General features: G+C 39.9%; 5 protein-coding genes across 5 annotated transcripts; 3 read left to right on the top strand and 2 right to left on the bottom strand.

Moving 5' to 3' along the window:
* The first annotated feature begins 24868 nt into the window (after positions 1-24868).
* LOC141619340 (uncharacterized) lies at positions 24869-28948 on the top strand. The gene is made up of 3 exons (XM_074436364.1): positions 24869-25489; positions 25596-25677; positions 28188-28948. The coding sequence occupies exons 1-3, from the start codon at positions 24927-24929 to the stop codon at positions 28737-28739; spliced, it is 1197 nt and encodes a 398-aa protein (XP_074292465.1). The 5' UTR covers positions 24869-24926; the 3' UTR covers positions 28740-28948.
* A 4023-nt stretch (positions 28949-32971) lies between these two features.
* Positions 32972-34747, top strand: LOC141619342 (uncharacterized). The gene is made up of 3 exons (XM_074436366.1): positions 32972-33577; positions 33725-33806; positions 34029-34747. The coding sequence occupies exons 1-3, from the start codon at positions 33009-33011 to the stop codon at positions 34410-34412; spliced, it is 1035 nt and encodes a 344-aa protein (XP_074292467.1). The 5' UTR covers positions 32972-33008; the 3' UTR covers positions 34413-34747.
* Positions 34748-34898: 151 nt separating this feature from the next.
* LOC141621025 (23 kDa jasmonate-induced protein-like) lies at positions 34899-35278 on the bottom strand. Its single transcript, XM_074437748.1, has 2 exons — positions 35039-35278; positions 34899-34994 (listed from the first exon to the last, which is right to left on the bottom strand). The coding sequence occupies exons 1-2, from the start codon at positions 35276-35278 to the stop codon at positions 34899-34901; spliced, it is 336 nt and encodes a 111-aa protein (XP_074293849.1).
* A 16217-nt stretch (positions 35279-51495) lies between these two features.
* On the top strand, positions 51496-54837 carry LOC141621023 (uncharacterized). The gene has a single exon (XM_074437747.1). It carries the CDS (start codon positions 51496-51498, stop codon positions 54835-54837), a length of 3342 nt encoding a protein of 1113 aa, XP_074293848.1.
* An 8042-nt stretch (positions 54838-62879) lies between these two features.
* Positions 62880-64421, bottom strand: LOC141622633 (23 kDa jasmonate-induced protein-like). Its single transcript, XM_074438647.1, has 3 exons — positions 64257-64421; positions 63428-63853; positions 62880-63343 (listed from the first exon to the last, which is right to left on the bottom strand). The coding sequence occupies exons 2-3, from the start codon at positions 63842-63844 to the stop codon at positions 63143-63145; spliced, it is 618 nt and encodes a 205-aa protein (XP_074294748.1). The 5' UTR covers positions 63845-63853; positions 64257-64421; the 3' UTR covers positions 62880-63142.
* Positions 64422-72089: the final 7668 nt, after the last annotated feature.

Genomic DNA, 72089 nt, shown 5'->3' with positions numbered 1-72089 from the left:
TCTCTTCCTTTCGCTCTCTCCTGTAAAATGAACAAACTGAGGGCTCGGCTTGGTACCGAGCGTACTCACTCCGACGCTCAAGTCAATGAACTTAAAGAGATAAGTTGTATGTTACTTGGCGAAGTATATTGTAGAGAGATAAGGGAGTTTTATACCAGATTTTAGGTGATGTTTGGGATGGTTTTCGGATCCTCTTCTCAATGAGAGAAGTGGAGTATTTATAGACTTTCATCTTTTGTCACGTAGTGGCCAAGTGGTCAAGTGGCTAGCAGGTGGAAAGACTGTTCTACCCTCGGCCGAGGGACCCATGGCAGGCCGGCATGTCTGGTTGACTCCATGCCGAGGGGACTGGATGTGAGTACGCGGATATGTCTCTCGGCCGGCTAGTTGCCGAGACCGAGACCCAAGTGACAGGCCGACATGCTGCGTCGGTTAGGCTGTCTTATCCGTTGACTTGCTGTCTTCTAGCTTTGACCTCAGTCAATGTGTTGACTCGGTCAGCGGGTGCAGAATATGCCCCATCAATTTGGTTGACTCCATGCCGAGGGGACTGGATGTGAGTACGCGGATATGTCTCTCGGCCGGCTAGTTGCCGAGACCGAGACCCAAGTGACAGGCCGACAGGCTGCGTCGGTTAGGCTGTCTAAACAGTTGACTTGCTGTCTTCTAGCTTTGACCTCAGTCAATGTGTTGACTCGGTCAGCGGGTGCAGAATATGCCCCATCGATTTGCTCATGGGCACAAACGGCACTTAAATGAGCTTTACCAAGCCATCAACTTTGTGCCCACCACAGCGATCCCCGCTTCCACCGTCCCCGATATAACCATCGGAAAGAAGGACTACGAAGGATTCGTTGCCCCGCACAGCGACCCGCTTGTAGTCCACTTGGACATAGCCAACCACCTGGTCAATAGGTGCCTGATTGACACAGGCGCCTACACGAACATCATGTTCAGGGAGTGCTTTCTCAATCTCGGCCTGAAGATTGGAGACCTGAGCCCCTGCACCAACCCATTGTACAACTTCTCTGGGGCCGGCCTGGTACCCCTGCGGTCAACCAGACTGCCGGTGATGTTCGGCGAGGGGAGTGCGGCTAAGAATGTTTTATCCGAGTTCGTGGTTACTGACGGCTCGTCTGCTTATAATGTTCTCATAGGCCGAGTCACTTTGAGCGAGGCTAATGCTATGATGTCCATCCGGGCCCTGACATTGATGTACGTCTCGGACCGGGGGGAAGCACAAAAGCTCGTCTCGAAGGACGAGAATGACGAAATAGTCAATGTCCAAGTATCTGCCAGAGGGTGCAACATGCAATCCCTCAAAGTGGCGAAGAAGTCAGAGAAAGGGAAGAGCCCATCCTTACAGCAGGAGGGCGACCCGATGAATACCAATGTCGGCATGGTCGAAGAAGCCCAGACCGAGGAAGTGGAAATTGACCCAGAGCGCACCGTAACTATCGGTGCCGACCTGGAGCCAAAATTCAGAGCCGATCTCCTAGACCTGCTGCGGAAGAATAAGGATGTCTTCGCCTACTCAGCAGCCGAGATGCCAGGCGTGAGCCGGGAGGTGATCGTTCACAAGCTGAACGTACTTTCCACCGCTCACCCTGTCAAGCAGAAGATGAGGAACTCCTCGGCCGAGAAGGATGAGGCCATCCAAGCTGAAGTAGACAAATTATTAGCGGCAGGCTTTATCATGCCTTGTACTTACCCTGAGTGGCTAGCTAATGTTGTAATGGTGAGGAAATCATCTGGGGCGTGGAGAATGTGCGTTGATTTCACCAATCTTAATAAAGCGTGCCCTAAAGATTGTTATCCCTTGCCTCGAATAGATTGTTTAATTGATGCTACGGCAGGCTACACTATGCTGAGCCTGCTAGACGCCTTCTCAGGGTACCATCAAGTATTTATGGCCGAAGAAGACATGCCTAAGTGCACATTCATCACCAGACACGGCACATACATGTATAAAATGATGCCGTTCGGTTTGAAGAACGCTGGCGCAACTTACACTAGGCTGGTGGACAAAGTGTTCCAAAATAAAAAAGGGCGAAACATTGAGGCTTACATCGACGATGCTATTGTAAAAAGCAAGTCTGACAGCGAGCACTTAGCCGATTTAAACGAGACATTTTGTTCACTAAGGAAATATAAGATGAAACTGAACCCAAAGAAATGCAACTTCGGTGTCCGGGCCAGCAAGTTCCTCGGCGTACTTGTCAGCGCCAGGGGAATTGATGCCAATCCGGAGAAAGTAAAAGCAATACTAGACTTACCGGAGCCGAGGAACCGAAAAGAGGTTATGACGTTGACCGGGAGAATGGCGGCTCTTGCCCGCTTTATCTCTCGGTCGGCTGACAAGAGCACTCCATTCTTTACAGTGCTGAAAGGGAATAAAGACTTTAGCTAGGGGGAGCAACATAGCACAGCTTTCAGGCAACTGAAAGCTCACCTTCTGACACTGCCGACCCCGTCCGGCCGATCTTTGGGAGACGCTATATCTATACTTAGCAGTCACCTCGGCCACGGTCAGCGCCGTAATCGTCAGGGAAGAAAACAAGCAGCAACACCCAATTTACTTTATCAGCCATACACTGCTGGCCGCCGAAAGAAACTACCCGCTGATTGAAAAAGCAGCCCTTGCTGTTGTCGTTGCCACAAGGAAACTGAAACCCTACTTCGATGCACATCCCGTGACGGTCTTAACCGACCAGCCATTGGAGAAAGCATTAGAAAAATTCGAACACTTCGGCAGACTTATCAAATGGGCAGTGGAGCTCTCCGGCTTCGGCATTCAGTACAAACCGAGGCCTTCGATAAAGGGGCAAGCGCTTGCAGACTTCCTGGCCGAGTGCACATATCAAGAAGAACCACGTCCCGGCATGTGGGAAGTATATACCGACGGGTCCTCCACGGCGAACAGCTCAGGAGCCGGCATCCTTATCATCAGCCCAAACGGGGACGAGTTTGAGTATGCCTTGAAGTTTACCTTCTCGGCCTCAAATAACGAATCCGAATACGAGGCGGTGATAACCGGAGTCGAGATAGCTAGAGCTGCCGGGGCGGAGCACATTGTGTTGAAGACAGATTCACTCTTAGTGGCTAATCAAATCAGAGGAAAGTATGAAACTCGAGACGATGGGATGGTAAGATATCTGGAGAGGGTAAAAGCTGACACCTCAAAATTGAAATCTTTCCAAATACAGTGCATCCCCAGGTCTGAGAACAACCGAGCCGACGCTCTCTCAAAACTTGCCTATTCAACCATCAAGAATGTCAGTCGAACCGTGCTGGTGGATATCAGAAATGCTAAAAGCATCACTGAGACTGTCGGCATGGTGGGCGACATCGAGGCCGAGACGACGTGGATGACTCCGATAATGAAATACAAACTGACAAATGAGTTACCGGAGGACCGCAGTCTCTCGCAGAAGATAAGCAGGATCGCCGCAAGGTACTTGGTGTTTGAAGGAGAATTGTACAGAAGGTCTGTAATAAGACCACTCTTGAAATGTGTCGGCCCAGCCGACGCGGAGCTCATACTGACAGAGATTCACGAAGGCATCTGTGGACATCACATGGGGGCAAGAACGCTAGCCCACAAAGCTCTCCGAGCCGGCTACTTCTGGCCTACCATGCTTGAAGATTCCAGAGCAAAAACAAAGAAGTGCAAAAACTGTCAGATACACGTTCCGGTGATACATGCACCCTCCTGAGACCTGCAGCCGGTGCTTAGTCCCCTACCATTTGCACAGTGGGGGATGGATTTATTAGGGCCATTTCCGACGGCCCCCGGAGGAAGGAAATACCTGATTGTCGCCGTTGACTACTTCACCAAATGGGTCGAGGCTGTCGCGATACCTACCAAGACCACAGCGACATGATAATGAATTGGTTGGAAGAGCTCGGTGTCAAGTTCGCATACTCCTCTATCTGCCACCCTCAGAGCAACGGTCAGGCGGAGGCAGCCAATAAGACGATACTGAACGGTTTGAAGAAGAAGGTTGAGGATCTAAAGGAAAGATGGGCTGAGGAACTACCCGGCGTCCTGTGGTCCCTTCGAACCACAGAGAAAGAAGCAACAGGGTACAATCCCTTCCACCATGTCTATGGATCTGAGGCCGTCCTGCCCATTGAAGCAGCGGTGCCGACATTCCGAACGCAAACCTTTGACCCAGTCGAAAATGAGGAAGGCCTGAGAGACTCCCTAGACCTGGTCGAAGAAAGCCTTGACACGGCACGGCTCAACTTGGCAGTATATCAAAACCGAATGAGAAGAGCTTACAACCGTAGGGTCCACAAAAGGGACTTAAGAGTGGGAGACCTAGTCCTAAGGAAGTTGGCCGCCACCAACAAAGGAAATATTCATGGTAAAATGACGGCCAACTGGGAAGGACCCTACAAAGTGGTTGAAGAAATGAGGCCGGGTACATACCGGCTGACAGACATGGAGAGTGTTCCTCTAATGAGCCATTGGAACACGGACAACCTAAGGAAATATTTTGTATAGTGGCGGAGGTGTCCGAGACTGTTGTGGGCACCCCAACGCGTGATTATATATTATGAAGAATCATCCAAGTTTTCCACCAAAGTGCTTGTCCCCTCCGTAGTCGTACCGAGGTAGACGCCACGGCCAAAGCCTGGCAGTCACCCCAAGAAGTAGACGCCACGGCAGTCACTACAAATGCAGTTGATACTCGCGAAAGCGACCAACGTGCTTAAAAATGTTTAAGTACAATTGAGATGAGCCTTCTAACTGCCTCGGCCAAGCCGGAAGTAAAAACGAAAAGGCACTCAATATGTTGAAACGTAATAAGACAACTTAATGGAGGATCAAAGCCTCGGCCAAGCCGAAGACAAATTAAACAAACTTCATTAAAGTGTTTACAATGTTTACAGGTGAGGCGAAACAAAGTCGACGGCCGTCCCCATAGGGATAGTCTAAACACAACCTACCAAAGTTTAACAAAAACAAAAGGTACAACAAAAGGTTACAGACATAAAGACTTGAAGCGCCAAAAGGATGGCAGGGAGGAAAGGCTTAATAGTTAGCCCCCGAACAGCTGAAGCTATCTGAGGGGCCGGGTGAAGCTGGTGACGACCGCCCGTCTCCTTATGCTTGTTTCTGCTCGCCACCGGCAGCAGTAGCATCATCACCATCAGTGGGCGGCCCAGAAGCCGACTTGGAAGCTTCACCTGCCTTTGCCCTCTCAGCTTCCTCCCTGGCCTCCTTCACCTTAGCATCCCGGGCCGCCTGGGCCTCAGCTTCCTGAGCAGCCTTCGCCGCCTTCGCCTCATCCGCAGCCTTGGCCTCCGCAGCAACGACCTTCTCATCAAGAAGCCGGTCAAAATCTTGCCACGGAAAGTCGCCTTTAGGAAAGAGCTCCTTGATCACATCCCTTGTGGCCTCTTCAGCCTGGTCCCGGTACTGGGCACACATGTTGGGGATGATGACGGTTTTTAGCGTCAAAATATCCTACTCCTTCTGAAGGAGGATAGCCTTTGTGCTCTTGTGCTCCTTTGCCTCAGTCGAATGCAGGGACTTCCAGTTTTCCCTCTGATCGACCATGGTCTTAGAACCGCCCTCAAAGTGATTCTTCTCCTTCCGCAGCTTAGCGGCATCAGCCAATGCAGCCTCAACCTTGGCCCTCTCGGCCAGGACCAGCTTCTCAGCTTCCTCCTTAAGCTTTCGCTCAGCGAGGAGGTCATTCATAGCGGCCTGGAAGTCCTTTTTCGTCTTCTCGGCCTCCTTCTTAGCAGCGGCAAGCTCGAGCCTACGACGTTCAAGCGCAGGAGCTGCTTCAGCCATGAGCTTTTCCTGCTCAATCATATGAGCGCCGGCTATTTCAGCCCACTTCCCCACCTTCTTGGACAACCTTATGCCTTCCGCCCTAATCTGAGCGGGGGAAACCTTCTGGGATGAGGAGTCGACGGTGACCTCTTGACCGCCCGTCTGCGCAGGCCGCTTCTTCAATTGCCGCTCAGTAAGAACGACAGCCGGCGACGGTTGATCTACAAAACATCCACACAAAGCATCCATGTCAACATTCATTGACATGTCAGACAGCCTGTCATCAGGAACGCCTAAAGAACCTGCTAAATCCGAGCCATGGGTTAGATCCGTACCATTCCTGGCCTTCTTAAAAAGAGGGCCGACTGGTCCCTTTTCTTTCCCAGCCTCGGTAACAACAGCAGCGGCAGGCGTTGCCTCTTTTCTCTTATTTGAAGGAGGAGTCTCCACAACGGTGACCTTCTCTTCAACATCTACGACCACTGTCTCCTTTTGGATTATGGGGATTGAAGCAGCTGGAGTTGACGTCGTAGCCGCCGAAGGCTTTGATTTTAGTTTTCGGCGCGACACAAAACCGCCAATCTCCGCTTGAGTCGCCGCCACATCCATTTTCTTCATCGCCTGCTCCATAAGCTCGTGCGGGGCCGGTCTGCGATCACGTGGCTCGGCCTTAGGATGCAGCTCAACAACTCTGCCGTCCTGATCAAGTCCCAACCTGTTTAAAACGGAGACGGAGAGTTCCCGGCCAAATCGATCTGCAAGAAACAAAGTCAACAGTTAAGCAAAAGAAGCAAAGCAAGGCTCAAATACAGAAACATAGAAGCAAAGGTGGGCCTCACACCGACCCCACTCATCCTGGCTGAGGGCCGGTATGAGGCCGACGTGGCAAAGAGGCTCGTCTTGGAGGATGATCTGCGTCGGGGGCATCCATCCCTTCGGCGTGCCATCCTTCTCAGCCTCGAACAAGCAAGCAGCCCGCCGTTCATCAGCGTTAAGATAGACTTTCTTGACGTCCATCTTAAGTTTACTACGGGAGACATATCTATCGTGCTCCCCCTGACTCTCACACCGCAAATTGACGCGGCTCTGGAAGGACCGGGGCAGTGGATAATCCTCCGGAACCTCGACGTATACCCACCGCCCCTTCCAGTCCTTGCAAGAGGTCAGCTTGGAAGCGGTAACATAACCCGCCTCGGTCTGAATGTTGTACCACCCCGAGCCGCCTAGGGTAGTCTGCCGAAGATGATGAAGCCGGCGGAACAGGTTAACCGTTGGGACTTCCCCCTTGAAGAGACAGAGCCACACAAAGCCCACGATCGTCCTAATGGCCAACGGATGCAGTTGTGCCACGGCGACATTCATAGCTTTGATGATGGCAGCATCGTGTGCATTAAGAGGAAACCGGAGCCCATACTCCAGGTGTCTGATGTACACGCCGATACACCCTTCGGGAGGGCAACAGACTGCCTGATCACCCTCAGGGACAACGATTCTATACCCCCTGCCGAAGGAGTAATGGTCTTCAAACAGATCAGGCCCGGAGACGGAAGCAAACTTGCTCGTCCAGACGCGGTCAGGGTTTATCGAGCAGGCTTCCCCGTGCCACGAGACATGCGACCTCTCCGAATCAGATTCGGTCTCTTCCCCCTCTTCATCATCAAAACCCTCCAAAAATTCCGGGTCAATTTCAGGAGAAGGCGACTTAGGACCCCCAAACCCCAGCGGGGTGACAACCAGTGGCTCCTCTTCAACAGGATGCGACGGTTCGCCCCCCGGAGCAGAGGTACTGGGTTGAGCATCAGCATAAGACATGGTGACAACAATTAATTAACAAGTAAAAAGTTGGGGAAATTTGTTTGTTTACCTTGAAAGAAAGACGCCGAGTAATGATACGGAAAACTAGAGAGAAGTTTCTTCTACAAAACTAGAGAGAGGAAATTTTTTGAGAAAATGAAGTTTGATGGTCAAAATGAGGGGCACACTGCTCTATTTATAGAGCAAAGCCCATTCAGTGGACCAATCAGAGCGAAGCCCATGAAGTGTCCACCAATCAGAGCCAGGACACGTGTCAAGCATGCAGCGACGGAATGTCAATCGACATACATTGATACATCTTCTTCAACACGCTCCTTGATATCTCTTTGCCTGTCCATCTTCTTCAATACACTCCTTAGTATCTACTTTCCGCCGGCCAGCTGATCAACCAAGCTTAGCAGCACCGGCCGGGGGCAATCAAAAACAAGCGGCACTCTCAACCTTGGTCTCGGCCAGCGCCATTTTTCTTTTCCATATCGGATGTGCATTACACAACCATGTGGAGGGGGGATATGGTACGGCCTGAACAGAACCAAGCCGAGGAAGAAGCTCAACATGCGCAGAATACGCTCAACACTCATCGAAGGTCCATACCACGGCATAGACTACGCTGAGGGCAAATTGATGGGGCATATTCTGCACCCGCTGACCGAGTCAACACATTGACTGAGGTCAAAGCTAGAAGACAGCAAGTCAACGGTTTAGACAGCCTAACCGACGCAGCCAGTCGGCCTGTCACTTGGGTCTCGGTCTCGGCAACTAGCCGGCCGAGAGACATATCCGCGTACTCACATACAGTCCCCTCGGCATGAAGTCAACCAGGCCTGCCAGCCTGCCATGGGTCCCTCGGCCGAGGGTAGAACAGTCTTTCCACCTGCTAGCCACTTGGCCACTACGTGACAAAAGGTGAAAGTCTATAAATACTCCACTTCTCTCATTGAGAAGAGGATCCGAAAACCATCCCAAACATCACCTAAAATATGGTATAAAACTCCCTTATCTCTCTACAATATACTTCGCCAAGTAACATACAACTTATCTCTTTAAGTTCACTGACTTGAGTGTCGGAGTGAGTACGCTCGATACCAAGCCGAGCCCTCAGTTTTTTCATTTTACAGGAGAGGGCGAAAGGAAGAGACAAATCAAAGACATCATTCTACAAGCTTACGTGGTCACAAATACTGCTTCGGAATTACACCCGGAACACGGTTAACTCCTGAAATGACCTAAGATGAGTGATTGAAAAACCGGGAGAAAAAGAAAGAGGGCCCGGTACGACCTCCTGAACGGCTCAAATTGAAGTGTATAATACACGGTTTTTCGGGATTCCAGGGTCCCGGAAAAAAATTCTCCGCAAATGACATAGAAAGTTCCTTGGAGCAGATAAAGCGGCCACGCAAAATTTGAGTAGCAACGGAAGAAATTTGGGGATGCCGGTATGCCATAAACCAGCATTCGTCGAATCTCGGATAATCGTGAAAAATAGATTAATGCTCGTTATTTGAGGCTGAATCGAATAGGTTAACTCCTGAAATGACCTTAGACGCGTGATTGAAAAAACAGGAGAAAAAGAAAGAGGGTCCGGTACGACCACCTGAACGGCTCAAATTGAAGTGTATAATACACGGTTTTTCGGGATTCCAGGGAACCGGAACAAAATTCTCTTGAAATCACATAGAAAATTCCTCGGGTCAGATAAAGTGGCCACACAAATTTTGAGTAGCAACGGAAGACATTTGGGGGTGCCGGTATGCCATAAACTTGCATTCGTCGAATCTCGGATAATTGTGAAAAATGGATTAATGCTCGTTTAGTGCTCGTTATTTGAGACTGAATCAAATAGGTTAACTCCTGAAATGACCTCGGACGCGTGATTGAAAAACCGGGAGAAAACGAAACAGGGTCTGGTACGACCTCCCGAACGGCTCAAATTGAAGTGTATAATACATGGTTTTTCGGGATTCCAGGGTCCAGGAAAAAAATTCTCCGGAAATCACATAGAAAGTTCCTCAGGTCACATGAAGCAGCCACGCCTAATTTGAGTAGCAATGGAAGACATTTGGGGGTGCTGGTATGCCATAAACCAGTATTCGTCGAACCTCGGATAATCGTGAAAAATAGATTAATGCTCGTTATTTGAGGCTGAATCGAAAAGGTTAACTTCTGTAATGACCTCGGATGCGTGATTAAAAACCGGGGGAAAAAAAACTGGGTCCGGTAAAACCTCCCGAACGGCTCAATTTGAATTGTATAATACACGGTTTTTCGGGATTCCTGGGTCTCGGGACAAAATTCTCCGGAAATAACATAGAAAGTTCCTCAGGTCACATGAAGCAGCCACGCAAAATTTAAGTAGCAACGCAAGACATTTGGGGGTGCCGGTATGCCATAAACTAGCATTCGCCGAACCTCGGATAATCGTGAAAAGATGATTAATGCTCGTTATTTGAGGCTGAATCGAATAAGTTAACTCCTGAAATGACCTCGGACGCGTGATTGAAAAACCGGGAGAAAAAGAAACGGGATCCGGTACAACCTCCGAACGGCTCAAATTGAAGTGTATAATACCCAGTTTTTCGGGATTCCAAAGTTACGGAACAAAATTTTTCGGAAATCATATAGAAAGTTCCTCGGGTTAGATATAGAGGCCACGCAAAATATAAGTAGCAACGGAAGACATTTGGGAGTGCCGGTATGCCATAAACCAGCATTCGTCGAACCTCGGATACTCGTGAAAAATGGATTAATGCTCGTTATTTGAGGCTCAATCGAATAGGTTAACTCGTGAAATTATCTCGCACGCGTGATTGAAAACCAGGGAGAAAAAGAAACAGGGTCCGGTACGACCTCCCGAACGGCTCAAATTGAAGTGTATAATACACGGTTTTTCGGGAATCCAGGGTCCCGGACCAAATTCTCCGGAAATCACATAGAAAGTTCCTCAGGTCACATGAAGCAGCCACGCAAAATTTGAGTAGCAACGGAAGACATTTGGGGGTGCTGGTATGCCATAAACCAGCATTCGTCGAACCTTGAATAATCGTGAAAATGGATTAATGCTCGTTATTTGAGGCTGAATCGAAAAGGTTAACTCTTGTGATGACCTCGGACGCGTGATTGAAAAACCGGGAGAAAAAGAAACTAGGTCCGCTACGACCTCCCGAACGGCTCAATTTGAAGTGTAATAATACACGTTTTTCGGGATTACAGGTCCCGGTACAAAATTCTCCGGAAATCACATAGAAAGTTCCTCAGATCACATGAAGCAGCCACGCAAAATTTGAGTAGCAACGGAAGACATTTGGGGGTGCCGGTATGCCATAAACCAGCATTCGTCGAAACTCGGATAATCGTGAAAAATGGATTATGCTCGTTATTTGAGGCTGAATCGAATAGGTTAACTCGTGAAATTATCTCGCACGCGTGATTTTAAAACCGGGAGAAAAAGAAACAGGGTCCGGTACGACCTCCCGAACAGCTCAAATTGAAGTGTATAATACACGGTTTTTCGGGATTCCAGAGTTCTGGAACAAAATTTTTCGGAAATCACATAGAAAGATCCTCGGGTCAGATAAAGCGGCCACGCAAAATTTGAGTAGCAACGGAAGACATTTGGGGTGCCGGTATGCCGTAAACCAGCATTCGTCGAACCTCGGATAATCGTGGAAAATTGATTAATGATCGTTTAATGCTCGTTATTAGAGGTTGAATCGAATAGATTAACTTGTGAAATTATCTCGCACGCGTGATTGAAAAACAGGGTCCGGTACGACCTCCCGAACGGCTCAAATTGAAGTGTATAATACACGGTTTTTCGGGATTCCAGGGTCCCGGAACCAAATTTTCCGGAAATCACATAGAAATTTCTTGGGGTCAGATAAAGCGATAACGCAAAATTTGAGTAGCAACGGAAGATATTTGGGGGTGCCGGTATGCCATAAACCAGTATTCGTCGAACCTCGGATAATCGTGAAAAATGGATTAATGCTCGTTATCCCAATCTGAAGTTGCGCCCATATCTCCTACATTCCCCGCCAACAGTTTGTAAGCCGTCTTCACCGTGTATGCACCATCCCGCTCCATCCCTCAATAATACCACCTATCCCTAGGTCGATTAGGACTTAGCCGAATATTGCTCACTCTTTCTTTCTCAAAACCCAGAAACACCTCATTTAATTTCTCCTTGTTCCACCATACCACATTCAGTTCCATAAGATCAACAACCAACAAATTCTCGCTCCCCGTCAAACATGGTGAAATAACCCTTCCCGTTTGTGTCCCCGGTATCCAAGCATGTCCCCAGTATCCAAGCATATCCCCACACCTTCGTATCCCTTCCGTCACCTATGCGCACCTATGCGCCTTCGCAATCCCCGCTCCAACACTAGCCTTGCCTCCACAAAACCCCACCAAGTATGGCCGGGTTATTACCCATCGTGGCTATCATAAACTCGTCACTAGGATAGTATTTCGCCTTTATAATTCTCGCCCACAAGCTATCGGGTTTAGTTAGCAAGCGCCACACTTGTTTCCCAAGCAACTCAAGGTTGAACAAGCTAAAATCATGGAACCCCAACCCCCCTTCACACTTCGGACGTTATAACTTAGACCAAGCCACACACGAAATCCCCCTACGCCCTCTCCATGCCCCCACCAAAACCGAGAAACCATCTATCAAAGCTCATCTAAAAAATGCGTCGGAATTTTACACATTCTGATCACATAGGTTGAGAGTGAATTGACAATTGCCTTTCTGAGAACCTCCCTCTACCCGCCTTAGATAAAATTTTCCAGCATCAACCATGTAATATTTTGCCAAGCTTGTCACATAGAATATCAGTAATCACCTTATTTGACCTTCCAATAGTCGTAGGTAGTCCTAAATATCTGTCCTACTCCTTCACTTCAGTTACCCCAAGACAACTAGCCACTCGGTTCCTATTTTGTCTCATAATTTACTATTTTTTAATTAACTATTTATGTAGTTAATTTTTTTTTCCTCAAATTAAAATATAAGAATGAAACGTGAAAGATTAGTAAACTATTAGTTCAAAATCTATAAATTATACACTAAAAACTCCCTCTTATTTTTAACCTTTTTTTTTCAATTTGACTTTTTGGTCAAGATTTTAATATTTTGACCTTAGATAATATGGATAATGAATTTTCATTATTAGAATTCGAGAGGGGGGAAAGCATTAAGGTAATCATAGTATTATTGATAATAATCGTTCGTCGCAATTATAATAAGAGATCAACGATTTATATAGCATTCGACATAACCTAAATCTCTTTTATAAAATGATATGAAATATATACCCTGATGAAAGCATTTTTGACCACGAATCTAATTATATTATCTTCATAATTTTTATAACGAGATTTTTTTGCCCAATTAGGTCTTGCTCGAAAAAGCCTAATTTCACGAGAAAAAAAGTCATTACAATTGTTCCGGGTGTAATTCCAGAGCAAGTATTGTTACCACCCGTGGCTTGTAGAATGACGTCTTTGCTTGAATCCTCCTTGCGGTCTCCTGAAACGATGAACAAACTGAGGGCTCGGCTTTGGCCGAGCGTACTCACTCCGACGCTCAAGTCAGTGAACTTAGAGAGGTAAGTTGTTGTTACTTGGCTAAGGATGTATTGTAGAGAGATAAGGAAGATATTACCAGATGAATAGTGATTCTTAGGTTAAATTGTGGATCCTTTCCTCAATGAAGGTTGAGGAGTATTTATAGACTTTCACCTTTTGTCACGTAGTGGCCAAGTGGCTAGCAGGTGGAAAGACCGTTCTACCCTCGGCCGATGGACCCATGGCAGGCCGGCCGAGGGGTCTTGGATATGAGTACGCGGATATGTGTCCCGGCTGGCTGGTTGCCAGGCCGGGACCCAAGTGACTGTCTAAGTCGTTGACTTTGCTGTGGATATCTTTGACCTTGCTCAAACTGTTGACTTGGTCAGCGGTGCAGAATATGCCCCATCAATTTGCCCCCAGCGTAGTCTATGCCGTGGTATGGGCTCCGATGTGTGTCGAGCGTATATTCTGCGCAAGTAGTTTGTAAATTTTTTTCTGTATCGGCTTCTTCTACCTCGGCCTGGTTCTGCTTAGGCCGTACCATATCCCCCCTCCACATGGATGTGTTAAAGGGCATCCGATGTGGAAAAGAAAGTGACGCTGGCCGAGACCAGGGTTGAGAGTACCAGTTGTTTTTGATTGCCCCTTGGCCGGTGCTTTCAAACTTGGTTGATCATGTGGCCGGCTGAGAGCAGATACTTAGGAATTTGTTGAGGAAGATGAATAGGCAGAGATATGAAGGGGCGGTTTGAAGACGCTTGATCACTGTTGCATTGATTGACGTTTGACTGTTGCAACGATTGACATTCCGTGGGGTAAATTTGACGAGCTGTTTGACGATAAGCTCGAAGCTAAGGAGAAAGCCGTGGTGGAGAAGGCCAAGGAGGCGGTGAGGGTGAAGATAGAGAAAGAGGCGGCCGCGGAGAAGGCGGCCCTTGCTGAGAAGGCTAAGGCGGCCAAGGAGGAAGCCGAGAGAATGAGGGCAGCTGAGGCTGCTGAGGCTAAGGCGGAGGCTGCTGAAGCTGAGGCTGCTAAGAACGCCGCTGGGTTGCCCATCGAAGAAGATGCTGCTACCGCTGCTGACGGCAAGCAGCGCCAGGCATAGGGAGACGGGCGGTCGTCACCAGGCTCACCCGGTATCTCGGATGGCCTCAGCTGTTCGGGAGCCAATTATTAAGCCCTTCCTCCCTGCCATCTTTTGGTGCTTCAAATGACATGTTTGTAACTTTTTGCTTTTCTTTCCCTGTATTTTGTACAACTTTGGTAGGTTGTGTTTTGGCTTATCCCTATGGGGACGGCCGTCGTCTGTATTCTCCTTACTTGTAATTTGTTATCATTTTTAATAAGAGTTCGTTTCTTTTGCCTTCGGCTTGGCCGAGGTCTTTACCTCACTTTGAGTTTCCTTGCACTAATAGTTGAGCGTATCAACTGTACTTAGCGTCTTCACTTTGCCTCTGGCTTGGCCGAGGTCTTTACCTCACTTTGAGTTTCCTTGCGCTAATAGTTGAGCGTATCAACTGTACTTAGCGTCTTCACTTTGCCTCTGGCTTGGCCGAGGTCTTTACCTCACTTTGAGTTTCCTTGCGCTAATAGTTGAGCGTATCAACCGTATTTAGCGTCTTCACTTTGCCCCTGGCTTGGCCGAGGTCTTTTTTCGTCTTCGTCTGAGTTGTCTTTTTGCCTCCGCCTCGGCCCGGCCGAGGCAGTCTAGAGTGCGCATCCCAACTGTGTTTAAACGCTTTTAAGGCGTTTTGATCGCTTTTGCGAGCATCAACTGCGCTGGCCGTAACTGTCGCAGCGTCTGCTTCCTGAGGGTAATTGCCGCTCTTGTCGGTGTGACAGTGTGAGCCGGCGTCTGCTTCTTGGTTACGACGGCCGTGGCGTCTACCACTTGGAGTGACTGCGACGGCGTCTACCTCTTGGGGTGACTGCCGTGGCGTCTACTACTTGGGGTGACTGCGACGGTAGTCTGCTTCTTGTTGATGACCGCCGCTCTTGTCGATGTGACAGTGTGAGCTGGCGTCTATTTCTTGATGATGACGGCCGTGGCGTCTACCACTTGGAGTGACTGCGACGACGCCTACCTCTTGGGGTGACTGCCGTGGCGTCTACTACTTGGGGTGACTGCGACGGTAGTCTGCTTCTTGTTGATGACCGCCGCTCTTGTCGATGCGACAGTGTGAGCTGGCGTCTATTTCTTGATGATGACGGCCGTGGCGTCTACCACTTGGAGTGACTGCGACGACGTCTACCTCTTGGGGTGACTGCCGTGGCGTCTACTACTTGGGGTGACTGCGACGGTAGTCTGCTTCTTGTTGATGACTGCCGCTCTTGTCGATGTGACAGTGTGAGCTGGCGTCTATTTCTTGATGATGATGGCCGTGGCGTCTACCACTTGGAGTGACTGCGACGGCGCCTACCTCTTGGGGTGACTGCCGTGGCGTCTACTACTTGGGGTGACTGCGACGGTAGTCTGCTTCTTGTTGATGACCGCCGCTCTTGTCGATGTGACAGTGTGAGCTGGCGTCTATCTCTTGAGGATGACGGCCGTGGCGTCTACCACTTGGAGTGACTGCGACGGCGCCTACCTCTTGGGGTGACTGCCGTGGCGTCTACTACTTGGGGTGACTGCGACGGTAGTCTGCTTCTTGTTGATGACCGCCGCTCTTGTCGATGTGACAGTGTGAGCTGGCGTCTATCTCTTGAGGGTGGCTATGGAAAAATGAACACTTTGGCGAAAAACTTGGATTATTCTACACTAGATTTAAACATGCGTCGGGGTGTCTACAGCTGTCTTGGACACCTCCGCCGCTATACAGAGTTTTTCCCGAGGTTGTCAGTGTCCTCATGGCTCGCCAAAGACACACCCTCCTTAGTCAGCCGTCGGTCGCCTCCATGAAGTTGCCCTCTTGTTGTAAGGACGGGCTTTTTCCCTTATCTGATTTCTTCGCCGCTTTGAAGGATTGCATGTTGCACCCTCTGGCGGATATCTGGACATTGACCACTTCGTCCTTCTCGTCCTTGGAGACGAGTTTATGCGCTTCCCCCCGGTCCGAGACATACATCAGTGTCAGGGCCCGGATGGACATCACCGCGTCAGCCTCGCTTAGCGTGACTCGGCCTACGACAACGTTGTAGGCGGACGAGCCGTCAATGACCACGAACTCAGCTAGGACATTCTTGGCCGCATACCCCTTGCCGAACATCACCGGCAGTCTGATTAACCCCAGGGGTACCAGGCCGACCCCAGAAAAGTTGTACAGTGGGCTGGTGCAGGGGCTTAAGTTTTCAACCTTCAGACCGAGGTTGAGAAAGCATTCCCTGAACATGATGTTCGTGTAGGCGCCTGTGTCAATCAGGCACCTCTTGACCAGGTGGTTGGATATGTCCAAGTGGACTACAAGTGGGTCGCTGTGAGGGGCAATGACTCCCGCATAGTCCTTCTTCCCAATAGTCATGTCGGGGATGTTGGAAGCGGGGACCGCTGTGTTGGGCACAAAGTTGATGGTCTGATACAGGTCGTTCAGGTGCCGTTTGTACCCATGAGCGGACCCACCGTTCTCGTTGCCCCCGATGACAACATGGATCACTCCTATCCGTTCAAAGACGGATTTCTTATCTGAACCGCTGGCATCAGTCTTTTGGCCTTTGGCCACATACTTGCCGAGGCTCCCCTTCCGGATCAGCTCTTCAATGGCATTCTTCGATGCTGCGGTTGTCGATAAGGTGACCGGTGTGGCCGTGGTACTCACAGTACTGGCTCGTGTCACCGTCCCCCTTTGGCTTGGGGGGCCTTTCCCATTTCTGGCCCTCGTTCTTGCTCAGGGCGAAGACCTCCGCGGCCGATACGACCAGGGGGGTACGATCTTTGTACCGCTGCTGGTAGTACGTTCCCGAACTCCCCCCGGCGCCTGCCGAGCTCTGTTTCCTGGCGGACTTGTCAGACCGTGACCTATTATTGTCGCGGCGTCTCTCACCAGGCCGTGACCGATTATTGTCACGGCGTCCTTCATCCAGGTTGTCCTCCCGCCGGCTCTTCTTTTCTGAGGGTTTGGCCTCGCTAGGGCCTACCCAGGTTTTGTGATAGTCCTCTACTTTAATGGCTTGATCAGCCAATTTTCTGGCGGCGTCCAAGGTCAGGCCGCCGCATTTGATGAGCTCGTTTTTTAGGTCTCCCCTTGGGAGGCCTTTCATCAGCCGCGAAGGTGCCAGTTCATTGCTTCGACTCACGAATTTGCTTGAACCTTGGCGTCGAACCTCTTCACATAACCGGAGAGACTCGCCTCCCTCCCGTCGATAGTCGGGAGGTCCGATGTCTCCACGGCCCTCCTCTTGTTGCGGAATACTTTGGGCTAGGAACGTGTCCTTTAGGTCGGCGTAACAGTATACCGACCCGTCGGGTAGCCCCTTGTACCAACTCTGTGCCATCCCATGCAGTGTCGTTGGGAAGATTTGACACCAAACCTCATCGGGTTGCTCCCATACTGACATGTGAGACTCGTAAGCCTCGACGTGGTCGGTTGGGTCGCCTTCTCCTTTGTATGCTATAGGTGGTAACTTCGACTTAGTCGACACGGGGTATCTAGGACGTGGCGCCGAGGGGTGTCGACCACGTGTCGAACGACACGCGGCGATTGGCTCCTCACGTCCCTAGTCCGGCTCCTCTCCTTGTACTGGGTGGGGCTTCTCCTCCGACTATGGTAAGTCGGGCTTCTTCTCCGACTCCGACGAGTCGGACTTCTTTCACTCCTCTGGGGGGTGCCTCGTCGGTGCTGCGACGACGCCATCCTCCCGCGAGTGCGGGAAGGACTAAGGTCTACCACTAGCGCTCTGGGCTCCCCCGGCGTCTTGACAGGGCCAGCTTCTTCCAGTGCTCCATTCAAGTCTCTTGGAGTCACATTCTGGGCCCTGGTCTCCTGGACGGTTTCCGCCGCTCTTGTCGGCGTGACAGTGTGAGCCGGCGTACTCCCAATTAGGTCCAGGAGCATCTTCAGTTTTGTTGCATCAACCACATGTCCCATGATGGTGACCTGGTCGGCAGGCAGCGGAGTGTCTGGTATTATTGGCATCCCGTACTCCGGTTGAATCACTTGACCGGCGGTGGGTTGCGCAACTCCAGATTTGTGGACGGTATCATCTTGGTAGAGTTCGGTTTCGTCAGTCACGAATACCTCTTGTTGTTTCGACATCTTCTTAGCTTTTGGGGGTGGGTTTTTTTTTGTGTTTATATTTTTTGTTTGGGAATGAATGTGACTAGCTTCTAGTGTCGTTCCCCACAGACGGCGCCAATTGTTCCGGGTGTAATTCCAGAGCAAGTATTGTTACCACCCGTGGCTTGTAGAATGACGTCTTTGCTTGAATCCTCCTTGCGGTCTCCTGAAACGATGAACAAACTGAGGGCTCGGCTTTGGCCGTGCGTACTCACTCCGACGCTCAAGTCAGTGAACTTAGAGAGGTAAGTTGTTGTTACTTGGCTAAGGATGTATTGTAGAGAGATAAGGAAGATATTACCAGATGAATAGTGATTCTTAGGTTAAATTGTGGATCCTTTCCTCAATGAAGGTTGAGGAGTATTTATAGACTTTCACCTTTTGTCACGTAGTGGCCAAGTGGCTAGCAGGTGGAAAGACCGTTCTACCCTCGGCCGATGGACCCATGGCAGGCCGGCCGAGGGGTCTTGGATATGAGTACGCGGATATGTGTCCCGGCTGGCTGGTTGCCAGGCCGGGACCCAAGTGACTGTCTAAGTCGTTGACTTTGCTGTGGATATCTTTGACCTTGCTCAAACTGTTGACTTGGTCAGCGGTGAAGAATATGCCCCATCAACAATAATGTGTGAATATTTATAAAATGAAATTATTAGCTTTAGGTATAAAATTTTTTATTTTCATTAAAATACATATTTCATGACATTTTCACTTTAGTTTGAGATCAATTTTTTTCTAAAATTGAAATATAATGAGATGAATTATGAAAATTTTTAAGGTGTTAATTTAAAATTTATAAATAATCCTTCAAAATGTTAAAACTTTTATATACCGCACATGTATTGAACGAGATTTAAACTAGTGCCCTATTAAAAAAAAAATAGGTGGTTTATATGTTAAAGATTAATCTTGAAAAATCAAGATATAATCAAGTCTAGAAGTATCCATAGGAATATCTAATCTATGTGCTATAGAAAATCCTAAAAATGTGTAGAGGTTGTATAAGATCCAACTTAGCCGACATAGTTGGACAAATAGACATGCTAGGATCATTTGAGGTGTGTAGCCCTGGCTCCAAACATGCAGCTAATAGGTCTCACTAATACCGTCTTCCCAAATATCATGTAATATAAACACATTCAACATATAAATAAAATCATCCATGTGGAGAATATCGGGCTTACAATACTTCCTCTACCAAAATTCCAACATTATATAAAGAAAAACGAAAAAGTTCATTTTTGAAACACAAGGTCCAACAAAAAAACATAATAATGCAGGAGAGTGGTCGAGTGGGTATTAGGGATGGCAGTCTCACCCTTACCCTGTGGATATCCATCCACCCGAAATTAAATGGGTGGGATATGGATGACGAATTTTTTTCGAATTTAGGGTAGGATATGGATATAGGTGAATTTAGGGTGGGATATGGATTATCGTCTCTCACCCACTTAATCACCCTGTGGATATCCGAAATTAATATTTATAATTAATTTTTTATTAAGTTAATAATTATTTAGGTCATTAATGATTTCCCTTCAAAAGTATATTTTTTTTATCAGAAATTTTACTTAATTTTAATATCATACTGTTATTTAGGAAAAGTAAAACTTGTGTTTGTGTGGATATTGTTATTTTCACTAATTAAAGTAACTTACTTTTGTTAGTTTAATCAATAATATAATGCATTGGTGGTTTCTTTGTAGTTAGCGTGGCGTATTTGTATGGTCACTTGCTTTGCAAAGACACTTTGTTGTTGGATATATACTGGGTTGCTATTTGCTAAGACATATTGTTACTTGATTTATGTATGCTTTTTAATTTTATCGCCACAATTTTTTTACGATATATTATCTTTAAATTTTATAAGCTGTGAAAATATTCAATGGGTACCCGCTCCACCCGCTTCACCCGGTGGATATGGATATGGATGGATGAAAAAATATTAAATGGATGAGGGTGGGATATGGATGATCATAAATTAAATGGATATGGATATGGATATGTCTCCACCCCATCCATATCCCACCCATTGCCATCCCTAGTGGGTATGAGTGGATGACACTTTTCCCTAAGATCTTATCTTTTTGCATTTGGGTTACTTAAAGTGCGATTTGTATCCTCTTCATTACTTTCTCTCTATTACCTCTCTAATACACTCTTATTTTAATATATTTTCTCTCTCCATTCATTTAAACATTACTTTTATGAAATAATTACAACCACTAGATCGTCCCAAGATTTAATCTGTACCGTTTAAAAGTAATGGATATCCATTTCTTTTCAAGTAATAGAGCGAATCCGACCGTTTAAAATGGTACTGTCATACTTATTATTTTCCGTCTGACTGATATCACACGAGTATTCCCGAGTATTCGAAGTTAATTAGCTTGGAATCTTACAAAACGACCTCTGGGACCGACGACCAAAACGTCACATCTTCCATACACCTCTAGAACCATATTATCACATAAGTATTTCACAATAATTCGTAACCATCAACTTTGCTTACACTGTGGGGGCGTCTAATAGATAATCACAAAATTTCACCAGTTTAGCTCCCGTGTAATATATATTCACGGTATATATAGAGTTTTACTTTTTTTTTAGTGTATTATACTTATGAAATATAAATTAACTAATTTTTTTTTTAACGTTTCTCATCGTTATATTTTGATTTAAAAAATCAAAGTCTAAATCGTATTAATCATGAAATGGGTATTTCAATGAAAGTTTTTTCCTATTTCCGAGAGATTAAAGGTGTTATTTTATAAAATTTTAGTGATAATATATTTTTAGCCGCAACTTTTTATCATAGAAAATCAATGAATTTTTTCGTATGATACTTTAAACTAAAAAAAAAAATTCATTTTTATTTCATAAAAAGATTGGAGATAATTTTGTGTAGCATGTAAAATACTAAATGAGATAAATATATAAATCTGAAAAATCATGTGTATTGTAATATACCATACTTATAGAATATGCTAAAAATAACTAAACTTTATTTAGGCGGGAAAATTTGGAGTTTCGCTTATTCATTTAGTAAATAGGGGATTGGAACGAATCTTGAAGGCGTCTAATAAAGTTGATGGGATCAAACTCTAGTGAAACATGTGGTATTGAAGACGACGATATCCGTCACAACTCACAAGCTTGTGACGGATACCATTTTCTCTCACAAAATAATCATGAGAGGTGAGTGGAAAAGCACATGGGGATGCCCCCACCTTGTCTCATCTTACTTTTTGTGAGAGATCTTTAGCTTGTGACAGGATTAGCTCATATCAAGCAAGACGCTTTGTTATCACTATCATTATTATCATATTAATTATTTATTATTGTTATTATTATTATTATTATTATTATTATTATTATATTTATTATATTACTATTATATTTATTAATAATTAATTTGAAATGTTTATAACAATTTAAACAAACCAAAAAAAAAACTTAATAATTTCACCGTGAGTTCACTCTTCATTAATAACACAAATTATTCACTCCCCTCACAAACTCAATACATTTACCACACTCCCCTCCCTCACCTAATTATCACCTCTCCCATTAATCACCTCCATCGGCATTGTTCGTTTCACCAAGGTACGTTTTGATCTTATTTAATGTCTAATTTCTGATTTTCGTGCTTCTTTTTACAGTAAGCGAAATTCTTTATTTCTTAATTATGTATACTTGAAATGTCTTTTGGTCAATTGAAGAAAATGTGGAAGGTGTTAAAAAAATATGCCCCAAATATTATCTATGTATCAAATGTCGATCATTATTTCTACATTCACACTCCATAATATTATAAGGATGCAAACTCTTGGAATACCTATTATACAACATGACGTGAACATTCAAGGAACAGTAGATTCGGGCACGCATGTGACACTCCCACATACCAATAAGGTGTCTTACCAGGATCACTCTAGCATGAGAGACCGTCACCATCTCGGTTTCCCGAGGCTATTATATCAAAGTTACCATTCAAAAACAACATTTACTAAAGTATGAAGAGTTAACGGCTACATGTTCCAAAACCAAATCCAAAACAAATGTTCACTAGTACTCAAACGACTGAAACTAAAACAGTAAATCTCATGACAACGGAAGCTAGACTCGAAGTGATGACTCCCATCTCGTCCCCAAAGCTAAAGATCATCATCACCTGTCACAATCTGCTCACCATCCCCGAATGGATTATCACAGATTTTACAAAATAACAACAGGGTCAGTTCATTGCATAATCAAGATAAGTCAAATTACGATAAGATAAACAGCTGATCACAATCCACCTCCAACTCCCAATCATATCTCGTAACTGACTACACACTAAAGTGTATAGCCCTGCCAGTGGGAGACCGCAGCCTTGCCCACCTAAGCCTCCGCTCAAAAATGAGCGATAACCCTGTTCATTAATATGCACATCCCCTCTTGTGACGGGTTCCAAAGAGGGCGAAACTAGGGCGTGAAGCCACTCCCGTAAGTGACTCCACTCGGCCGAGGACGCACCTCATGAACATCATCAACACCACCATACTCCAATCCACCAACAACAATCAATTATAATATCAATCGTACAAACAATTACAACACGTATCTTAAATCAATTAAACAGTAAACCAAGTAGGGAAACCCTACCTTAGCACAAACTGAAATGAGATAATCAAGCAGGCTAAAACGGCTCTTCTACGAAATCTCGACCTAACAATAATCACATAATTCCAATTACATGCCAAAATCCCCTTTCGCCCAAATCATAAATTAAGGCAAACCCTAAGAGACAAATTATCGAAGCTCATAAAACTAGAGGCTTACCGACACAATCGACGCGAAAGAAGAATGAACAAGACTCACGAACGATCCACGAACTTGAGAGAGATTTGGAGATGATAAAGTTATGTTGTAAGTTTAGGTTTTGGTAAAAATGATTAAGAAACTGTAAATCCCATTTTATATAACTCTAATCCTCTCACAATCAAACGGCGGAAATAAACACCGTCAGACCGGATACTCGGTCGAGTATTCCTGGACAGTAGTCTGTCCAGAAACACACGACACACTTACTCGGCCGAGTAAGCCATATTCGGCCGAGTAACAGACTTAGAAAACCGTAGTATTACAGTCTTCCTTCCTTAAAAAGAACTTCGTCCCCGAAGTTCCAATCCAACCTATAAAACATGGACACCTAACACTAACTCCACCAACCATGCTTACTTCTCAACTACAGCATAGCCTCTCGATACTAACTCCATAATACTATCGAATACCCACAACATAAGTGTTGCCAACTCTGTCTTTCTTCCATAACGCTCACTAACAAACTCAATACCAAGACAATCCACCAAACAAGATCAACACCAAAACGGAATGTTACAACGCATGTTTGATAAAAAGCGGAAGAAGGCCATTATAAAGTGCGAAACAACATAGCCAAAAACATTTGGCGAGGTCATGGATTCGTTGTTGAGAGTGAGAGTGATAATGATAGTGAAGATGAAAATGATGAGGATTATGATAATATGGAAATTAATGGTTAGAAAAAAGGATGTAATTTGTGATTTATTTTTTATCGTAATGTAATCGTAGTATAATGTATGAACAAACCAATGTATATAAAGCGGACAAATGTTTTATCTTACCTTTTTTTTTTTTTTTTTTTAATGTACTCTCCTAACAAGTAGTAGTAGTAGTACTACGACTACTATTACTACTAGTAATAATAATAATAATAACAATAATAACAATAATAATAATAATTTGTGCCTTTTTATTAAAAAAATATATTAATAATAATAATAATAATATAATAATAATAATAATAATTAAGTTAAATTAAATTAAATTAAGTTAATTTAAGTTCGGATCTTATAAGTTCAGTTCAGATCAAGTTCAGTTCATATCCTATAAGTTCAGTTCAGATCCTATAAGTTCAGTTCAGATCAGATTTGTTTCGGTCCAAAAGAACATGACCTAAATTGCATAATAATTCTAGAAATCGGTTTCTGATAAGGAGCTCCTTATTATGTAGCTTAATGGGCTCCTTTACCTCCATATACGTATGAGATTTTTTTTTTTTTTTTTCACCATTGCTATTTAAACCTGACAAAAATTAACCCGGCCCGAATGACCGAAACCGAATAACCCGACCCAAATCTGAACTCAAGACCCGAACTTGACCTGAACCCAAATTGAACAGACCTAATATAACCCGACCTGAATATTTAACAAATAACTTAATAATAGTTAACCCTAAAATGACCTGGCCCGACCTGATTGACTCGTTTGTCAAGTCCATAATATCATAAAAATATTACTTTTACTATTTTTCGTTATAGCTATGTTACTTTCAGGACTCCCGTTGTTATTAGTGTTATACTTTCGCTATTATTATTATTATTATTATTATTATTTATTGAATACACTAGACTAATAGTTAAACACCTTTATGGCTTTATGAAAAAAAATTCCTGAAGAGCATAAATACTGAAGGAAAAAGGAGAAAAGAGTGAGTGAGTTAGGAGAGAAAAATAATGGAAAGCCAAAAGAGTGAAGAAGTAGCAGTTCTGTCAAAGGAGAAGTTGCGGACACTGGCGAAACTGATTCAATGGCAGGAGCAAGAGCGCATTAAGAGCATTCGGTTCAGGTCGGAAAGGGACCGGAGCGACTATCTTCGATGCAGCAGGGAAACTCAGGATCAGGTAGTGGCACTCCTTGATGACGACTACAAAGGCGTGGCCAAGGCAGCTAATACGGATGATTCCCCAGTCAAGGATGTAGTCCAGAAGTACCTGGAATACCTCGAAATGGCTTCAGGTTTCGGGATGCAGATAGTGGCAAACGTGCACCTGAGGCATGATTTCCTAAGCAAAGTCAGGGGACATGCTGACACCCTTATTCCACGGATCAATGAGCTCACCGAAGGCTCACTTGAGCCGTGGGAGATTGAGTCCAAAGCAAAAGATCTTATTGAGGAGCTATCTGTTTTTAAGGAAGCCATGTACAAGTCTATCATTAAGAAAGCCGATCCGTCTTCCCTGAATTTCTCCAAAGCCATTAAGTTGTCTGGCAACTCCTTCGAAGACCTCGTTACTAAGTCTCTTTATTTTACTCCCTTCATAATTAGGCTAGATAATATTTTAATTCCTTAATATTTTAATCAAACGTGAACAAATGATTATAGCAGTCGTTTTCATTTGCAGGTATCAGAAGAAACTTGTGAGGGAGAAAGGACCTGAATTTGACAAGCCATTCGAGCAGTTGGAAGATGAACAAAAGATAGAGGTATCCAGACTCCTATTTAACTAGTATTGGTGGCCCGGCTTTGCCCGGGCTACCTCTACTTATCATTATTTTTTTTCATTAAATAAAATTAATTAAAGTTATATAACCCATAAGTTTATCAATAATATATTTATCTATGACATATCTTAAAATTACGATGAAATAAATTTTGAGATAAATTTCATACTCCCGCTATTAATATTTTACTCTTATTAATGAAACAATAGTAATAACATTTCACTACTTTCTGTAATCATGGTTACTTTCCCTACTCCCGCCGTAATTATTGTTACTGTCACTATTGCCGCATTAATATTGATATTTCACTACTTCCGCCGTAATTATTGTTACTTTTACTATTGCCGTATTAATAATGATTATTTCACTACTCTCGTTATGGTTTCTATCACTTTCACTAATCTCGCTCATAATAATGTTACTTTTACTATTCAAATGAGTGATTACTATCATATAAATATATCCAATGTTATTACAATTCTTTTCTTTACTGACAAAATTATTTTTACTACGTAGCATGCAATTTTAAGAAGATTATATATTTATATAAATATATTACATATATGCGTTAAATCAACGAAAAAATTATCCAATATTATATATTATGGAATCTAACTTGAATTATTTATAACCTACTTATATTATATTTTTGTATGTTAAATAATTAACATCTTTATACATCTAATAAATTATAATGAAGTTTAATAAAATTGCATAAATTTTAAATTTAATACGGAGTATATAATTTTATGTAATACCATAAGTGTGCATGTTTATACTAATTAATTATTTTATTTTAAGGAAATTGACCATCTTCTAGTTTTCTATAAATATTTAGGAAAATTATCAAGCTATCTTCTTTCTCTTAATCTCTTTGAAATTGACCATATTAATTAATTATTTTATTTTAAGGAAATTGACCATCTTAATTAATTATTTTATTTTAAGGAAATTTACCATGTTTTCGTCTCTTACAAATGTTTAGGAAAATAATCAAGCTTCTATCTAATTTAACTTTAACCTAAATTATATAATATTTGCATTGAGATCCCTTAATCGGGTCCATCACACGGTGCTAGTGATTTAAACTATATAGTATAATTAATTTGTATAACTTTCTTTAATTACATTGAAATCCTTTGGTTTCTGGATTTAATATATAGTACTAGGTTTGGTGCCCGGCTACGCTCGGGCTACCTTTATTTAACATTTAAATTTAATTTTCTATGAAATATGATTTCTCTAAATTTGGTTAACACATACATCTACAATTTATATATTGAAATTATGATGAGAGGTAAAATTAATCAACAAATTATGAGACACGTTCAGCTCTCCCGTTGTTAGTATTATCACTTTCACTACATCTCAAGTTAAAACTATTACGTTCACTACTTCTTCGGTTACTGTTGTTTGTTTTATTATTCCTGCTATTTTTACGGTTAACTGTTAGTTTTGTCAAGCTCGTATATTTAAATAAATTAATATTTTCTTAAAATTGAATTGTTAGTTAATTTTTCATACTCTTTCCGTTGTTCCTACTGTTACTTTCATTACATGTGTTGTGATTACTATTACTTTCACTTCTCCCGCCGTCATTATTTTTTCTTTCACTACTCCCGCATTTATATGGAAGGTTACTATCATAATAGTTGATTATATAGTTGTATTAGAGTTATATATTTAAATAAATCTGAAATATTAGATTAGAATATTATTTAAGAGCAATCTTTATTATTTACTAATTAAATTACAAATTTAATGACTTATGGAATATTATATTTTTTGAAAATCTGAATTGATTTACTTACCTTTTAATAGTTTCCAAAATATAACATATACTTATATTATATTTATGTATGTTAAATAATTAACTTATTTATACTAATTAATATCATAAGTGGGACCCGTTTATTTTAAGGAAACTCGCCATATTCTAGTATTCTCTAAATTTATACTTTTAACCAAAACTATATAATATTTACATTGAAATCCCTTCTTCATGTCCATCACACGGCGCTGGCAATTTAAAACTAGCTGGCAATTTAAAACTATATATTATAATTAATGTGTATAGATTTATTTAATTACAAGGAAGTCCCTTGGTTTCTGAAATTAATATATAATATTGATTGATTGATTATGCTAGCTGATTATGACTATGTTTATATTGCGCAAATTTAATTAGTTCTCCCTCTGTCCCGGTTATTTGTTGTACTTTTCCATTTTTGGGTGTCTCAGTCATTTGTTGTTCTTTCTATTTTAAGAATGAACTTGATGAGTAATTTGATCCTTCTTTTCAATTTGTTCCACCTGCCATTTTTCTTTAGTTATTGGTCCTCTCCTCTTTCAGCATCAAAAAACGAAGTCTTTTTTTTTTTTGATGTATTCTCACAGTCGGGTATAGGATTTTCTGGTGAATTCATATCACCAATAACTCAAAAATCATTTTACTTATAGACTTGACTAACCATGGGGTACACAATGTGAAGGTGTACGACGAAATCATCAAATCATCAGGAAGAGGAACATTCTTGGAAAACACGGCGTACAAGGTGGCTGATAAAATAGGGAAAGGGCTACTAATATTCACACTAGCCATGTCAGCGTGGGACATCTACTCGTCGGATCACAAGCTGCAAACAACTGTCAAGGAGGCCGCAGAATTTGGGGCAGGTTGGGCAGGCGGGTACATAGGAGAAATTTCAGGGGCAGCAGTGGCAACCTATCTGGTAACTGCAATTGGGGTGGCAGAGACAGCAGCCACCGCAGCATTCGTGGGCCTGGCAGCGTTTGTTACTGGGTTTGGAATCGGTATGGCGCTTGGGATTTTAGCTGGATATGTTGTCGATAAGATCTTCGGGTCAGGGGGGAAGCACACTGGTGGTGCTATTACTGTGAAAGGCGATGAACCTAAGAAGCCTTTCATTCCAAATCATCCTCGTTATCAAGCGGTTTATGCTGCTCCCATGCCTGACGGAGCTCTTTTGGCTCGTCAACTCGCTTACAAGGGTGCTCCAACTACTCTGGTGGCTGCTGCTTAGTCTGATTCCTTGCCGTTATCCACTCTTTACTTTCGCTTTTAATTCTTGTGTAAGACCGTTGTATACTTGTGTGGTGTATAACGGTCAGTAATATGTTGACTTCGTTTGTAATTTTCATATGCTTTAATTAAAGCCGTTGTACACTATATAACGGTCTTATTGTATAATTTGATTGTCTAATAAATTGCGGAACAATAGGGCAACGTTAATGTAGTTACCCCTGCCAATTACATAGAGTACAAGGAAACGGTCGTATCGAAGACCGGGACAACGTTAATGTAGTTACCCCTGCCAATTGAACGTTCTTTAATACTCCGTATTAAACTACCGGATTGTTAGACCCATTCTCGACGACATAATCAAACTACCGGATTTTCCAAAGAAGTAGAAAAATACTCTCACAAAATATTATCGACACATCACCTGAACACACGAACTCAAATATTAAGAACCCAATTTTCAAACGGTATATTACAAACGCCATACCGGTAATATATATTACAGTATACTCCGTATAACATTTACACGAGTCAAATACAAACCACATATCGCCACCGGTAAGGTCACACTCTTACAAACCACACATCGACACGAAGTATATTATAGAAAGTGTAACTATATAGTCACACTTCCTATAATATACTTCGTGTCAAATACAAACCACACATCGATGCTGTTATGGTTCATTTATAGCACCTTCCAGTGTCAAGATAGCTTCATATATGGGAAGACCTGTATTTCCCATGGAAGAAAAGATTACGCCTCCTTCGCCTTGGGCTGTATGAGCAATGTCTGAACCCTCAATGAGAGATTTGAGGGAGTCGCGTACATTATTGGGCGATCTCATGGAGTAATGTCCTTTGGGACGAATCTCACCGTAGCACTGCAAAAAATCAGATATAGACGTGAAACCGATTGCACCATTAATCCAAACAATATCACACAAGACTAATTATTGTTGGGAAGTAGTAATGGTAAAACATACCCTGTTGTAAGCGGAAATAGTCTGAAACCAACCTATGACCCACTGTCGGGATGTAGAAGCATGTGTGCCTTCATAAACAAGGGCCACAAAAGACTCTGGAGAAGTAACCTCGTGGAGGAAACCGCCCCACTGACCGTTTTGAAGTATCGAAGGGAAGGGAGACATCGAGACACAGGAGGTGTATTCGTATGTGGCTACTCTCAGTATCAACAAAATTCCGAGCTTCTGTATGCTTGCCTTCTGTGTTCTTCCACTCCATAGCCACTCTAGCTCTGTCTTCCGCCTGTAGCGGCCTGTTGAGATACTCCGTCATTCCTTTCAGTGGTGTGTTCGTTATGGGTGTCCCAAACACGTTGATCGCCATGGATTACTACGGCTATGCTGCAATGATTATATCGACTCAATGCTAAAAATACAGAATTTTACAAGATCTTTGATTCAATTTTTTTTTTTTTTTTTTTTTGTCACTTTAGGTACTTGTTTCAAAAGTTATGGTTAGTCAAACTCTTTTAACCGAAGAAACTTGACCGACCGTATCTTGGCCTCAAGTTCCGAAAGGCCAATTTTTTCATATTGATCGTATTTACCAGATCTCCCGTTGAAAAAAAGTCGCCGTAATCATGGCCGAGAGTTATGACCTGTCAAGGTTTTTTTTTTCAAAAGAAGGGTACAGCTTAAAAAAAAATATGAGTATTTCAAATATAAGAATACTAGTCTTAAACCCGTGCAAATTGCACGGGATGGTTATTTTGATAATTGTTATTAAAAAATGCTGAAAAAAATATGATTTAACTTTTATATCTCATATTTAGGAGATTATACATAACAAACCTTGTAATTTAACAAAGTTACCGGATAAAAAACCAAAGCAAAAAAAACTTGATCATTCTACGGATCTACCCATACCGTAATGTCTATCGACCTCACTACGAATAGACCCAACACCCCCAATCTAAAACAGTAGCGCAATAGAAATAAACCAAAACTCAAGCTTTTCCCTTGCTTGTAACACTTTTCCGTCTTTCCTATGAGCTATGACTCTATGAGTCTCTGACTTTAGTTAACCCACTTGTCTTCAAGCTCGTCACATCCCTTCGCCTTCACAAATTCTTACTTAAGACGGGCACTATCCGTCTTAAGTTGTAGACGGATACCATTTTGTGAGACAAAATGCCCAAAAACAACCTCGCTCCCATACGTCCTTTCAATCACTCATTAATCTGAATATCCGATATAATCAATTGCTAAAAATAATTAAAAGAAGTAATGTCGGATATAATAAAGAAAATGATACAATAACAGATTTGTGCAATTAAAAGAAGTAATACCGAAGATGTCTTAGTCTAGTGGTTAAGACGGAGGTATTGTGGACAATAGGTCCCAGGTTCGAATCCCCCCTCCCCTCTATTGTAATGCGACTAACTGCGCGATTCGATTGACAAAAAAAAAAAAAAAAAAAAATAACGAATATATGCAATTAAGAGAAGTAATGGATATAATAAATTGATAAAAATAATTTAACTTGATAAAAATAATCTAAACTTTTAAAATTTTGAAGCAAAATATACTTATACGGAGTATTTGTTTCGAAGCAAAGTTTATCAAATATAGTCACTATTTGTAGACCTGCCAAAAGCAGCCCGACTCGAAAAGACGGGCCCGAGACCCGAAGTGACCCAAACTACATCACCCAAATGTTACCCTAAAACCCGAATTGACCCGACCCGAATATGAACCGACAAAATATAATTCTAATTGAACAAAAAAGACTTGAAGTGGCTATTTCTCTATTATTCATTGACCCCGAAAATGACCCAACCCGAAACAACCCGAAATAGACCCGGACCAACAAACTCAAAACCCGAAATGACCCGCCCCGACCCGAAATCAATGAGAGACCCGAACTAACCCGACGCCAATAGGCCCGACCGGCGACCCGTTGACCCATTTTGCCAGGTCTAGCCTATTTGTTACGTATCAATTCAGTACTTCATATAGCATACCGTTATTGAATATATTATACGAAAAATGTTTATTTGTACTAATATTATATATTAGATAATTATAAAAGCTAAAAATGACATATGCTTATAATTAAAATTAAAGAAAATAAATATCTGCAAAAAAAAGTCAATAATGTAACTCGTTTCTGACCCTAAGTTGTTCGAAACTCGTATAAACTCAACCCATACAAACCCGTATCTGACAAACCTAAAATAAACCCAATACATTTTTTTTACTCGAACCCAAAATAACAAAACTCGTAACCCATCCTCCTAACCCATTAAGAGTATAATTCTTCGCTAACTCACAATACCCCTTTTTTTTTGAAGTAAAACAATACCCTTTTTGTAATCAATGACTCATACGTAATACACTCCATCAAGCTAAAATAAAGCCCAATTAACATGGAAAATAATACCCCCATGTTTAGTTCATTTAACCCATATTCCCCATTCCTTTAATGTTTATCAGCAATACACTCCATATTTTACATTTTACTTTAACTCTAGATTTATTTTACCCCTATCTTGCCACCAGTACACCACCCTCCCCATTCTCCTTCAAGTCACACCCCATATCATTCTAGATCTAATTCCATTTTACCTTCTCCTAGGATTTTAATCTACCTACATGAAAATTTTAAATGTCGATATGTTTTGTTATCTGAATAATTAAGTTCATCTTTCGGTAAGTTTTTATTTTGCCATTGATTTATCCTAATAATTTCTTCAACTTTTTTTTCTTGTAATTTTTTTGATTTATTAATAAGACCATCCACGATTTGTATTTTCTGTTTTCGTTGTTTAATTTAATCTTTTCGACATTAGTTATAAATATTAATTCTATATTCTGCTATTGTATTATTGAAAAGCTCAATATTTTACTTTAATGGGGTTGTAGGCACGGAAAATTTATTAATGTGCCGAATAAATAAAAGAAATTAATTATTTTTAGTTAATACCAAATTTTAACTTAATTTAATTATTTTGTCCCATTTAAATGAAATACGGGTCGATTCGGATTACAAAAGGAGTTATTCGGATCACTAAACCCAGAAAGAATCAAACTTGGGCCAAGGTTGCTAATAAACCCACAAATGGGCCTGTGACCACCAAAGTCCAACAAGGAGATTTGACCCGAAATGACCCGACCTCATAATGACACGTACCCGAACCCGATATGACCCGACCCGACTTAACCCGAGCCGATTGCCACCTCTATCTCTTACTAGTACATCATTTAAAGAATTATAGACAGTAGGAAATAAAAAGTAGGGAGTAATGGAAAGTGTAGTTCTGGGAAAGGAGAAGCTGCGGACACTGGCGAAACTGATTCAGCAGCAGGAGGAAGAACGCATTAAGAGCATTCCGTTTAGGTCGGAAAGGGACCGCAGCGACTACCTTCGATGCAGCCGGGAAACTCATGATCAGGCAGTGACACTCCTTGACGACCACTACAAAGGCGTGACCAAGGCAGCTAATAATAATAATAATAATAATAATAATACGGATGATGCCTCAGTCGAGGAGGTGGTCAAGAAGTACCTGAGTTACCTTGAAATGGCTGTGGGGTTCGGGATGCAGACGGTGGCAAACGTGCACCTGAGGAACGATTTCCTGACAAAAGTCAGGGGACATGCTGACTCACTCATTCCACGGATCAAGGAGCTCACCGAAGGCTCACTTGAGCCGTGGGAGATTGAGTCCAAAGCAAAAGATCTTATTGAAGAGCTATCTGTTTTCAAGGAAGCCATGTACAAGTCCATCGTTAAGAAAGCCGACTCGTCTTCTCGGAATTTCTCCAAAGCCATCAAGCTATCTGGCAACTCCTTCGAAGACCTCGTTTCCAAGTCTCTTTATTTTACTCTCCTTCATAATTCATATCTACTACTTGCTTGATAGCGCTATCATCTGTTTACCTTTTTTTTTTTTTTTTTATTCCTTAATATTTTAATCAAACGTGAACAAATGATTATAGCAGTCGTTTTGATTTGCAGGTATCAGAAGAAACTTGTGAGGGAAAAAGGGTCTGAATTTGACAAGCCATTCGAGCAGTTGGAAGACGAACAAAAGATAGAGGTATCCGACTCCCATTTAATTAGGCTTCCTAACTACTCCCTCTGTTCCAGTGATATGTTTACACTTTATTTATTTTGTGAACATATCACTGGAACGGAGGGAGTACCATACTATAAGTCTTACTTACAATCGCTCTAACTTACAAAAAAAAGAGTTAGTTTAGATAGTTTTACACTCCCGTTGTAAATTATTCCCAATTACAACGGTTGTAACAATGTGAAGGTGTACGATGAAATTATCAAATCGTCCGGGAGAGGAACATTCTTGGAAAACACGGCGTACAAGGTGGCTGATAAAATAGGGAAAGGGCTACTAATATTCACACTAGCCATGTCAGCGTGGGACATCTACTCGTCGGATCACAAGCTGCAAACAACTGTCAAGGAGGGGGCAGAATTTGGGGCAGGTTGGGCAGGCGGGTACATAGGAGAAATTTCAGGGGCAGCAGTGGCAACCTATCTGGTTACTGCAATTGGGGTGGCAGAGACAGCAGCCACCGCAGCATTCGTGGGCCTGGCAGCGTTTGTTACTGGGTTTGGAATCGGTATTGCGCTTGGGATTTTGGCCGGATATGTTGTCGATAAGATCTTTGGGTCGGGGGGGTAAGCACACTGGAGGTGCTATTACTGTGAAAGGCGATGAACCTAAAGCGCCTTTTATTCCAAATCATCCTCGTTATCAAGCGGTTTATGCTGCTCCCATGCCTGACGGAGCTCTTTTGGCTCGTCAACTCGCTTACAAGGGTGCTCCAACTACTCTGGTGGCTGCTGCTTAGTCTGATTCCTTGCCGTTATCCACTCTTTACTTTCGCTTTTAATTCTTGTGTAAGACCGTTGTATACTTGTGTGGTGTATAACGGTCAGTAATATGTTGACTTCGTTCGTAATTTCATATGTTTTAATTAAAGCCGTTGTACACTATATAACGGTCTTATTGTATAATTTGATTGTCTAATAAATTGCGCCCAAATCAAAACCTTAAGGTGGTGGATGAGGCCCAACTATTATAATTATTCCTATTAATTATCGTCACAAAAAGAAGCAAACATACCTTACTAATTACATCATTTGTCTGATACCAACCAAGCACCCACTATCGTGTAGGATTATCCTGAGTCGCTTCGAAGACAAGGGCTGTAATAGACGCTGCATTAACCTTTTCATGGACGAAAGAGGCCCATTGACCATTCTGAATTACAGACGGGTAGAGACACACCCAGCGTACTCAAATACCGCCACCAGTTTCAGTGGACCACCCGTAGCATTGTAGATTACGCACCTTACGCCCTTTCTCTCAATAGCTGTTTGAATCTTATCAACGAAATTTCGAGCTTCAATATCCTTCCCTTCCGCATTCTTCATCTCCAATGCCACACGCGCTCTGTCTACAGCTTGTATCGCCTTGTGATTATACTCTGTCATCCCTTTGAATGTTGCATCCGTCACTGATGTCCCGAACACATGACATGCCATGACTAACAATGGAGACAAAACAATTTAAAAATAAGTCCGAAACCTAGGAACAAACCTATTAGTGTGAATATGATTATATGTAAATTAGTTATGTAAATATTCTTCCTAGATACTAGCCTTAGTTTAGCCTTGTATTTAGGGTTGTTATCTTGTTACATATCTTGTATGTTTCTATATATACGTAATACAATCTCATCCCAACTCAGGGGGTTTACAAACTAATATGGTATCAGTGTAGGTCTCTAAACCCTAGATCGATCCTCACATCTTCATTTTTTTCCTTTCTGCCTTCATCCGTTTCGATGGGTGACAAAGCAACCCCACCAAAACCATCTTTACATCCCGTCTACACAGTATCAAATATACAGAATAAGGTCCGCGTTCTCGATGGAACAAAGGTTACGTATGCATCTTGGGTTCGCCTCTTCACACTCCACGCAAAAGGACACAAAGTTCTCTCTCATATCGACGGCACGGAACCACCATCCGAGACCGATGACACTTATGAGGAGTGGTGTGAAATTGATGCACTCGTTCTTCAATGGATTTATGGGACTCTCAGTGATGAATTCCTTCCCCGAGTCCTTGAAGATAACTCCATGGCACGCGAAGCTTGGAAACGAGTTGAGAACATTTTTCTCAACAACAAAGGCGCACGTTGTGCGGCCCTAGAACACGAGTTCAATACTTTAAAACTCGCAAATATGGCGTCCCTTGACGCCTATTGCCAACGCCTCCGGGATCTTGCTGGCCAAATGAAGGATGTTGGGGCGGCTGTCAACGATCAGCGACTTGTTCTTCAACTTGTCCGTGGACTCCCTTCATCGTATGACACTGTTGCTTCCTACATAAACCAAACTTTGCCCAATTTTGAAACTGCCCGGAGCATGTTGGAATTGGAACTCCACCATCAGTCTGCACAGGAGGAGCCATCTGCGGCCTTGGTTGCGTCCAATGCCCCGACCTCTGATTCGTCAGGTTGGAATGAAAAATCGAAGTCTTCCTCTTCGACAAATCAGGCTCGTGTAAATCCCAACCCAAACTACAAAGGTAATAATTATAATCCCAATTACATTCCAAATAATAATCGGCGTCGTGATAATCGTAATATGAATTATAAGCCACGGTCTGATTCGAACTCTGCAACACCCAATTCGAATCCGTCTCTGGTTCCCTCACCATTTCCTATGGCTCATTGGCCCTACCCGTGGACCCCACCCCCATGTCCTTATCCTACCTATCCGGGTTGGACCCAACCATGGCAGCCGTGGGCTAACTCTCGGTCCTCTCCTCGTCCCTCTGCTCCTCGCGGTCATGCTCACATAGCTGAAACAGAGCCTACTCAATTGACTGATTTGGGACAAGCTTTTCAGGCCATGAACTTGCAGCCACCTTCTGATGGTCCTTGGTTTATGGATACCGGTGCATCCTCGCACCTTACTGCTGACCCAGGTACGCTGATTTCCTCTTCTAATGCACATAATATTCGGTCTATTTTAGTTGGTAATGGCCATAGCATTCCTGTCCGGGGCTCGGGAACTTCTGTCCTTAATGCCAAAAACCGCACTTTATACCTTACCAACGTGCTATACACACCCCGAATAATCAAAAATTTAATTTCTGTCCGTCAATTTACAAAGGATAACAATGTCTCCGTTGAATTTGACCCGTTTGGTTTTTCTGTGAAGGACCTTCAGAATGGGACTACGATCTTGAGGAGTGACAGTAATGGCGAGCTTTATCCCGTGTCCACCGAGTCTTCAACGTCCTCTTCTTCCCCTGGTCACGGTCATGGTCTCCTCGTCTCCTCAAATGATGTCTGGCATAGTCGTCTTGGCCACCCCGGGCCAAATATTCTTCAAGTTCTTAAGAGTCAGTGTGTCATTAGCTACAATAAAGAGTCTAGCTCAGGTCTTTGCCATTCGTGTCAAATTAGCAAACATAAACGATTGCCGTTTCATGATTCGTCATCTGTTAGTCTTGCACCTTTTGATATTATTCATGCAGATTTGTGGACTAGCCCTATTCTAAGTAAAAATGGATACAAGTATTATCTTATTCTTATTGATAATTTTACACAATTTGTTTGGGTTTATCCACTAACGGCAAAATCCGAAGTTTATACAAAATTCCGACAATTTGCAGCATATATACGTACTCAATTTCAGTCTCCCATTAAAAATTTTCAATGTGACTTGGGTCGAGAATTTGATAACAGCTCTTTCAAATCCTTTGCAAATCAAACTGGTCTTCAATTTCGTTTCTCATGCCCACAAACATCGTCACAAAACGGTAAAGCCGAGCGTATGATTCGCCGAATAAATGAAATTGTTCTTGCTCTACTTTACCATGCGTCTGTTCCACCTTCATTTTGGGTCGATGCTCTTCATGCTGCAGTTCATCTCCACAATATTCTTCCTACTAAAATCCTTAATTACCGTTCACCCACTTCCGCTCTCTTCGCTAAAGAACCGTCTTACGAGCATCTTCGCGTTTTTGGTTGCGCTTGCTATCCAAACCTGTCCGCCAAACGACCTCACAAATTAGCTCCACGTTCCACTATGTGTGTCTTCTTAGGTTACCCACCTCAACATCGTGGGTATAGGTGTCTTGATCTCAACACGGGTAAAGTTCACATTTCGCGTCACGTTACTTTTGATGAGTCGAAGTTCCCTTTCGCTGAGTCCTCCTCAAATAAACCTGCCAATTACTCCTTCCTTGACCCCGTTAACCCCCTCCTTCTTGACCATATAGCCACACCTCACCAACCATCACCCATACCCACACCCGAACCCGAACCCACCACGCCTGCCTCCCCCACGCATGCTGCTGAACCTCACACCCCAGCCCCCTCTCCTCAGACCGCTCACCCATCCCCTACCTCACCCACACATACCCCTCCTACCTCCCCTGTTTTCTCAAACCCTTCAACCACTACATCCACCCCCACGTCACAAGCCCAGTCTACTCCCTCTCCACCGCCACCACCACCACCTCCACCCCCGCCTTTTCGTCCTCACACGATGAGCACTCGTGCGATGAACGGAATTTTTAAACCAAAATCCCTTATTGCCACGCAAACCCCGCCTTTATCCCCTTTACCCAAATCACCACATGAAGCTCTCCGTGACTCGAATTGGAATGCTGCCATGAAAGACGAATATCGTGCATTAATTGAGAATCACACTTGGGATTTGGTGCCTCGGCCAAATGATGCTAACATCATTCGTTGTTTATGGTTATTTCGACATAAATTCCACAGTGACGGTTCGTTACAACGCTATAAGGCTCGACTCGTTGTTAATGGGAAATCCCAACAGGTTGGTGTTGATTGCGATGAAACTTTTAGTCCCGTTGTGAAACCTACTACAATTCGCACTGTTCTTAGTCTTGCCGTATCTCGTAACTGGCCAATTCACCAACTTGATGTCAAAAATGCATTCCTTCATGGTGACTTGGCTGAGACTGTTTATATGCATCAACCCCCGGGATTTGTTGACAAATCTGCCCCTACTCATGTCTGTCGTCTGCGTAAGTCTCTATATGGTCTAAAACAGGCACCCCGTGCATGGTTTCAACGGTTTGCGACTTTTGTTCTCTCACAGGGTTTTCGAAGTAGTGTGTGCGATTCTTCCCTTTTTATTTATCATTCTGGTGCTGACATGGCTTACATTCTTTTATATGTGGATGATATTATTCTTACCGCCTCTAGCTCGACTCTGTTGCAACGTAATTCGCGATGACGGATTTGGGGGTTCTAAACCATTTTTTGGGAATCAATGTTACTCGTAATGGCTCTGGGTTATTCTTGTCGCAACGTACTTATGCTGAACAGATTCTTAGTCGTGCGTCCATGAGCTCCTGCAATCCTACGGCCACACCAGCTGATGTCGGGTCCAAACTTAGCTCCACGGCTGGTCCTCTCATTTCCGACCCTTCTCTTTATCGAAGCTTGGCCGGAGCACTTCAATATTTAACCATTACGAGGCCTGATATTACCTACGCCGTTCAGCAAGTGTGTTTGTTTATGCATGCCCCGCGTGAGCCGCATCTTCACTTCCTTAAACGCCTACTCCGCTACATTAAAGGTACGCTTGCTTACGGCTTAACTATTTCTCGTTCCTCCTCCCTCAACATTACAGCTTACTCCGATGCCGATTGGGGAGGATGTCCTGATTCCCGTCGTTCGACGTCCGGGTATTGTGTTTTCTTGGGAAATAATCTTGTTTCCTGGTCGTCCAAGCGACAACCGACTGTTTCAAAGTCAAGTGCTGAGGCCGAATATCGTGGGGTAGCCAATGCCGTAGCTGAGACTAGTTGGCTTCGCAATTTATTGTTTGAGCTTCGTGTTCCTATTACTCGGGCCACACTAGTCTATTGTGACAATATTTCCGCTGTTTACCTCGCTGGCAATCCGGTACAACATCAACGCACCAAACACATTGAACTTGACATTCATTTCGTACGTGAAAAGGTACAAGTTGGTGCTGTTCGAGTCTTACATGTTCCCGCTGAGTATCAATATGCAGACATTTTTACTAAGGGACTTCCTCGTTACCTCTTCAATCGTTTCCGGTCCAGCTTGTGCGTTCGGCCTCCTCCCGCTCAAACTGCGGGGGCGTATTAGTGTGAATATGATTATATGTAAATTAGTTATGTAAATATTCTTCCTAGATACTAGCCTTAGTTTAGCCTTGTATTTAGGGTTGTTATCTTGTTACATATCTTGTATGTTTCTATATATACGTAATACAATCTCATCCCAACTCAGGGGGTTTACAAACTAATAAAACCTTGTGATATTCTCTCATGTACCCCCTCTATTTTTGAAAAAAAAAAACTTTGACCGTTAATAACTCTTGGATACAAGTTCAGGAAACGATAAACTTTTTTTTTTCTAATTGACCGTCTTTAAGAGGTCTTCAGTTTAAAAAAGAATTCACCTAAGTCTCAACTCGTAGTCGGGAATTATCATCGGTCAAAGTTTATTTGTTAAAAAAGCTCTGACCAACCATAACTACCGCCTACCGGCTACAAGTTCAAAAATCGGTGATATTTTTTTTTTCAAATTCAAGGCCTTGACGAGATAATTGGTTTGAAAAAAAATTACCGTTTTCTGAACTCGTAGCAAAGAATTATTCTCGTTCAAAATCTTTTTGGTGAAAAACGAGGGTACATCTTAGAAAACGAAAAAGTTTAGGGATACACGAGAGAATATCCTTTTTTTTTTGTTTGAGTAAAGGAACAAACCTTTTTTTTGGAGAACGGCTTGGAGCAAGATCAACTTAAAAGTAGACGGCCGGCCAATTGCTCTTGTTATGGTATCGGAAAATGCTTGGGGGTATTTAGTATTTATAGGGGGTATCGTTTGAACGACTCGTGTGTCCACTTCCATCTCTACCCTAAAAAAAATTTGAAAGACGGTTTCTACTTTCTTGTTACATTCCACCCACCTCTCCCAATCCCCTTATTATTCTATCCAAAGGCCGTTGATGTTGATAGGTGTATCATGTATGCATGTATGCATGTATGTATGGTTTTCCACTCCCACAAAAGCTAAATGCAATTACTTAGAGTTGAAGGAATCGGTCGTATCGAAGACCGGGACAATGTTAATGTAGTTACCCCTGCCAATTGAACGTTCTTTAATCTTAAACTGCTGGATTGTTAAACCCATTCTCGACGACATAATCAAACTACCGGATTTTCCAAAGAAGTAGAAAAATACTCTCACAAAATATTATCGACACATCACCTGAACACGAACTCAAATATTAAAAACCCAATTTTCAAACGGTATATTACAAACGCCACACCGGTAATATATATTACAGTATACTCCGTATAACATTTACACGAGTCAAATACAAACCACATATCGACACCGGTAAGGTCACACTCTTACAAACCACACATCGACACGAAGTATATTATAGGAAGTGTGACTATATAGTCACACTTCCTATAATTACTTCGTGTCAAATACAAACCACACGTCGATGCTATTATGGTTCATTTATAGCACCTTCCAGTGTCAAGATAGCTTCATATATGGGAAGACCTGTATTTCCCATGGAAGAAAAGATTACGCCTCCTTCGCCTTGGGCTGTATGAGCAATGTCTGAACCCTCAATGAGAGATTTGAGGGAGTCGCGTACATTATTGGGCGATCTCATGGAGTAATGTCCTTTGGGACGAATCTCACCGTAGCACTGCAAAAAATCAGATATAGACGTGAAACCGATTGCACCATTAATCCAAACAATATCACACAAGACTAATTATTGTTGGGAAGTAGTAATGGTAAAACATACCCTGTTGTAAGCGGAAATAGTCTGAAACCAACCTATGACCCACTGTCGGGATGTAGAAGCGTGTGTGCCTTCATAAACAAGGGCCACAAAAGACTCTGGAGAAGTAACCTCGTGGAGGAAACCGCCCCACTGACCGTTTTGAAGTATCGAAGGGAAGGGAGACATCGAGACACAGGAGGTGTATTCGTATGTGGCTACTCTCAGTATCAACAAAATTCCGAGCTTCTGTATGCTTGCCTTCTGTGTTCTTCCACTCCATAGCCACTCTAGCTCTGTCTTCCGCCTGTAGCGGCCTGTTGAGATACTCCGTCATTCCTTTCAGTGGTGTGTTCGTTATGGGTGTCCCAAACACGTTGATCGCCATGGATTACTACGGCTATGCTGCAATGATTATATCGACTCAATGCTAAAAATACAGAATTTTACAAGATCTTTGATTCAATTTTTTTTTTTTTTTTTTTTTTTTTTTGTCACTTTAGGTACTTGTTTCAAAAGTTATGGTTAGTCAAACTCTTTTAACCGAAGAAACTTGACCGACCGTATCTTGGCCTCAAGTTCCGAAAGGCCAATTTTTTCATATTGATCGTATTTACCAGATCTCCCGTTGAAAAAAAGTCGCCGTAATCATGGCCGAGAGTTATGACCTGTCAAGGTTTTTTTTTTCAAAAGAAGGGTACAGCTTAAAAAAAAATATGAGTATTTCAAATATAAGAATACTAGTCTTAAACCCGTGCAAATTGCACGGGATGGTTATTTTGATAATTGTTATTAAAAAAATGCTGAAAAAAAATATGATTTAACTTTTATATCTCATATTTAGGAGATTATACATAACAAACCTTGTAATTTAACAAAGTTACCGGATAAAAAACCAAAGCAAAAAAAACTTGATCATTCTACGGATCTACCCATACCGTAATGTCTATCGACCTCACTACGAATAGACCCAACACCCCCAATCTAAAACAGTAGCGCAATAGAAATAAACCAAAACTCAAGCTTTTCCCTTGCTTGTAACACTTTTCCGTCTTTCCTATGAGCTATGACTCTATGAGTCTATGACTTTAGTTAACCCACTTGTCTTCAAGCTCGTCACATCCCTTCGCCTTCACAAATTCTTACTTAAGACGGGCACTATCCGTCTTAAGTTGTAGACGGATACCATTTTGTGAGACAAAATGCCCAAAAACAACCTCGCTCCCATACGTCCTTTCAATCACTCATTAATCTGAATATCCGATATAATCAATTGCTAAAAATAATTAAAAGAAGTAATGTCGGATATAATAAAGAAAATGATACAATAACAGATTTGTGCAATTAAAAGAAGTAATACCGAAGATGTCTTAGTCTAGTGGTTAAGACGGAGGTATTGTGGACAATAGGTCCCAGGTTCGAATCCCCCCTCCCCTCTATTGTAATGCGACTAACTGCGCGCTTCGATTGACAAAAAAAAAAAAAAAAAAAAAAATAATGAATATATGCAATTAAGAGAAGTAATGGATATAATAAATTGATAAAAATAATTTAACTTGATAAAAATAATCTAAACTTTTAAAATTTTGAAGCAAAATATACTTATACGGAGTATTTGTTTCGAAGCAAAGTTTATCAAATATAGTCACTATTTGTAGACCTGCCAAAAGCAGCCCGACTCGAAAAGACGGACCCGAGACCCGAAGTGACCCAAACTACATCACCCAAATGTTACCCTAAAACCCGAATTGACCCGACCCGAATATGAACCGGCCCGAAATGACCCGACAAAATATAATTCTAATTGAACAAAAAAGACTTGAAGTGGCTATTTCTCTATTATTCATTGACCCCGAAAATGACCCAACCCGAAACAACCCGAAATAGACCCGGACCAACAAACTCAAAACCCGAAATGACCCGCCCCGACCCGAAATCAATGAGAGACCCGAACTAACCCGACGCCAATAGGCCCGACCGGCGACCCGTTGACCCATTTTGCCAGGTCTAGCCTATTTGTTACGTATCAATTCAGTACTTCATATAGCATACCGTTATTGAATATATTATACGAAAAATGTTTATTTGTACTAATATTATATATTAGATAATTATAAAAGCTAAAAATGACATATGTTTATAATTAAAATTAAAGAAAATAAATATCTGCAAAAAAAAAAGTCAATAATGTAACTCGTTTCTGACCCTAACTCGTTTCTGACCCTAAGTCGTTCGAAACTCGTATAAACTCAACCCATACAAACCCGTATCTGACAAACCTAAAATAAACCCAATACATTTTTTTTACTCGAACCCAAAATAACAAAACTCGTAACCCGTCCTCCTAACCCATTAAGAGTATAATTCTTCGCTAACTCACAATACCCCTTTTTTTTTGAAGTAAAACAATACCCTTTTTGTAATCAATGACTCATACGTAATACACTCCATCAAGCTAAAATAAAGCCCAATTAACATGGAAAATAATACCCCCATGTTTAGTTCATTTAACCCATATTCCCCATTCCTTTAATGTTTATCAGCAATACACTCCATATTTTACATTTTACTTTAACCCTAAATTTATTTTACCCCTATCTTGCCACCAGTACACCACCCTCCCCATTCTCCTTCAAGTCACACCCCATATCATTCTAGATCTAATTCCATTTTACCTTCTCCTGGGATTTTAATCTACCTACATCAAAATTTTAAATGTCGATATGTTTTGTTATCTGAATAATTAAGTTCATCTTTCGGTAAGTTTTTATTTTGCCATTGATTTATCCTAATAATTTCTTCAACTTTTTTTTCTTGTAATTTTTTTGATTTATTAATAAGACCATCCACGATTTGTATTTTCTGTTTTCGTTGTTTAATTTAATCTTTTCGACATTAGTTATAAATATTAATTCTATATTCTGCTATTGTATTATTGAAAAGCTCAATATTTTACTTTAATGGGGTATTATCATATCTTTAGATTATTTTTCCTGTATCATCTTTTTTTTTTTTCAAATTTGAATAAAACAATTTCGACCGTAATTAATTAATTACCTAATTTATTGTACGGATTTTTTGTACAAAAAAATATATTTTTACCATATTGGCATAGATTTATTCTTTCATATATTCAAGTTTTTTGTACTAATAAGGTTTTTTTAGTGTAAATAAAATTTCAATCTTTGTAAAACTATTATTTTGATTTTAATTATTTCTCATAATAATTTTTGTTGGCATTGTATCACTAACCATGTTATTGAATATTTTTACCAAACCTAAATAACACTCTTTTCACTTGTTGCTTGATTTTTGCATGGAGTAAAGGATTGATTCTTTGGAGAATATAAAAGATTTAAGGAGAACGTGGGTGGGGCACTATTTAAAGAATATAAAAAAATTGTACTTTCAACCACAACTCAGCACTGTGGTTGTTCTTTTAATAAAGAGGATGGTGCACCGATACAATATATTCCTGAGAAATTCTTGTGTACTCCGGGAGTACGTTACTCCTTGCACTCAAGCTATTAAAATATTCTTTTTTGTGAATTGCTTTTGAGTGTAAGGAGGAGAAAAAGGAACATACATCGGATGTACTACATCCAACTTTTTTATTTTTTGAGCATATATGTATTTTTTTTGAGCTTATTGCCTCAAACTTTATTTGTTTTTGAGCATATGTATATTTCTTTGAGCATATTAAAATTTATAAGTTAAATTTTAATATTTTTTCCGTCAAAACTCAAATTTAACTAAACTAATATGTAATATTTTTGAGTTTTATTGTAATTTTTTAGAGCTTAATTTTTAAGTGAATAAACTCATAAACTTTATAGTAAAACTCAAAAACTTTAAAATAAAACTTAAAAACTTGATTAGAATACTCAAAAACTATAGAATTGAAGGTAATACATCAGATGTATAATCCTCTTACTGTGTAAGGAGTACCGTACTCCCGGAGTACACAAGTACTTTTCTATATTCCTGCCGTTCTAATTATTTGACTGCTTTTTAATGTGTGATGATTATTCTAACGAGAACTAAACGAATGATTGGAACGATAAATTTAACATCTGCAAGACAAGAGAGATAGAGCGAGGCAACAAACCTGGGAAGGCAGAGATGCAAAGAGGGATTGGATGATGTCGAAAATAAGAGAAAGACTTCAGGCCTGCGTTATTGTATACTATATTTATAATGGAGTCTACTATGTATTCCGTTTCGGTCAATTGTTGTCCTTTAATTTTGGCACAAAGATTAAAGAAAGAGCAGGTGGTCAATTACTAAATGACAAGTGGACCAAATTGAGTATTAATGATCAAATTGATCATCAAATTAATTCTCAAAATAGAAAGGACAATAATTGACTAAAACACCTAAAAATAAAATAGGACAACAAATAATTCGAACAGATGGAGTATTATTTTAATACTAGTTTGTGATTTAAATGTAATACTCCTTTCATTTTACTTAATTAACATGAAGTAAATGACGGACCATCAAATCCGACACATTTTGGTACATCAAATCCGACACATGGGTCTAGCCTTTTTGAAATAAAATAAAAATTTACTTCAAATTAATTAATATTTCTTATCAATTTTTTTCATATCTACGTAGTATAAAAGTCAAGTTTTTTCTTGGCTTTTAATTGGCCGCTAAGTTTTTACATGTGGACCCCCCATATTTTCTATTCTATTTAATTAACCTCTTTCCTCAATCTAATTCCTAATCCTATCCCATATTCCTATTTTAATTACTTTTGTTAAAACATAAGTTAAAATGTGACAATTTACCTAAAATGTTGCAATTTAGATACATTCAACGGGTCTAACATGTCAAACCTTTAATATAATTCTAATAAAATACGGTTGTATATTATCCGATATTCATATCTAATATTTATCAAATATTCGAATCTCCAAATATGGAATATTTATATTGTCACGGTATTGAACACTTAATCACGCTCAATTATATGTTCATATATCTAATGATAGTGCCTGCTATTATGACCCGTGTATTTTTTACACGGGTATAAAACTAGTTCATTACTTATATTGTTCTTATTTTAAAATAATTATAAAATGTTTATGATTAAATTATTATTAAATAAATGATGTAAAATTAATATTTAAATAACATCTTTTTTTTTTTTTGAAACCCAACTTGGGTAAATTCATTACTTCGAAGCAAGCAAAGAATCAGCTACCGGCGGCAACTGATCAATTCACACGGTTTTACCAACTACACCCGGTGACACAAGCGCAAGAGCATGAGCAACCTCATTGTTTACTCTACTAGTATGCGACCAAACTACATTACCAAAAGAAGAACAAATACGGAAAATATCGTCTATAACTAGAAAGAAACTACTTCGACCCGTTTTCCTTGTCTTGAGAGCATCAACCACGCGCGAACAATCACTTTCCACGATAACCGAGTCACGGCCCGCGCACACAGCTTCCTCCAGCCCTTCCAACACCGCAACCGCCTCCGCCACATGTGGTTCCCACACCTCCTTTCTATTGTGCGATAGACCTTATAAGACCTGGCCTTGAGCATTGCGACAAACTGCCCCAACTCCGACACCAACTCCCTCCTTGACACCCGCATCAACATTGATTTTCACCCAACCATGCTCCGGTGCCCTCCACCCCGTGTTAGTCTCCCCCTTCCTGCCACCACCCACACCTTCACGACCCCTGCACACCTCTCTGTTCCCCGCAATCTCTGCCATAACATCGTCCACCCTTCGCACAATCTGCTCCACCCGGACTCGCATACCTTCGAAGACCACACTATTTCTCGCTTCCCAAATCGCCCAACAGGCCACCATCATCTTCTCACGTTTCAAAATCAGCATGTCCCTCCACCATCCCTCCACCCAGTCCCTTACCTCATTCCCGGTCTGCTCCTCCCTCCATGTCAGTTGCAGCTCCTCCCACACCCCTTGCGCAATGGAGCAATCTCGAAATAGATGAGTACCTGTCTCAAAAGAAGCAAAGCACAGCGGACACATAATATTATCACATTCGACTCTTTTAGCTAATTTTACCTTTGTTGCGATCACATCGTGACAAAGCTGCCAGAAAAAGAGTTTGATCCGAGGCCATACTTGAGACTTCCATAGCGGGCTCCAAATCCACTTGTCCTTCTCCCACGAAGATTGTTCAACCACGCTCAAATCGACACCCTCAAGCAATCTGTAGGCCGACTTTACCGTATACATACCATCCCGCTTAACACACCAAAACCACGAGTCTCTTGCCTGCCCCGTACTCAACCTTATATTCCGCACTCGCTCTTGTTCAAAAGGTAGCAAATACATGGCGAGCTTTTGCTCATCCCAAGCACGCCCATTCTCCACCATCAAGTCTGCAACCTTTAGGACATTTGGGTCACCAAAACACGGTGATAAGACCCGGCCTGTTTGCGTCCCACTAATCCACGCATCCTTCCAAATGTGAGTGTCAACTCCATCCCCAATTCTCCTCCGCAAGCCCAGCTCCACCACCTTTCGAGCCCCCAAAATTCCCCGCCAAGTGTAGCTCGGGTTATGCCCAATTCTAGCTCCAAGGAACGAGTCATTAGCATAGTATTTGCTTCTCATAAACAATGAGTCGAGTGAGCCAGGTTGGATTTTAACTTTTACACTAGCGGGCCATTTCGCGGGTGAATATTTTAGGATTGGAAGAGTCGTTAATGATACAGAGCGGTTCAAATTTTGACAGATTCACTACGGAATTACAGGTTGAGTTGAGGGTCTCAACTCTCAACTATCAACACAAGACAGAGAAACAACCTAAATCTTCCGTTAACTAAACAAGGAAATGAGGAATCGGCTCCCCATCTGAAAATGTCTATTGGCTTTATTTATAACACGTCGGCCTTGCTCTTTTAGTCTTAAAATTATTTTCTTTAATTTTAGATTTTATTAGTCAAGTTTAGATCCTAAAAATTTAATTTAGTGAAGTTTAGATTTTATATAAATTCAGTTCAGAAAATTGAAGTCTTAGGGTCATATAGAAATACACTATACACTAGTTAAAACTTATAAGAAAGTTCTATGCGAAAGGTATGCCTACTAGGTAAGTCTCTAATAGGGATGTCAATTTCACCTGCATGATTAAAAACTGTTCCACCCGATCCTAAAAGATATATAAAAACCCGACTTAAATAAATGACGAATGGATAATGAATGATAGATGAAACGGATGACGAGAATATGACGGATGGCGGATGGACGACAGGTCACTTACCCACTTTGCTTTTATAATTACAAGGTTAATATTGCATATTGCAATTTAAACTTTGATGTCAGTTTATATTACATACTCCATAGTCCGTACAAAATACTCCCTTTAAACATTAAGAAAAGAAAATATAATGCTCTGTAGTTGATAATGTTGTACTCCGTCCGTATTCCTTTTAAAAAAAAAACAAATCTTATACGAAGTGACAGATTCAGTAATATAAATAAAGATTGTATAAAACAAAAATTCACTGAAAAATACTCTGTACCTAAATACTTGCTGCAAACAACTGCGTCTTAGACAAATAATTTATTTTTCTCTTATCAACTATTCATTGTTGTATTCTACCTCTGTCGTCGACCTATCGCTGTTGAAATTATTTTGAGATCGCAAGTTGATAAAGATGAAATTTTAAATCACCCACTTTGCTTTTATAATTACAAAGTTAATATTGCAATTAATATGGATCTTGCGTAATAAATACGCGGTATTTATAGAGTTTTTATTTTTTTAGTTTATTACATATCCATTCTAAATTTATACTTTACAATTTTCATATTTCAGCTCATTATATTTTGATATAAGAAAAAATAAAACTGCAAAATTAATAAAATTTGAGTATATGTCATGAGATCCTCTTTTTTTATCTGTTAATGATTTCATTTTATAACTTTTCTTAAATTATCTTAATTAATTTTGTTCACGAGGATAATAATATTAATTTATTTTATTGGTTTATACCGTGTAACTATGCATCAAGTCATTTTTTAAGAAAAATTAGCAATTTTATATTTTACAATTTTGTACCTATTTTATTTTATTTTATTAAAATATTATAATATAATTTAGAATTTAATGAAAAAATAATGCTTTAAACAAAAAATAGTTTAATGAGAAAATCTCATTTTTTTTTCTTTATATAAGTAGATGGAATTTTTTTAGAATTTTTATTCTCTTAGGACTTGTTTGGATTGAGAGTAAAAAGAAGGAGAGGGTGGGAGATGAATATGTGAGTAATAGTTAAAGTGCATTTTCCATATTTGGCGTGAGAATAATTATTCACCTACCCTCATGAAAGGCTAATACATTATCCACCCTCCCCCCTGGGTAATGATTAAGGGAGTAAAACATCTACTTAGTAATTATTACCCTTATGTCAAACCTATCATCAATGAACTCATTACCCAAGTAATTAACTTCCCCGATAATTATCACCCAATTAAAATTTACCCCCGAATTATTCCATGGATTCCCGGATATGAACTTTGTTAGGTGCAAACCTATGTCTCATATTGGTCATGTAAAGATGGAAAATCATCTTTATAAGAACCACAAAATATAAAAATACGAGGCCTTTCGGCAAAGATTCCAAGAGTAAATTCGTGAAGGTTTGACCCAAAACAGAAAATCAATATATATAACTAAAGGAGGCTTTTTTTTTTCTAATTATACTATTAGCATTAGAATTAGGAGATAATTAATTATTTACAATTTTCCTATTAGAAATAGGTTTTCCTAATTATACTATTAGCATTAGAATTGGGAGATAATTAATTATTTACAATTTTCCTATTAGAAATAGGAAATAAATTAATAATTTATTAAGACTTTTTTTCCCCTAATTTACTATTAGAATTAGGAGATAATAATTATTAAAATTTTCTATTATAATTAGGAATATGATTTTCCTATTAGAAATGAGAATTAATTAATTATTTTATAATTTTATTATTAGAAACAGAAAATAAAATAATTTTCTATAATTTATTAATATTAAAAAAATATTCATTAGTATTTGATCACTTTTTATTAAATTAGAAGGAAAAAAAACTTTTGATATACTTATAATATCCAATTTTATAACAACTTACGATTAAAAAAATGAAGTATTATGAAGATAAAAGGCCATAGGCCGAACTAGGTTGTGACAAATGTGCATGCATAATACGTACTACATGGAATTTACTCATGTAAAGAGTAAAATGAACGCTGAAATACGCCCCTACGTCTTTTGTTATTGCTAATGTCATATTTAGTTATACATAATATGAAGTCTGAGCCTTAACTGCAGGGGGCTGGGCAACCCCGATGCAGTAGGCGGACTTCGAAATCTTATTCGAAGGGAGGCCCCGGCTTTAGTCTTTCTGTGTGAGACGAAGCTGAGTAGTAGCGAAATGAGAAGGATATCATCTAGTTTAGAGGGTTATTGCAGTATGGAGGTGGATAGTGTTGGCAGGTCTGGTGGGCTTGCTTTCCTATGGAGTAAGGAGTTTAGGGTGAGTCTTAGGTCGACATCGACGCATTATATGGATTTGGATATCGGGGAGGGTGCTGAGGTGTGGCGGTTGACTGGGTTTTATGGGTGGCCATGGGTGCAGGACAGATATTTATCTTGGCAACATCTTAGGATTCTAGCTGAGGAAGATCATTCTTCGTGGTTGTGTATAGGTGATTTTAACGAGATTTTATTTGCTAACGAGATGCAGGGGGGGAGCGAGGGCACAGTGGCAGATGAATAATTTTAGGGAGGCTGTGGATGTCTGTGGGTTGTGTGATTTATCATATGAGGGTTACGAGTTTACTTATGATAATGGGCAAAGTGGGGTGGATAATAGACAGTGTCGATTGGATAGAGCTATGAAGACGGAGGCTTGGAGTGAACAATTTCCCTATGCAAAAGCTCTTTCATTTGAGTAGAGAATGGTCTGATCATGCGCCTATTTTGGTTAAATTGGATGGGCGTGCCGTTGGAGGAGGGGAGATGGGGAAGCAGTTTCGTTTTGAGCAGATATGGGTGGGTGAGGAGGGGTGTGAAGATACTATTAGGCGTGTGTGGGAGGTTGATGACGGGGATGTTTTGGAGACCATTTCTCGATGCGCGGCCGAATTGAAAAAATGGAAGGGGGTGAGTATCGGTAAAATTTTAAGGGATTTGGCTCGTAAAAGGAAGAGGTTGGCTTGGTTGAATGAAAGTGAACGGTCTGTTGGTAACGTTAAGGAGAGGAAGAGGTTGATGGGGGAGATTAATGTACTGCTTCGGCAGGAAGAGGTGTTTTGGAGACAGAGATCGAGAGCTCTTTGGCTTAGAGAAGGGGATCGGAACACTAAGTACTTTCATCGGAAGGCTCGGCAGCGGAAGAAGAATACTATCCATCGTGTTGTGGGGAGGAACGGTACAGTTTGTGTAGGCAGGGAGGCCGTCACGGTGGAGGCTGAGGGGTTTTTTACGGAGCTGTTTGAGTCGGCTAGGCCGGAGCAGGTTGAGGGGTTGTTCGATGGGGTACGGGGTAGAGTGACACCTGCGATGAATGAGCATTTTAGGGCAGCTTATAGGGCGGAGGAGGTGGTTGAGGCTCTAAGCCAGATGCACCCTTTAAAGGCCCCGGGACCGGATGGGATGAATGCACTCTTCTATCAAACATATTGGCATATTGTCGGCCCCTCTGTTATAGAAATGGTGTTGGGTGTCCTGAATGGTGGTGAGTTTCCTTGTTCAATAAATCGTACTCACATTGTTTTAATTCCTAAGAAAAAGGCGCCGGATAAACTTGCGGACTATCGACCGATTAGCTTGTGTAATGTATTATATAAGCTTATTTCTAAAGTTTTAGCTAATAGGCTTAAGTTATTTCTTGGTATGCTTGTGTCGGAGAACCAAAGTGCTTTTACTCCTGGGAGATTGATCTCTGATAATATATTGGTTGCTTTTGAGCTATTTCATTATATGAAGAATTCTAGGTCAAGTGGAGGGCATTTAGCTCTAAAACTTGATATGGCCAAAGCATATGATCGTGTGGAGTGGGTGTTTTTGCATAAGGTTCTTCTAGCTATGGGTTTTGATGCTTGCTGGGTTGATAATGTGATGCGTTGTGTCCGTTCTGTTACATATGGAGTGTTGGTTAATGGGGTCCCGTCGCGTGAGGTGGTGCCAGAACGTGGGCTTCGTCAAGGTGATCCTATCTCGCCATACTTGTTTATTATTTGTGCTGAGGTTCTTTCGAGCTTATTACGGCGAGAGTGTGAAAGAGGGGGCATCCATGGGATACGGGTTGCACCCCAGGCTCCGGTGGTTTCGCATTTGTTCTTTGCAGACGATAGTATTATATTTGTCAAGGCTAATGTGAGGGAAGCTAAATGTGTGATGGAGATTCTTCATATGTATGAGAGGGCATCGGGTCAATTAGTGAGCAAGGAGAAGACGACTGTGTCTTTTAGTAAGGGTACTGCGGAGCGCAGACGGCTGGCTGTTGAAGATGTTCTTGGAGTGCGTGTTGTTGCTGAGCATGATAGGTATTTGGGTTTGCCTACGGTGATAGGAAATTCGAAGCAGGTTCTAACAAGGGTGGTGCGTGATAAGCTGAATAATAAGTTACAAGGGTGGCGAGGTATGCTATTTAGCCGAGCAGGTAGGGAAACTCTGATAAAGGCAGTTGCCCAATCTATTCCTACTTATGCAATGAGTGTTTTTAGACTACCGGCCAATTTTTGTGATGAATTACGCTCTATGGTGTCGAAATTTTGGTGGGGTTCGGATAATGGTCGAAGGAAGATGTCGTGGGTTGCTTGGAGTACTTTGTGTCGGTCCAAGGCAAAGGGAGGTCTCGGATTTCAGGATTTTGAGAAGTTTAATATGGCTTTATTAGCTAAACAAGCTTGGAGATTAATATGTGTGGATGGAAGTTTAATGGGACGGGTGTTGAAAGGAAAGTATTTTCCTAATTGTTCGTTTATGGATGCTGAAATTGGGGTTAATCCGAGTTATACGTGGAGGAGTATTCTTGGAGCTAAGGAGGTTATGGGGCTTGGGGTTCGGCGGCGTGTGGGATCGGGGGTTGATGTCCGGGTATGGGTGGACCCATGGGTACCAGGGACTAGATCACGGTGTGTTATTTCTCCACGGGCTGATGCGGATATTGATATGAGGGTTGCGGATTTGTTGGTAGAGGGTGAGCACAGGTGGGATGATGCGAAGATTAATGAGTTGTTTTTGCCTTTTGAAGCTGAGAGAATTAGAAGTATTCGACTTGGTGACGGGGGAGGTGTGGATAGCTGGGTATGGGATCATACACGTGATGGGGAGTATACTGTGAAGACGGGATATAGGCTGCTAGTTGAGGATGGGGCGTCGGAGGTTGAGCAGTCCGATTTTGCTAACGAAAGTTGTTTATGGAAGGCGATTTGGAAGGCACCTGTTCTCCCGCGGATTAAGGTTTTTATGTGGCAATTATGCCATGAAGCGATTCCAACGAAGGTTAACATTGCTCGTCGTCTGGGTAGTGATGATGTCGCGTGTCCTCGCTGCCATAGTGAGCGCGAGTCTTGCCTTCATGCTATACGAGGTTGTGGTTGGGGCAAGGAGATTTGGGAGGAGGTGGGGATTGGTACGGGGGTGTGGCGGGGTGTTGCTTTGGTAAGAGATTGGGTGGAGGCGACTTTGAGGGAGTTGGGGGAGAAGGAGAGGGTGTTGTTCCTTGTTACTTGTTGGGTTTTATGGGAAAGGAGGAATAGGATGGTTTTTGAGGAGGAAAGGTGGGATGTGGGTGGGATTATGAGGAGAATTTGGGGTATCATATGGGAGATGGAGTCGGTGCAGGACAATAAGGTATCGGGTATTGTGGAAAGAAGCCGGCTGGGGAGCTGGGAACCACCGGGTAGTGGTGTGTCTAAAATCAATACGGATGCAGGGCTTGTGGAGGGAGTAGGTGTGGGATTGGGAGCGGTTAGTCGGACTTCGGCGGGTGAGGTTGAGTGGGCTGTGGTGTTGCAACGTGGCTCGGGGTGTGCAGTAGATATGGCGGAGGCTGAAGCGATATTATTAGGTCTGCGTGAAGCAATCAGGATGAAGTCAAGAAAGGTGGTCATTGAAAGCGATTGTCTGATCGTGGTTGAAGATTTGAATAGGAATAGACGTGGTAGAAGTGAGTTGTTTGCGATATATGAGGAAATTAGACAGCTTAGTTTAAGTTTTGACTCGATTTTTTTAAGCATATTAGTAGGAATTTTAATAAGTTAGCACATTTGTTAGCACATGCTATGCCATGGTTTCATGGTAGTCGTTTTTGGACGTCGGATTTGCCAGCTGAGTTTGGTATTGTAGCTCTCTCTGATGCTAGTAATATAAGTTAAGGCCTTTATGGTTTTTTACAAAAAAAAAGAAAAAAATATATATTAATCAAAATATAAATAAGATATTAACAAATTATTGATAAGTACAAGGTTTGATATCTATTTTTCAAGAAGTATTAAAAGATAAAGAAAGTTGCTGCTAATTTGTGAATCGAAATAACATATTATGACAAATGAGGAAATGTTTTGAAAAACTTTATTGTGCGATTGTTTTACAATTTAAAGTAAAAATGGTACCACGAGTAATAAAATAGATTTGAATGAGGCTTGAAGGTAAATTAGATACACTTATTATAGAAATATGTATAAGGTTAAGATTCAATTCAAACAAGATCAACATTGAAAAAAAGTCATGAAAAACACATAAAAGGGTAAGAGTAGTCTTTCCCTAACATAGTGAAGACCGTCTCTCTCAAGCTTTTCTTCTGACAAATTTACATGCATAAAAAACGGTACTATTCAATTATATGGAGCAAACTTATTATTGTTGATTCTATATTTTTTTTGTCTGTGTAAATTGAGTACATCAACACTATAATTTAGGGAGAGATACGAATTGGGGAAGGGCGAGACATATTCGTCATGCATAATAAGATGCTTTAACCACCTTTAGGCAAAAATATAAAAATAAATGAAAAAAATTAAACTTAAAAGAGGGTCACGTACTTGCCAACTCTTCTATAGTTCTCTACCGCATTAATATTCTCATGAAGCTTATGACATTTATTTCATATTAATAAAAAAAATGATTATACTGTTTCGTACAATTTGTGATTTATAACTTTTAGCTAACTTATTTGAACTTGCTTAAATTTATATATTTTAAGTGAAGAATATTAATTATAAATATGATAAATATAAAGTTTGATCTTTATTTTCCTCAAAGATAAAAAAAAAACTCAATTTTTATTTTCTTATAATATACTAATTAAAGGTCATAATGTAAAACATGAAATTACATCACAATCTACTATTTCAATATGTCGATGATCAACACTCAAATAGTACATTTGTTATTTAAATAGTGTAGAAACTCTCAAAATACTAAAAAAATGTTCAATCTATCGTTATCAAACAAAACCTAAGTTTCTACATTTTTTTGTCATGTTCAACTTAATCTTTATGGGATGTAAAAATGATGAAGTTCAGAAAGTAGCGGTTAGTTTTCTGTTAGTTAGATGGACTTTTCAAGAGAGAGATGAAAGCTTGCATTTTAGACTGTTTTATGTGTGAAACGAAGGGATTAAGTAGTGGACTATAGGTTGTTTCGAGTGGGAATGAGGTTGATTGTGACGAGTTGGTTGACTAAAGTTTTTCCTGACTAGATCTAGAATGGGGATAATAATTATGAGATAATAAAATTTGAAGAAAAAAGGACAATAAAAATGAGATGGGAGTAGTAAGATTTATTTATGAAAAATGAAATAAATAGCAAAGTTCGTGTATATATATATATATAATATTCAAAATTATTCAGTTTACAAACATAGTACTTAAACACTTTGTTTAAGTATCTGGAATGGAGGTAGGGGAGGGGACGAGAAAAAGACTAGGAAGGGAAAGAGAGACAGATAAGAGGGAAGATTGCTTCTTAAACTTTTCTTTGTTGAAGGAGAAATAAATTCTCTTCGATAAGGGAGACGAGGATCCATATCATCTGGAGTAAAGATTGGTGTTTCATGGAGGTGAATGTGATTTATGACTTCTTAAGATGTAAAACATGGCAGAAAGAAAGTGATAGTGGTAGTAAATTGGAGGTTGTTTCAAGTAGTAAGAACTAATCATAGTGGCCAATGTTTTATTTTGCTGGTAAATTAGCGGGGTGGAGGGATGATGCATTTGTGGAGGGTGATGAGTTTAATGAGGACAGTGATAATAAATAAGGTTATTTATTTGCAAAATATCACTTATATTAAAACATATAGGTAACATGAATAATAACAAGAAACCTCAAAAGATCATACCGATAAACATAATCTTGACCTCCATCAATCCACAAATTAAAGTAAAATCTTAATTCTAAAAACATTGTCGAGAGCAAGGGTTAGTTTCCATTGGGTTGTAAATTTTTCTAGAAGTAAGGGTTTAGTTTTTCACTTGGTTGGATAAATTTGAGAGAAGTTTCGAAGACAAGGATCGATCTTTCAAGGGATGAGATTGTTTTAGATCATGTGTGTGAACAAATAGGGGTCTACATGAAGGATTTTGTTTCAGATGAGAAGATGGGGGGCAAGACTATTGTTATAAGGGGAGGGTCATAAGCAGCCTCAGCCATGTAGTATTGCATTAGAATTTGGTTAACATTCAAAGGTACGTCTATAGTTTGACCGGGAGATATAACATTTAACTACCTGTAAATGTTTATACGTAACTACTATTTGACCCAATAATGATTAAATTATGGCTGTTATTCTAAAGAAGAAGATGTGTTGCATCATTGAGTTGACCAATTAAAAAACAAATAGGTATTAATGAACAAAATCTAAAAACTCTCAGCCCCAAGTATCATATATATAAACTTCATATTGGTTTTATTTTCCTAAAAAAAAAAAACAACATTGTCGAGAGCAATGGTTAGTTTCCATTGGCTGATAGATTTTTCTAGAATTAAGGGTTTAGTTTTTCACTTGGTTGGATAAATTTGAGATAAGTTTTGAAGACGATGATCGATCTTTCAAGGGATGGGATTGTTTGAGATTGTGTATGTGAATAGGAAAGAAAAATAGGGGTCTGCGTGAAAGATTTTGTTTCAAATGAGAAGATGAGGACCAAGACTATTGCTATAGAAAGAGAGAGAGAGAGAAGGAGAGGTCGTGATAAGCAGCCCTAGCCATTTAGTATTACGTCAGAATTTGGTTCACATTCAAACGTACTTCTATAGTTTGACCGGGAGATATAACATTCTAACTACCTCTAAATGTTTTTATATAATTACAATTTGATCCAACAATGAATAAATTATGGTTGTTATTCGAAAGAAGGGGATTTGTTGCATCATTGAGTTGATTATGCAGAGTAGATATTATTGTTTTCCTTAACCAATTGAAAAACAAACAGACATTAATGAATAAATTCTAAAAACTATGAGTCCAAGTATCATATATATAAACTTTATATTGGTTTTATTTTCCTAAAAAGAAGTATTTTATTAATCAAACACTTTTTCATTCTTATATCAATATTATGTTAACGAGAATTATTTATTGGTCATGCGGCATACATAAAATCTTAGACATAAACGATGTACTATATGTCTATATTCCATTTTATTGTGAAATTTGTCACACATTATTTTAATATCCGTGCAATTATCACACATTATTTTAATATCCGTGCAACACACGGGCAAGAAAACTAGTATCATACTATTATAGATAATGAACACCGACATATAGCAGAGGCCCAACAAATAGTATCAACACCTTCGATAAGTGTAGTAAAATGTCCAAACTTCTTTTCGTCTTTTTTATGTGTATTCAAACGCTATCTTTTGTATAGGACCGTCATATATCATAGGACGAACAAAATCAATTGTTATAAAAAAAGCCACATTTGAAACTCTTTCTCAACTTCCATCAATCTAACACTACCACTACGACACTACATACACAATCCCCGCTCCCACCGCCCACCACCTCTGCATCGACCGATTCGGCCAACGACTCCGATTAATCCACCACTGCCCAATTACTTCTCCTTCACCAATCGCCTAACACAAGTAAACAAAAAACGTCCACAACTACGGTAATCCCGATTTCCAAAAATAGGTTTGGGTTCTGATGTTAGAACCCCTAGATTTTAACATGAAAATTCAACTTTTAGTTTTTGGCAACTAATTGTTTTAATTTGAATAATCATGTTTTTAATTTGAAAACTAAAAGTTTTTAAGCTAAGAATTATTGGTTTGTAACCCATTCACTCTAATCAAATACTTTTAGTTTAATAATTATGAATTTTAACTTTAAAACTCACTATTTTAATTTGAAAATTTCATATACTCTCATGATATTCAGTTTTCCTGTTAGTTTGATATCTCGTCACTTTAGTTTGGCAACTCAGTGGTTTAAATGTTCCCACTTATTTGTCTAAATTAGAATTTTAAGCACTTTGTCAACTTCATTTCTTAAGTTTGATACTTCAGATTTTGAGATGAATATTTGTGGGAAGGAAATGTTGGATACAGGTTTGAGTTCGTGTGCGGCAGTGCGGGCCAAGTAGTAAGGATTGGATTAGAGACAATGATTTTGGCGTCAATTTGGTGGCTTAAGGACGGCTTGCTGGCTTCCATTGTTACTACTTACTAGACGAGCATTGTAAAATAACGCAATGAAACTTTTGTGCTATTGTGGTGTGAAATAGGAGGAATTTCGGATTACTCTTAAGTTTGTGTTGTGATATTTTGAGCCTTTTAATTAATGGGTTGGTCTTGTGCTATAAGACTGCCTTATTAAACAATTTATGGTACTTTAAAATGTCACGGTCATGAAATAAGCCTAAAGCGCGTCCATTAGCATGTTCAGAAGGTTCTAAAAAAGAGGGGCCCAAAGTGTTTTAGTGCCCAAAAATGTACTCTGACAAGTAAATTGGGAATATGTAAGTTATATATCATGAAGCAATTAGTCTTCCTTAAAATCATTAGTATCCGTCTTATTTATAAGACGGGTGGGCTTGATACTGATTTGCTAATATGGGTTGGGGAATGGATAGGCGGTAGGGTTGCTAGCATTTAATACATGAATAGTGAAGAATCCAAAAAATCTTTCATTTTTCAAAAATTCCTGACACCTCGATTCTCCCTCCCATTTCTTTACCTCGTTTCTCCCTCCATATTTTTCATTTCTAGCCTTTTCATTTCTAGCTTTTTCAATTTCTCCCATCATTTTCTCTCTCCGTCTTCACTCTTCATGCAAAATAACTAATTAACACAAAAAAATGGGGAAGAAGAAAATGGCAACGAGAACCCCTCCAAAAAAGGCGACAACTACCACGATCGAAGATGTTCATGTGAGGACAAGAGCCACCACCGGTAGGAGGAAGGTTGTTATTGAAGAAGAACCTGAAGAAGAGATGGAGATGGGTAAATGTTTGAGAACTATTACCAATAATTTGGTTATTTCTTTCAATTTTTTGGGGTTTATGTTTTTTTTTGGGTGAGTTTTTGGACCGATTTGTACATGCATGTGGATAAAATCTGTACATCTGATTGAATATTTGGTGAATATTTATGTTTGTTAGTTTTGGTTTTGTCTTGTAGAACATGATGTTGTGAAGAACAAGGAAAAACCCTGTGTGCGGAAAAGAGGGAGGCCGAAAGCTGTTCTGGGCAAGAGGAAGGGTGTGGTCGTTGAAGAGGAAGTCGGTGAATCCGATATTGAAGATTCTCAAAGTGAAGAATTGGAGCCACCACCAAAAGTGTTGCATAAAAAGGCGAAGAGAAAGGAAGGTAAAATGTCAACCCTTTTTAAGTTGTTAACCATTATGAAGTTAATAATTAACTTGCTTTAATTCCACGTCTGTGACCAGTTAATTTAATAATGTGATGAGTTGTTTAAAAACACAAGTAAATGAAATGGTACTACAAATCTAAGAGATACTTTTTCTGTATTCTGTCTTTAGTTGTTTAGTTTTTGTTGGAATATGTGACTATGTCACCTTTTAGGGATTTACTACAAATTTGTGGTGTTGTTGTAACCATGAATGTGTAATATGTTTTGAGTGTTTTTTATTATGTCCGCAGTTAAATGAATTAGTTTAAGTGACGATAATTTGGTGATGTTCAATATATGTAATTTATGGTTCAGATGTTTACTTGTTTTTGTACTATGTTACCATTACTCCATTACTAAAATCATGATAAGATGCATGACTTCCATATGTTTACATTTGGGTTAAATATGTTACCAATTATCCAAAATGGTATTGAGTTTGTAACATGTATACAAAATGGTGAAATCAGACAACATAGAACTGAGATCTTAATGAAATGTAGAGCAATTATTTTTACTGAGATCTTAATTATGTAACCAATGAACATGATTCTGGGATATTTGATAATGTGGTCACAAGAAATAGAATTTGTACTACATATAACTTATATTTAGTTAATGAAATATGTGCTTGAAATGTTTTCTCTGTGGTCCAATATGTTATCATTTCTCCTTTATTAAATTGATATTGTAAGATAGTTACAGTTTGTTGAAATAATAAAACATAATGGAAATTTGATGTTATTGTAAAATGTGTCCATTTTTGGTACATTATGTAACCATTCGTCCATAATTGAATTGATTTTGCTAATATGGTGACAAATTATGGGAAAAACACTACATATACCTAAAGTACTCACATGTTGATTTTTTTGTACAAGATGTTACCATTCCTCCATAGCTGGATTGATATTGATAATGTGGTCACAAGTAATAGAATTTGTACTACATATAACTTTTATTTAGTTAATGTAATATGTGCTTGAAATGTTTTCTCTGTGGTCCAATATGTGACAATTTTTCCTTTATTAAATTGACATTGTAAGATGGTTACAATTTGTTGAAATAATAAATCATAATGGAATTTGATGTTGTTGTAAAATGTGTCCATTTTTTGTACAATATGTAACCATTCGTCCATAATTAAATTGATTTTGCTAATATGGTGACAAATTATGGGAAAAACACTACATATACCTAAAGTGCTCACATGTTGATTTTTTTGTACAAGATGTTACCATTCTTTCATAGTTGGATTGATATTGATAATGTGGTCACAAGTAACAGAATTTGTACTACATATAACTTATATTTAGTTAATGTAATATGTGCTTGAAATGTTTTCTCTGTGGTCCAATATGTGACAATTTCTCCTTTATTAAATTGACATTGTAAGGTGGTTACAATTTGTTGAAATAATAAATCATAATGGAAATTTGATGTTGTTGTAAAATGTGTCCATTTTTGGTACAATATGTAACCATTGGTCCATAATTAAATTGATTTTGCTAATATGGTGGCAAATTATGGGAAAAACACTACATATACCTAAAGTGCTCTCATGTTGATTTTTTTGTACAAGATGTTACCATTCTTCCATAGTTGGATTGATATTGATAATGTGGTCACAAGTAACAGAATTTGTACTACATATAACTTATATTTAGTTAATGTAATATGTGCTTGAAATTTTTTCTCCGTGGTCCAATATGTGACAATTTCTCCTTTATTAAATTGACATTGTAAGATGGTTACAATTTGTTGAAATAATAAAACATAATGGAAATTTGATGTTGTTGTAAAATGTGTTCATTTTTGGTACAATATGTAACCATTCGTCCATAACTGAATTGATTTTGCTAATTTGGTGACAAATTATGGGAAAAACACTACATATACCTTAAGTGGAAATAATACTACATTTAACAAAGTGGTAGAATGTTTATGTTGTGATACAATATGTTACCATGGCTCCATCATTGAAATGATATTGCTTATTTGGTTAAAGTTGTTTTTTTGTGTTTTTGTATTGATTCATTTGACAGTTCAAATGAATAATTACAAGGACTAAACAGTAAACATACGTAGTCTCAAAATTCCTTTTTTTTCCTTATTTATTGGAGTATATGGAGTATTATTTTACTATAAATTTCTTTCAGTAAACCTTTTAAATAGATGAACTTTTGTTACCGAAATTGTAAAGAAAATAACTAATTTTATTTTAATTTGAGACCTGAAATTGACATCTCGAACCGGGTCTCTGTAATTCATGGAACGGCCCTGATAAGCCTAAGGCCAAAATAAATCGCGGTGATACGGTGTGGTTATCTCATTTTTCGACACGCAAGAGAGGTTAAATACGAGTTAGTACAATATATTTCAGAAACAAAAATAAAATTGATCTTCTCAGAAGACAATTCAACAATAGAAAAGCAGACCGGATAAGAGCTGTAAAATTGAAAAGAACACAAAGTAGAAATAAGAGTACAACAGTAGCAGCAGCGAGGCACTCCGCACTCCGCACTCGGCAGGCCACCCGAAACAACAAAGGAAAGGAAACAACACAACCCGACTCTAGCGGGTTTATCTATTTATTTTACCGAATAAAGATGATATTAAACGTAATGATTGATTATATGATGCAACGGGTTTCCAATACGGTGATTTGATCACAACCCCCCACAGAATAACGGAAAGATTGTAGCGTTAGAGGGCTGCTTTAATTGTCAAGATTGCTTCATACACCGGAAAAGGCGCATTTCCAAAGGAGGATAAGATCATGTTTCCGTTGTTTTCGATCTCATGTATGTCGTCATCCGAGGAGTCGATCAGAAGCTGGAGAGATCGGCGTACTGAATCGGACGATCCCCTGGAGTAGTGACCTGGTTCACGAATTTCTGCGTAGCACTGCGAGCGACCATTATTTAAATAAGTTAAATAAAAACGAATTTCTACGTAGACGTAGCCTATTATCACAAGCTAAGTCATTACCTTATTGAAGGTACCAGGAATCCGGCGCCAACCTAGCACCCACTGTCGCTTAGGATCCTGGGTATCTTCGTAGACAACGGCCATAGAGGAAGCGTCAGAGGTATTCAGGAAGACGAAAGAGCCATACTGACCGTTTTGAAGCAGGGACGGGTAGGGGAAGGCCTCGACCCATCCCGTGTACTGAAAGGCCGTCACCAATTTTAGCGGCCCTCCAGTAGCATTGTAAATTAGGCAACTTACACCTTTACCTATAGTATCATTAGATCTTCGAGCATCACTGTCTTTCCCTTCCGCGTTCTTCATCTCCAGTGCTACGCGTGCCCTGTCTACGGCTTTTATCTCTTTGTCGTGGTACTCTGTCATTCCTTTTAGTGTTGCGCCCGTCACCGGCGTTCCGTGTACATTGCTGTATGCCATTCCTACTTCCTGCAATCTCCCATTCACGTTAATTTTAGTTACCGGAAAATACAATATACAGAAACTGGGTGAACATTTAATATAATATTACCCCAAATCGGTTACTTTATTTACTAGAAAAGTAAAGTGTAAACTATTGACTGGTTCACTTTAAATATGAAAATGTATGGAATAACAGAAGAACGAGCTACAAAATACAAATCTAAGGTAACAATCATATTAATCTAATTGAAGTTCGAAGTAGTTGGAAGCGTTTTTTTATTTCTTTTGGACACTTTGAGACCCGACTTTTGTGAGACTCATCGTCTTCTTGTCCTCCTTCTTCACCGTATTTGAAATTATAAAAAAAAAAAATTGAAATTAATCTACTTAAAAGGAACATACAAGAGCTAGGAGCCTAGGAGGAACAAACCTTTTTTTTTTTGTTGAAAACGACTTGGGACAATATAGATTATGAATTGTAAGAGACGCTCTTGCTGCTATATGGTACTGAGAATGCTTAGATGACTAAGGCTATTTATAGACTGATCTCGGGCCCCGAATAGGGTAAGGCCGGGAAGCTAATAATTTTACCTACGTTCAGTCCTCTCAAAATCGTCTCAATAATCTAAAAATAATCTTTCTTTGTAGGGATGTGCCTAAAATAATCATTTCTACATAGAAGAGTTCGATTTATGGCACTACTTTACTTTTTACTGCCTTTGTCCTAACTATTTGTTTTTTTTTGAACTAAAATATCTCTCACAAATAATAGAAAAGCTAAACAAACGATTGAAAAGCGCTGGGTGTATAAGTTTTATTTTTTGTTATTTTATAGGAATAATCCAACCTTTTAGTATCATTCTTATATTACTGCATCCTATAAGTAATCTGAATTTAATCACTCACATCCCCTTTTTCCCGAAATAAACTCATAATAAATATATACAGCGAAAATGGGTCTCGTGTCATATTGATTGATTACAATATCCTTTAGATAGTAAGATAACTCTTTCATGGCAATATTAAGACAAAGAAAAATTTAACAAAATACAGAATACGGAGTAATACATTAACCATTTACCCGTAATATGTTTGAGAACAAAAATACTAATAAATAAAAATAAATCAATAATATATATATATATATATATATATATATATATATATATATATATATATATATATATATATATATATATATATATAGAGAAGGGTTCTTATAAGGTCTTCATACCTTATAAGGCCCTAAGTCTTTATAAGAGCCCTTGGATGAAGGGATTGAAGGGATGAGATGAGGAGAGAGGGCGTGTTTTTTAGAGCAAAAAAAAAAGGAAAATCGTGATTGTGTGAGAGAGGGACCACTTTCACTGTTTATGTACTGCGTCCATATCAAATCCCGCGGACAATAGCAATAAACAAAGCCTCCTATATCATTTTGCATGCTTTCCCTCCTCTTTTCGCCATTCAAAACCTCTCAATAAGCAAAAACCCATAAAAATCCTCAAAAAACGATCCTAAATCTGTAAATACAATATCAATCATCAAAAAAAAAGAAATTTGGTATAAGACATTTAAAACTACACCAGATAAATTAATTTGTTGAAGAGAAATTAAATAGTCAGTGTTCATCAGAGAAACAAGCAGGAAATGACAGTCAGTGTTTGTGAAATGGATCATATGCAGATTGAAGTTGCCGTCAAAGGTGAGTTGTTTACTTTCTTATACATTGTGTAGGTTATTATTGTAGCTTGATGTTAATGGCAAAAAATGACAGGATCATATGTAGCTTGATGTTAATGGCAAAAAATTTAAAAGCTTGATAAAGTACGAATTATAACTTCAGTGGGTTTTAGTATAACTCTGACCAAAATATGTATAACTTCAATAATACAGTGTCAACATGCAGTTCTATATTCAACGTAGGTTTTTGTAAAACTCTTTGACAATTTCATGCAGCTTCAGGTAACAGAGAAACTAAAACCCTAAATTGTGCATATAATATGCCTAGAGTTATACATTATGTGTCTAGAGTTATACATTGTATGATTAGAGTTATACAGACTGTGTATAGAGTTATACATTGTATGGCTACAGTTATACATTCTGGAACTACAGTAATACACTCTACAACGTATAACTCTAGGCATATAACGTATAACTCTTAACATATACAAACTGTGTTTGGAGTTATACATTATATCCATAGAGTTGTACGTTATATGCCTACAGTTATACATTTTATGCGAAGAGTTATACATTATATGACTGCAGTTATACATTATATCCCTACAGTTATACATTGCATGACTAGAGTTATACATTGTGTGACTAGACTTTTCTGGAATTACAGTAATACACTCTACAATGTATAACTCTAGGCATATAATGTATAACTCTTAATATACAGACTGTGTTTGGAGTTATACATTATATCCATAGAGTTATACGTTATATGCATACAGTTATACATTTTATGCGAAGAGTCATACATTATATGCCTGCAGTTGTACAGTATGTATAAATTTTGTGACTAGAGTTATACATTATCTACCTACAGTTATACATTATATGCCTACAGTTATACATTTTATCCGAAGAGTTATACATTAAATGACTACAGTTATACATTTTATGCCAAGAGTTATACATTGTGTAGGTAGAGTTATACATCGTATATGCCTACAGTTATATATGCCTACAGTTATATATTTTATGCCAAGAGTTATACATTGTGTAGGTAGAGTTATACATCGTATAACTAGAGTTATACATTTTATGCGAAGAGTTATACATTGTATGTCTGGAGTTATACATTATATGCGTACAGTTATACATTTTATGCGAAGAGTTATACATTGTGTAGGTAGAGTTATACATCACATGCTAAAAGTTATACAGGCTGTGCCCAGAGTTATACATGTTCTTTGCATGTGTTTTTCTCCGTCATGGTTAGCAAAACAAATTAAATAAAATAAAACAAAGAAGATGATGGAGACGATAGTAAAACAAATCCACATTTAACATACATGAACTTAATTAATAGATATATAGATACATAAACTTAATGCATTGCTGAAGCTACAGATCTTAGATGTTCATATAGGGATGCAGTCTCTTCTATGATATTCATCCTCTCCTCCTTTGCTATTTGGAGGTTTCGTTCAAAGATTGCAATATCTTCTAATAGTCTGCGAGATCTCTGCTTTGCTCTAACAAGCCATTTTTTTTTGCGTCCTTGAGTGCGATCCGAGCATCCTTAAGGAATTCCCTGTACTTCTTCTCGATTTCCCTCAAGCGGCTTATGAAGCTTTTGTTGTACTCGGAAGTAATGCATGTTAAACGAATGGTATCATTCATTATTGAAGGAAGTTTGGAGTTTATTAGGTTTTAAAGATTTAGGGTTTGGAGTTTAGGGTGGAGATAGGGATATAATGGACTGGTTATTGAGATGCTGGAATGAATTTATAATTAGTAATGTGTCCTTTGATTTGTTTTTTTATTAATATATTTGTTTAGGAAGTTGTGCCATACCCCTTCTTCAAATCTTATAAGCCTTCGCATTTCATATGTTGTGCCGTTTAATTTAATGTAAGGTTAGCCTAGAGTTATGCATTATAAACCTAGAGTTATACACAATGTATAACTCTATGAACAGTCATTGTGACTTAAATTAATAGATATAGATAATGTATAACTCTAGTCATGCGATGTATAACTCTAGATACACATTGTATAACTCTTAGCTAGAGTTATACAGACTGTTCATAGAGTCATACATTAACTGCATAGAGTTATACGAGCTGTGTCTAGAGTTATACATTTTATGATTAGAGTTATACAGGCTGTGTCTAGAGTTATACATTGTATGATTAGAATTATACACATTTTGTCTGGAGTTATACATTGTATGATTAGAGTTATACATTAAATGACTGCAGTTATACATTCTGTGCCCAGAGTTATACATGTAATTTGCATGTGTTTTTCTCCGTCATTGTTTTTTCTGTAATTATTATTCGCTTAGTTTTTCTGTGTTTGTTAGTAAAACAAATTAAATAAAATAAAACAAAGAAGATGATGGAGAGGATAGTAAAACAAACCCACATTTAACATACTAAACTTAATTAATAGATATAGATATATAAACTCAATGCATTGCTAAAAATACAGTTCTTAGGTGTTCATATAGGTATGAATTCTCTTCTATGATATTCATCCTCTCCTCCTTTGCTATTTGGAGGTTTCGTTCCGCAGATGCAATATCTTCTAATAGCTGCATTATCTGCTGCTCTGACAAGCCATTTTCTTTGGCGTCCTTGAGTGCGATCTGAGCGTCCTCAAGGTAGGTCTTGTACCTCCTCTCAATGTCAAGCAACCGGCGTATGAAACTCTTGTTGTACTCGGTCATAATGCATGTATTACGAATGGCATCATTCATTGTTGTTGAAGGAAGTTTGGAGTTTATTATTAGGTTTGAGTTTAGGGTGGAGATAGGGATATAATGAACTGGTTTTTTAGATAGTAGAATGAATTTATAATTAGTAATGTGTCCTTTGAGTTGTTTTTTAATTAATATGTTTGGGGTTTGATGCTTAAATTAATACGGATTTTGTTTTGGAAGTTGTGCCATATCCCTGCTTGAAATCTTATAACCCTTCGCATTCCATATATTGTGCTGTTTCATTAAATGTATAACTCTTAGAATACAAAGTATGCCTAGAGTTACGCATTATATACCTAGAGTTATACATTATTTGCTAAGAGTTATACATTGTGTAGAATGAGTTATACATCGTATGACTAGAGTTATACATTGTGTAGCTAGAGTTATACATCGTATGACTAGAGTTATACATTGTGACTAGAGTTATACATTGAATGACTAGAATTATAAATACTGTGACTAGAGTTATACAGTGTGACTAGGGTTATACATTAAATGACTAGAGTTATACAAACTGTGACTAGAGTTATACATTATATGACTAGAGTTATACAAACTGTGACTAGAGTTATACATTGTGTGAGTAGAGTTATACGTTATCTGACTACAGTTATACATTCTGTGCCCAGAGTTATAAATTGTATGACTAAAGGTATACATTATACACCCCAAGTTATACAGTCTGTGCCCAGAGTTATACCGTATGTGCATAAAGTTATACAGTATATGCATAGAGTTATACAGTATATGCGTTGAGTAATGTATTTCTTAATCATTTCATGGATGATTGATTACTGCTCGGATGGTCGCAAGGCGTGAAACGAGTATTGTAAGCATTTGGCAGCGGAGTTTACACCTTGTGTAGGGCAACAATTTTTTGAAATCGACGAGGCAGTGACATTCTATAAAGTTTATGCATTGGCGACCGGGTTTGATGTTCGGAAGTACTCGACTAAAAAATGGCGCGACGGTGAAATCAAGACAAAGTTCTTTGGTTTGCGGCAGAGAGGGATTCACATATGTCCCAAAAGGAGAGGCAGTAATTAAAAAAATGAGACCGGGATTAGGGAAGAAGGAATGCGGTGGGGAAAAAGAACTGCGAACCGGAGGAAATATACGATCAAGAGGGTAGGGTGTAAAGCACATGTCAGGCTATTTATGAAGAATGGATTACTAGTAATTGACCGATTCCACATGGGGCATAATCACGAGCTTGTATCGAGTGAGGATCGTCGATTTCGAAAGATGTCGCGGAACATAGAAGATTTTCACAAGTACTTGATAATGTACAACTCCAGGGTTAGTTTACTATTAAACAAACATCCACTAATTAAATGGCAAACTTCTAAAGTTATTCACCGAGATGATAAAGTTATGTAAACCTAAAAGTTATAAATAATAAGAAGTGATAAGAATAGCTGAAAGGGTTATAGTTGAGGAATTATTGGTTATTAATCAGCACTGATAAGGATTTGTTGTCCACTGCAGTTGAGGATAGGAGCAACAAGGACGTACAACATGTGTAAGGAGTTCGTAAACGGGTTCGAGAACATTGGTGCATCCTTAACTGATTTTAAGAACTTCCACCGAGATGTGAAGTGCTTCATCCATAAACGGGACGGTCAATTGTTCATTGACCGGTTCAAGAATATGGCACAAAATAGGCAGGGGTTTTATTTTGATTATGAAGTTGATAAGGATAACTGACCTTGAAGCGCAATATGGGCTGACAGAGCCGCTAGAAGGAACTACTCCGTTTTTGGAGATGCGGTGTCGTACGACCCAACGTACTCAACAAACAAGTACGATATGATTTTCACGCCATTCACTGGCATAGATCACCATAAGCGATCGGTGACATTCTGTGGGGCATTGATTGCCCATGAAGACCATGAATCCTTCCGGTGGGTTTTCAACGGGTTTTACGAATGCTATGGGAGGAAAGGAACCCAAGTACATTATCACGGATCAGTGTCCGGGCATTATTAAGGCCGTACCCCTTGCTTTTAAGACTGCACGCCACCGATTTTGCATGTGGCATATAATGAACAAGGTGCCATCAAAGGTCGGGGTGACAAGGGAGGATTATAAGGAGTTCATTCAGAAATTGAACAACATCATATGGGACGACAACATCGAAGCGCACGACTTTGACGCTAGGTGGGCGAGAAATAATGGAAGCGCATGGTCTTGTGAACGAAGACCGGTTTCTGAAGCGTACGATAAAAGGAGCCAATGGGTGATGGCACATTGCAGGGACTTGAACATGGGTGGTGTAATGAGGACAACCCAGAGATCAGAGAGCACTAATAGTTTTTTTAAGAAGTTCGAGCAGAAGTCAGGTACGTTAGTGGAGTTTTGGATGCGTTTTGAAAGCGCTATGGACCATCAACGGCATACGCAGAAGAGACTTGACCATGAAAACCGACACTCAACACCGGCAATGCGGACGCATTTACCCATAGAGGAATATGCGTCGGAAGTTTATACCCGTGAGGTTTTCAAGGAATTCCAACTAGAGGTCATTTGCTCAATCGATACATGTAAGAGTGTCGGCTACGCTGAAGTCGATGGAGTTGAAGTGACTGTCGTAAAGGATTCAATCAGACAGAAAAGTTTCAACGTAGAGTACAACCCAGGTAACATTTTGGCATCAACTTTATGTAGTAGTTGGCTGAAGTTGCTAGATATAGTGCCAAAGTTACATTGTCTGAACATAGAAGTTATACAATTGTTCGATGAATGCATTATCTATCTGTATAAAAAATCGACAACAGTTTGAATAACTTAAGTTTTCTGAATGTATAACTTTTCTTATTATATGCATAACTCTACTTGCAGAATGTATAACTCTTGTTGCCATGTGTATAACTCTACCTTCAGAATAACATTAGAAATTCAATTTTTCAATGAACTGTTGTCATTTGTAGTATAACTCTGATTACATTTTGAAAAACTTTAGCTTTCAGAATGTATAACTCTTGTTGCCATATGTATAACTCTACTTTCAGAATAACATTAGAACTTATTCAATTTTTCACTGAATCGCTACTATTTGTAGTATAACTCAATTGAGTTTGAATAATCGTAGCTTTCGAATGTATAACTCTTGTTGCCATATGTATAACTCTGCGTGATAATGTTTAACTCTTATTATTATATGTATAAGACTACTAACTGCATAATTTAATTGGATTACGGGGACACAAAGCTACACGGTGCAGGTGTATGATGTTTGAAAGGATGGGATTTACGTGACATATAGTCCGGATTTTGTCGGCTAACGGCATGAAGACAATTCCAGTTGATTACGTTTCTACAAGATGGAAAAAGGATGCATTGCAATTCAGATTATCAGAATGTGATGGTGTACAAATGGAAACAAATAGTAGCGCTGATGCAAAAGAAGTTGCGATGGTGAAGTTGTGGTCAGAAGTTCATTCAACCATTGGTTTACTTCGTGGCGCGAGTGAGACTGAAGTTGTGAACTTAAGCTCGTTAATTAGAGAGTTCAAGGAGAAACTTTTACCGTACAAGAAGGATTTAACAAAGCAACAGAATTTGAGCAAATCCTTGGTTGCCCCGCTTGATGACGAGGTAACAATACTTCCACCAAAACAATCGAAAAACAAAGCGGTGGTAAAAGAATGGTGTCAGCTAAGGCTAAAGCCATTGCCTTGGCTTCTAAGCCAAAGCGCATGTGTAATAACTGTAAACAAATGGCACACCACGATAAACGGAACTGCCCTAACCCATTCTCTGAGCATCCACCGTCTTCACCAGCATCTGAAGGAGTAGAAGAAGAAGAAGAGGAAGAGG

The sequence above is a fragment of the Silene latifolia genome, chromosome X, assembly GCF_048544455.1.
Source record: "Silene latifolia isolate original U9 population chromosome X, ASM4854445v1, whole genome shotgun sequence".
NCBI classification, from domain to species: Eukaryota; Viridiplantae; Streptophyta; class Magnoliopsida; order Caryophyllales; family Caryophyllaceae; genus Silene; species Silene latifolia.
This window is presented reverse-complemented; position numbering and strand designations above follow the sequence as displayed.

Coding starts and splice junctions, on each gene's coding strand:
- LOC141621025 (XM_074437748.1), bottom strand. CDS start 35,278: ATGGCATGTCATGTGTTCGGGACATCAGTGACGGATGCAACATTCAAA. Junction 34,995..35,038: donor GTCCACTGAAACTGGTGGCG/GTATTTGAGTAC, acceptor TCTGTAATTCAG/AATGGTCAATGGGCCTCTTT.
- LOC141621023 (XM_074437747.1), top strand. CDS start 51,496: ATGCAAAAGCTCTTTCATTTGAGTAGAGAATGGTCTGATCATGCGCCT.
- LOC141619342 (XM_074436366.1), top strand. CDS start 33,009: ATGGAAAGTGTAGTTCTGGGAAAGGAGAAGCTGCGGACACTGGCGAAA. Junction 33,578..33,724: donor TTCGAAGACCTCGTTTCCAA/GTCTCTTTATTT, acceptor TTTGATTTGCAG/GTATCAGAAGAAACTTGTGA. Junction 33,807..34,028: donor AAGACGAACAAAAGATAGAG/GTATCCGACTCC, acceptor AACAATGTGAAG/GTGTACGATGAAATTATCAA.
- LOC141619340 (XM_074436364.1), top strand. CDS start 24,927: ATGGAAAGCCAAAAGAGTGAAGAAGTAGCAGTTCTGTCAAAGGAGAAG. Junction 25,490..25,595: donor TTCGAAGACCTCGTTACTAA/GTCTCTTTATTT, acceptor TTTCATTTGCAG/GTATCAGAAGAAACTTGTGA. Junction 25,678..28,187: donor AAGATGAACAAAAGATAGAG/GTATCCAGACTC, acceptor CACAATGTGAAG/GTGTACGACGAAATCATCAA.
- LOC141622633 (XM_074438647.1), bottom strand. CDS start 63,844: ATGGCATACAGCAATGTACACGGAACGCCGGTGACGGGCGCAACACTA. Junction 63,344..63,427: donor TTCCTGGTACCTTCAATAAG/GTAATGACTTAG, acceptor GGTCGCTCGCAG/TGCTACGCAGAAATTCGTGA.